Here is a 69,883-nt window from a genome sequence, read left to right as displayed (position 1 = left end):
AAAGGTAAACTTGTTTCTGTCTTAATTCAATCCACTTCATTTTTTTGTTACAAATTATCTTCAAAGAAGCAACACATGAGCCATAAAAGTACTAAACATGGGCTGGTTAAAGTTTCCATTCACAATAATGGCTCCTGATGGCACAAAATAGAAATAGAAAATTTCAAAACAGTGACTGTTCCTTATGAAATGATTCTTTCCCATGCAGACTTGTCTGACAAGCTGCCTCTCAAACAACTTACTGGAAACTGTGCTGAAGGGCATCTAAATAAAAATTAGATACAATTGAGTAAAACAAGAAAAAGACACATGGTAATCGGTGTACAATCTCGCGTCTCTTTCATTTACTGCTGTACACAACTCTTTATCTTCTGTCTTTGTCATTTGAACACCTTTCAGGGAAAGGTACTCCAGCTTAGGAACACTGCTGAGATTTTGGACCAGATCCCTGACCCCACGGCCAAGTGGATTGGACCCTAGAGCAAAATACCCAAGCTCTGGTACATCCTGTAGTGCACGGGCGAGTGCTGATGCTTCATCTTCACCCATATTTGTATTCGACAGCCACAGCTCAATCAGATTGGGTACATTGTTCAGGTTCTTGTCCAGTTCAATAATCCCATGACCCAGTGCATTGTATCCTAAAGTCAGTGTTTGTAACTTGTTTGAGTACTTTAATGAGGCAGCCAGTGCCGCACATTCCTTTTCCCTCATTTGTACATTCCACAAATTTAAGAAAGTCAACTGTGGCACGTGATGAAGATTCTCAGCGAAATGACTCACACCACTGTGTAAAGGGTTGAAGGACAAGTTGAACTTACGCAAATTTGGAGAATGATACAGTGACTCGGCAATCAAAGCAGCACATTTTGTTATTATATTGATTTCATTATCTTCTAAACTGTGGAGATTGTCAGTAAAATTAATTCCGTAAATCGCGTTCTCAATCCATTGACCTTCAAAGGCAGCTTTCCTCCTCTCTCTTATTCTAATTTTTCGACGAGCTGTTAATAAAGGCAACACGTTTCTTCAACAGAACAACATCCTCAACTGTGTAAACACAAATGTCAACCCCTCTCACTAGTGACAAACAATGGTTCTCAGTCAAAGACAGTGCAATGTTGTTGTTTTCATTATTTACCAAATTATCCACAGGTGGCTGAGAAGAGCAAACCGGCGGTGATATCAGTTCAGGAAGCAGTTCAGGAGGCAATTTAGAATGAAAAACATCATCTGTTATGTCAATTAGACAGAGAAAGTTTCTCCCCTCGCAGTTTTTGAGGAAAAAGTTTGCATGGAGTAAATCGGCGTACTTTTCTACATATTTACTTTCTCCAGAGGAAGTTGAAACGATCAAGTTCAAAAAAGCTATGGAGAGAAAGTTATCATTAGCAGCTAAATAATTTTTAAAAAATAAATAGTTTGGAAAACTTCTGATGAATTTTAAGAAGTTTTCTGCGACAGAAGCAGAAGAGTGTCCCTTCCCAAGTATTACAACATGGTGAACACATGAAAGAAATGCAGAATGCACGGCTGGTCTGTCTGAGGCTGGACACCAAAACAATTAAACAATCGACACAGAATAGAATAAATGCGTGTTGTTCATCAGACAAATCATAGCGAGAAGGCGTCTTGGTGAACTTGTAATTTGTGAGACCTTCTTTCTCTCCGAGATACTTTAGATGATGAAAAACAATCCCGGCAGCTTCTGATGACAACTCAGAAACGAATTTTAGAACTTCAGCCATCTTCCTTAATTTTTCAAACGTATCCATTCCTGACAGGCAGGTTACAGTTCCATTCTTCTTAACCGTCAGTTCTTGAACGATGAACCGGGCGGCGAGAAACTCATGGACGGACTTATAAAGAATATAAACGATCTTCTCACGGTTCAAAGCGGAAAGTTTGGAAACTTGGAAAAAACCGATATGTATTAGCTTCTCGAACAGATCAACATTTCTAAATTTGCTGAAGTTAAAATCAATCAATTAATCAATCAATCAATTAATCAATCAATTTATTTAACGTGGTCAGAACGCTTAGCTAAAAGCTAGTTTACAGGTACGCCACGAAATAAAAAGAGGAAAGGAAATTATAAAGCCTTGTGAAGGTATACAAATTGAAATAAATTAAGAGTTAAGAGCTAGCTAATATTAAAATATAGGAATTTAATAATGTCGTCACCGAGTTGAATATATAAAATGTAAGATGTAACCATTAAAAACAGGAAATATAATTAAAGATAGATCCTCACCGCGCTAGATTCCGTGAGATCTGATGTTTTTAAGTAACTTTTAAAACTAGTAAATGTTTGTATCTTTCGAGACTCGTCCGGTAAAGCGTTCCATAGTTTCGATGCAGCACATCTCCATGATCTTAACCCGAAGGTTGTTGATTTTACTTTTGGGAGGTCCAGTATTGTGGTGCCCCTAAGATTATAAGTGGAGCACCTAACTGTTATAAGATCACGTAAGCTTTTTGGTCCTGCATCACTGGTTAATACCTTAAAGACAGTGGACAAAATTTTCGCTAATCGCTGTTCACGAAGACTTGAGAGACCGATACGCTTACAAAGTTCCTCATAAGTTCCTCAATTTATCATCGATTGTCACGCCAAGAAGTTCCATTGTGTTGGATATGGGAAGTGGTGACTCCTCACACTGAAACACTGGTTCATCAGTTCCTTTGTGTTTTCCCAACACCATTGCCTGGTATTTTGAACTGTTCCTCTTCATACCATTAGGCGCGAACCATATATCAGCACTAATAAGATCGTTGTTGATTGTTTCTTCAATTTTGGAGAGTTTATTGTCGGCGTAAAAGATATGAGTGTCATCCGCGTAAGTGGACAGAGTGCACTTCTCGATGACATATGAAAGATCGTTCATGAAGATCTTGAATAGTAAACGGCCGAGGATGGATCCCTGTGGTATACCATTGCAAATAGGTTGCCAATTGGAAAGTGCATCCCCTAGTCTCACTCTTTGGAATCGATTTGATAAATTATCTTTTTATCAGGGTGGTTGTTGCTTCATCTGCTCCATATTCTTTTAATTTTAAAACAATCAGTTCATGAGGTAAGGTGTCAAAGGCCTTGGACAAGTCCATAAGGACCAGACCAATCAATTTGTTGTTAGCAATTCCTTTCTTCCTTTGTTCGGTTAGACTAAGAAGTGCTGAGTCGCAGCCGTGATATTTCCTATAAGCAAACACATATTTGTGATAAATTTCTTCAAAATACGGGCTTATTCGGCAATGAACAATTTTTTCGAAAACCTTCGATAAAGCTGGCAGAATCGTTATCGGCCGATAGTTAGTTTTTAATAGGCTGCAGTCTTTTCTGAGAATTGGTGTGACTTCGCCAAGTTCCCACTGTTGTGGTATCTTAGTTGAAGTTAGAACATGATTAATCAGTGTACTAAGAGGGAAGCATAAAACATCCATCGATTCTTTAACTGCTAGTGGAGGGATCCCATCACATCCAGAAGCCTTGTTTGGAGCAAGTTTCCTCATTACTTCGTAGCTTCGTAACTTCGTATTAAAATAAAGGCGATCTTCCAAAAGCGCGTTAGATGCATGTTTTTACGGTGGCCCATAAGGGACATGCCACATTTTTTTTATCGCGCGTTAAATGGTAATCATCGCGCGATAAATGGAAATTATCGCACGATAAATAACAAATTATCGCGCAATAATTTATCAATTATCGCGCGATAATTTCCATTGATCGCGCGATAGATTATCATTTATTGCGCGATGATCTCAATTTATCGCGCGATCTGTCATTTATCGCGCGATAAAAAAAAAAATGTGTCATGTCTCCTATGGGCCACCGTATGTTTTCCTATTTTGGAAAGTTCCTCTTGATATTCATCCATGCTTTTATCTGCTGTGACATTGTCTGAATTTTTTGCAGCCATGTGATCCAAGAGAGTTTGAATAAAACCTACGTAAATGTACGCACGAGATGTTGGTAACTGATACTTTTTCTCTTTCCAGAGAAGACACAACATTAACAACAAAAGCGGTATTTTTGTCATCGCTTCGAGGTCCTGCTCCCAGAGGCAGTTAAGTAACCCGACCTTTAACGTCCTCCTCGTCAATAGAATAGAATCAATTACGTCAATAGAATCTTTCTTGCAAACTGTTCCTTTTGTTCCCAGCTATGAGCCTGTTGATTTCAAACTGAGCATGACTTGACACTCTAAGCTCATCTTCCTTCTCTGGTCGCGTTGTGATCATTACACAACAGTCTCTTAGCTGACTGCCTCTCCAATCCTGGTTCTGACAGACACATTCATACAAGTTAGACAAGTTATTGACTGACATCGACTGACATCGGATCCTCAGCAGACAACAGTTCAGCGGTTTTCAACATGGTACAGAGGTCCGGAATATCACAAACGTCTCGCAACTTGATTAACAGTACAAGAACAAACTTTCTGAGGATCTCCTTTTTGCCATCTGCCCAATGAAGAGCCAGTTTTTAAGTGAAAGTAGACTTTCCTATTCCAGGTCTTCCATACACTAGAATTCGTCTACGGATGGGATGATGTTCGTCACTTCCAAATACTTCACTGCAATCTTCCAACGTTTCTTTCGTAATTCCATCATGTTTTCTGTGGTCTTGCAAAGTGTTAACTGTATGTAAATGTCATTAATGTGTACCGTGTTTTCTGGGTCCCATGGTGTTATTTTCACCTGACACATGGTGTTGTAATATTCTCTCAGCTAATTCTGACACCATTTCAAAAAGTCCGCCGCAGAAACTTTTGGCAAAGAAAAAAAAACTAAACAAAATAAAATGTGCCCATGTTTTTCTTCTTTCTTTGAAAACAACAACATTAAAAGCCTCTTCCAAGAACCGTGAATTCTCACTGATTAACCAATGCAAGGTAGTTTTTTCGCAAAAAGTTATTCTACTTTTTTTGGCAAAATTGTGTCCATACAACAAGAAATTACCTTCAATCTTAATGCGTTTGGCCGCTGAACGTTCCTCCTCTGTTGGGTCCATCTCGCTTCGAAGAAAATCTGAAGACAAAAAGTTACTTTAGCAAGGAAAGATAGAAAAAAAGGATCCTATAAAATAATTTCTTTTTTAACTCATTACATGTGATTAAAAGAGAGTAATATATTGCCAGTGAGTTTGATTCAACAATCTCTGATAGCCCATGAAGTGTGACTACCTCGTTCATGACCCAAACAATTAAACTTAGGTCAAAATAAAACAAAGCAAAAAGTAGAAAATTAATTAATATTAAGCAAACTATATTGAAACTTCATAGCAGCTGTAACTAAAAGGTAACTCTAAACCGCTTTCAAAGATTCAACCCATTATCAATAATTGTAACCTTATCATTAACTCTAAGTAGCTTTCTCCTAAAAGTGAAAATAAAATTATATTGTAACATTGTTTGAAAGACACAGCCAAAGTTGTTACATACATAAACAAAGACAAAAACACGCACCTCCGTAGTGAGGCCAGTCTCCAAACACAAGGGAGTTACTCAACATGTTGGATATCACAGAAGCCGCCATAACACAGGCAAAAGTCTTCCATGAATTGTTTGTAGATCCACGGCCACGAGCAAAATCACAGACTCCTTTGACAACGAGCCACTCCATTTTCATGTCATGGGCTGCTGCAAACAGACCTGAGGTATGAAGAAAATGAGATTAGAGACTGAATAAATGCAATGAGTAAGTAATTATCATGTAACGAGGTCCTAATCAGGAGGGGAGTGAGATATAAAAGGTGCTCTGTGTTTCACTAAACACCCCGACTGTCTTTCCTGTGTCATCAGTGGGAGATTATTAAGGATTATTAAAGAGACTCCGTGAACAGATAGAAGCTGAAGCAGCAGTCCAACGAAAACAGATGGAGAACATGGTAAAGGCGAGAATGGTGTAAGTTGAAAAACAAAGACAAAATTTCATGCGAGAGCACCAAACCCTCAACAAACGACTTGCACAAACGCAGAAATCAAAGAAGACCGTGGAGAGCTTCAGACAACAGCTGCTACTCAATCAGAGCCGACAACAGCAAATTGAAAAGCCGGGATTCTTTGACAGAGCGCTGCAAATGACACCCGTCTCGGGCGGGTTCTCTAGCACCCTATCAAAGTGTAGCGTCATGTAAGGCCTCTAAAGTTGTTTCTTATCAAGTACATTGGTTCGATTTTTAGTAGTTGCATAATATTCGTGTCTAGATTAACGTAATTTGCGAAGAATTAACCACCTTAATGTTATATAATCCGTTTTATGTCAATGGACATGTTCTTGAATCCGTAGATAAACTGAGAACTTCATATATTTCATTGTATCTGATTTATCACTTTCACGGGCTTATTACGAATCAACTTAACGGCCTGCTCCCAGTTGGCTTGTTAGCTCTATTGGTAGAACGCTGCACTAGTATCGCAGAGGTCAGTGGTTCGAATCCCGTACAGGCCTGGTTTTTTTCAGGTCTGATTTTCGCTATTGCTTAAATAGCGCTATCTACTGCGAGGATCGTGCATCATACGTATGTAATACCGCAGTTCAAAATATATGAACTTCATATATTTCATAGTATCTGAAAACTGTGTGTTGTCCATAATACCAATTTGAAAAAAGGCCTTAGTGGTTTCTTCTAATTTTAACTAGTACGCGCAAACGAAATTCCCTTCTGGAGAAATTTAGCCCGAAACCTAACAGGCTATTGTAGACTCTGTGTACACGGGATGTAATAAATGTTTGGGATATTCTTTAAAGGCGCACGAGCGAAAAAAAAAGGGGGACAAAGGTCGAGAGGTTTTATTTTATTTATTAGCTTCGCCAACCGGCAAGGACACCGTAAACAGCTTGCGCCAGTTACTGTGGGCCCAATAAACCAACCACCCCACCCCAGGGGAGGGCGTTCATCACACAGTAATCTCGTGTGTGGGAAATTAGCGTCTCCTACCCCCAACCCTGCAGGAGACGGGACCTCCATTTATTCGTCCCTATCCGAGAGACTGCTTACAATCTTTTGATTGTCTCTCCCTTATTTGCCTTTTTTGTTTGTTTCCCCGCCTTAAAATTTGATAGAATTAAAAGCACGGCAGTAAAGAGGAGAGGATGCTAAGGTGACTCTTGATGCCTACTCATCGAAAAGTTCAGCGGAGGACAATTAAAGGGTGGATGTGCGGCTAGTGGAATGAAATACCAAAAGGTTATTTAAAGGCAAAACACAAAGCAAATAACAAACAACAGCCAAACATCAAAAAGAACATTACAAAGGTCGGTCAGTTGGTCGAACGCAAAAGACGTATATATTTCACAATTCAGACTGTCAGATTCTGCTGTAAATTAAAGGAAAATGATGCAATATAAAACCACGAAAATTAACCAGTCTTTCCTCACACCCTAAGGGTACCCAAGTCGAGCAATAGTCTCTTGAATTCAAAATCTGGGCACAAATATTCCTCAGCGCGCGCCGCATTCACCTGTACAATAATTTCAACAAATAATTTTAATAAATGTGATTTAGGGTCCGAGCAACAACGATAAAGGTCGTATCCATTGTCTTTGTCAAACACTCTCATATCAGCTGAACCTTTTTTGGCAATTAAGGCAATGTTTTTTAATAAATCAACAAAAGTAAGAGTACACTGGTGAAAATATTTATCAAAATAAGCCAAGCTAAATTGCTACTTGCTAAAATAAGCATTTAAGCCTGTAAAACTGTGTAACGACTTTCACTCTTCTGATCACGAACGATTTTGCAACAATTTTCAGTTTCAAGCATCAACAACGTAAGGAATAAAAAGAAGCCTACTTGACTGCACAACGCTGCCTGTGCACTGATCTAAGCTCCAAAAAAATAATTCTCCCGCTCTTTTCTCTTAAAGTCTGCTTTTCTTGTGAAGAAAAATAATTTTTGTCAGCTGGCGATAAAGCTTGTGTCAGGGTATCCGTTATTGAAGAAGATCGAAATATTGGAAGAAGGAAAATGGATTCTGAGAAGGAGAGATAGCTCTCTCCAATGTTTCAGCTCTCCCCATTTAGACCGTCTTTAAAAAGGGAGAGTCTAGTACAGACTACTCTACGCGATTTTCTTTCTAGAATCAATGCTCCGTTTTTCGAACTAATGACCTAAGAGATTCCTTTTGCGTTCTGATTGACCTGAAAAAAAAACTCACAGTTAAGTTGAACAGTTAAAAAGCCAATCAGACAGAAGAGTGACCAAATTATTTTATTGACAATCTCCAAAAAAACAATGTTTACACTATATTCTGATTTGCTTGTCACGCAGATCTCAGATGAATTATTTGTTAACTCGCTGCCACGACACACGACTTAAGAACAGCCAAGTTATTCTAAAATACTACTCTACTCATTACTCGCCAAATCAGTTGCCATAGAAACCTTTTTTTAAGCGCTCACTCAACATGATTATCATCACCATCGTCGTCATCATTATCTACCTCCTCCTGTTCATCATCATCATAGTTCTTGTCATAGTCATCATCATCATCATCATCATCATCATCGTTATCCTCCTCCTTTTGCTCATTACCGTCAACGTCATCATTATCCTCATCATCCTCATCCTCATCATCATCATCTGGCTCGTTTCTGAATCTTATTCCTTTTCTTTTCAGCTCAGCTTTTGTACGAAGTCGGTGGATGTCCCTCTCCCCTGTATATTCCTCCTCCTATCACAAGAATAAAGGGCAACAATATCAACCACAGCACCAATAATGTGTAACACTTAACTTGCATTTTCATGCAAGATAAATTTTTAAAACACCTTGCTTTCCCCCGCGTATATCGGAATATCACCTTTCCATCGCTGTGGCAAAAAAACACCTGTTTCATTAACTATATGTAACACTCAACTTACTTTTTCACACACAAGCTAATTACTTGACCCATTCAAATATATTTGTCCAAAAAGCGAGCAGTGGAAGAGAATATTCACTTTTGAATTCAAATAGCTACAAGCGAATAACACTTCATTTCACAACAGGGAAATTGTTCGTAGATATAAATAACAAACAGCAATGGTCCCTTGCGATTAAAATAAGGCGATACTTTACAGACAAACAGATGATTAAATTAAATAATATATTTTTCAAAGGAAAGAAAACTGTCTAACATCTTCTTAAATTGATATAAATCCGCATACAAAGTATTGGCTATCATTCCTTACCCGAGGAAAAATAAAAAATTTAATAATTTTTTAACCTTTCACGCTTACACGCGACGGGTTTTACTCCACATCATTTCTCCACTAGCAAAACTGTTTGTTTTGCACGAAATTATTTTAATCCCTGTCTAGTTACCTAACATCCCTGGGGGCACATATCTATAAAATAAAACACGCGCTTCGAAACTTCAGAGGGGACGCTATTTCGTTCATAGTCCCTAGGTACGAACAGAGCAAGAATCGTAACACGAATACAAGGTTTACTTCGGGAAAGGAATACAGAATTATAAGTACAATTAAAACATATTTGCTGTTTGAATTAGTTCAGGGACATTACGGCATAGTGCCTACAAACGATTGTAATTTGTCTGTTTCAGTTTGACTCATATATGCTTCTAGAGAGAAGGAGTGCAGAAATAAATTCTACATATTTCCCAAGCTGTTGAGGTCTATTAAGAGTTCAATACACTGTTACACGACTGAAAGTTAGACAACTCTAGATATTCCTTCTTGATGATCCGGGGTTCTCGTTTTCATGTTTTTCTCAGCTTTACTAGAAGCATAGAGTTTTCCTTTCCCTGAAACCGTACTATTCTGACAAAACTCCATGTTTGAATCAAATGCGAGACACCTAGTAAATAGTAATGAAGAAAAACAAAACAAATCAAAAACAACTTCAAGGTTCACACTTGTGCTCCGCTCAACTAACGCCTCCTAGCCTATCATTTCATGCCACACAAGTTAATTGTCTGTTTTTTTTTTCTATATAAGAAGGATAATGCAGCATTTCCGTATTCCTCGAAGCAAACAAAAAGCGCCCACACTCCACAGGAAAGGCTAGACGAGCAGCGAATAAGGTAGGCAGATGTTTTATTCTAGTGATCGTAATAAGAGTTTCACATCAAAAAGTTGTTTACGTTCCGCGATGTCACAGAAACATGGGAAGTAGCGTAAAGTGTACACAGAATCAACTCCACGTTGTGTGGTAAATTGAAGTTTAAAACTTATTTTTTTAGGATTTACGGGAGACCAAGCAGAAACAAACATACGATAACAAGCTTAACAACTTCATTATCAACAATGTTGTTCTTTAATTTTTCTTCAAAAGTGAGCTTATACGACGCGAGAGAGACCGATAGGCCCCGATTTCTGACAGAGTTACACAACACGAGCAGAGTAGCCAAAAGAGAAAAGAATCCAACTGATGAATAAGAATAAGGAAACCATTGAAGAGCGAGTAAATTATAACACAGTGCCGAGTTTGACTAATGGTCGCGTGTCGCGCCTTTTAAAATGTTTTGTTTTGCTTTTTAGTTGTTTATTAGCGGGGTTCTCAAATAAAAACCCAAATTCATTATTTGCAATGTTTGTCTTTGATTTTTCAAAACAAAATAGTGTTATCATGGAGACCTAGGAGACCAGGAGGCTCTACGAGCAACTGACAGAATTACTCAACACGAGCAAATAATCCAAAGAAGAAAAGAATCCAACTGATAAATAAGTATAAGGAAACCATTTAAGTCCCAGTTTCGTTAAAGACAATCATTACGCCTTCAACTTTTGTTGAATTAATTCCTATCATCGGCACAAACCTTTCAGACGTGAAGATATGACAATAGAATCAACGCGACTTTCACTTACAAAAACCAATTCGGATTTTAAAAAAGGAAAAAAATCCCTTTTCTTTGCTCATTTATATTTATTGGGGTTCACGCTCCCTGATAGCAAAAGCGAATAAATGCCTGCATAGAATGTAGGGAACAACTTCATCGAATTCAAAGCACGTATGGGTTGAACAATCCTTTCTCGTTAAATAATCAAACCCAAATAAAAGCATCCCACAATAATAACAGAAGCCGAACAATTTCAAAATTCAAAATTGATCCGAGGAGTTTGGTCAGACAAATATTCTCACAACTCGTCTATTTTTTTCTCTCTCAAGTAAGGCGTAACTACACAAGCAAAGCAAAGGTCAATCGAATGAACTCCCAAAGTTTTTAATTATTGTGTAAGCAGGAAATATCAAGTCATTTGGAAGTCCCTAAATTTAATCTTCGTAATTGTTTTCTTCAAATCATCTTTGAACAAGCTACGCATGAGCCATAAAAGTACTTAAAGTGGGTTTGTTACGGTCTCCGTCTACAACATTGGCTCCTAACGTCGCAAAATAGAAAGAGAAAATTCTGAAAACAGTGACTGTTCCTGAAGACTGTATTCTTTCTCACGAAAAATAATCTGATTAATTGAGTTCAAAGCAAGTTATTGGAAACATTATCAAGTGCTCTGCTGAAGAGCATCTAAACAAAAATTAGATGCATAACAACTGAGTGAAACAACAAAAAGGCACTTACATGGTAATCGGTGTTCACCTTAGTGTTTCTCTCATTTACTGCTGTACACAACTCTTCAAATTCTGTCCTTGTCATCTGAACACCTTGAAGGCGCAGGATCGCCAGCTTAGGAACACTGCTGAGATGTTGGACCAGATCCCTGACCCCGCGGCCAAGTGGATTGGAAGCGAGAACAAGATATTCTAGCACTGGTACATACTTTAGAGCATGGGCCAGTGCTGATGCTTCATCTTCACCCATATTTGTTTTCTTCAGGTCCAGGTGATTCAGATTGGGTACATTGTTCAGGCTCTTGGCCAGTTCAATAATCCCGTGACCCAGGGCATTGTTGCGTATATTCAGTTCTTTTAACCTGTTTAAGTACTTTAATGAGGCAGCCAGTGCTGATGCTTCATCTTCACCCATATTTGTATTCTTCAGGTGCAGCTCAGTCAGATTGGGTACATTGTTCAGGTTCTTGGCCAGTTCAATAATCCCGTGACCCAGGGCATTGTCGCTTATATCCAGTATTTCTAACTTGTTTAAGTACTTTAATGAGGCAGCCAGTGCCGCACATTCCTTTTCTCCCATTTGTACTTTCCACAACATTAATCTCGTCAACTGTGGCACGTGATGAAGACTCTCAGCCAAATGACTTCCACCACTGTGTAAAGGCGTGAAGGACAGGTAGAGCTCACGCAAATTTGGAGAATGCTGCAGTGAGTCAGAGATAAAAGCTTTATACTTTGCTGCTGTATTGATGTCCCAAACTCCTAAACTGTGGAGATTGTCAGTAAAATTAATTCCGTTAATCGCGCTCTCAATCAATTGAAAGGTTTCCTCCTCCTCCTCCTCCTTCCATAGTTTCCCTATTCTAATTATAATTTCTCGAGGAGCTGTTACTAAAGGCAACACGTTCTTCAACAGAACAGCTTCCTTAAATGTGTCAACCCAAACGTCAACCCTTCTCACCAGTGACAAACAGTGGTTCTCAGTCAAAGGTACATCAATGTTGTTGTTTTCGTTATTTACTAAATTATTCAGAGGTGGCTGAGAAGAGCAAACCGGCGCTGATATCAGTTCAGGAAACAATTCAGAATGAAAAACCTTATTTGGTATGTCAATTCGATAGACAAAGTTTCTCCCCCCGGATTTTTTGAGGAAAGAGTTCCTACCGAGTATATCTGCGTACTTCTGTACATCTTTGCTTTCTCCAGAATACGTTGAAAGAACCGCGTTCAAGTCTAACATTATTGATAGAACATCATCGGGAAAATGTTCAAACGACCGCTCCTGTACAAAAAATAAATAGTTTGGGAAACTGCTGACAGATTTGAAGAAGTGTTCTACAGCAGCAGTAGACCTGTTTTTTTCCTCGAGTATCACAACATGGTTAACACATGAGAGAAATGCAGAATACACGGCTGTTCTGTCTGAGGCTGGACACAAAAACAAACAATCGACACAGAGTACAATAAACTGTCGTTGTTCGTCAGACAAATCATCTTCAGAAGGTGTCTTGGTGAGCTGGTAATTTGTGAGACCTTCTTTCTCTCCAACGTCATGTAGATGATCAAAAAGAATCCCGGCAGCTTTTAATGACAACTCACATGCGAATTTTAGCACTTCAGCCATCTTCCTTGATTTCTCAAACGTATCCATTCCTGACAGGCAGGTGACAGTTCCATTCTTCTTCACGGTCAGTTCTTCGACAACGAACCTGGCGGCGAGAAACTCCTGGACAGACTTATGAAGAAAATAAACGATCTTCTCACGGTTCAAAGCGGAACGTTTGGAAACTTGGAAAAAACCGACATCTATTAGCTTCTCAAAGAGATCACCATGCGCACATTTGCTGAAGTCAAAATGAAGACGGTCCTCCAAAAGAGCATCATATGCAAGTTTTCCTATTTTGTAAAGTTCCTCTTGATATTCATCTATGCTTTTACCTGTTGCGACGTTGTCTGCATCTTTTGTAGCCATGTGATCCAAGAGAGTCTGAATAAATTGTCTGTAAATGTGCGCACGAGACGTGGGTAACTGATGCTTTTTCTCTTTCCAGAGAAGACACAACATCAACAACAAAAGCGGTATTTCTGCCATCTCTTCGAGGTTCTGCTTCTTCAGGTAGTCAAGTAACCCTTCAACGTCCTCCTCATCAGCAAGAATCTTTCTTGCAAACTGTTTCTTTTGTTCCCTGCTATCGAGCCCGTTGATTTCAAACTGAGCATGACTTGGCACTCTAAGCTCATCCTCTTTCACTGGCCGCGTTGTGATCATTACACAACAGTCTCTCAGCTGACTGCCTCTCCAAATCTGGTGAACTGGAGATGACTTTCCACCGCTGTACTCGTCATATCCGTCCAAAATAAGCAGCACTTTCTCCTGGTTCTGACGAACATATTCATACAAGTTATTGACTGCCTTCGGGTCATCAGCAGACAACAGTTCAGCGGTTTTCAACATAGTACAGAGGTCCGGAATATCACAAACGTCTCGCAACTTGATTAACAGTAAAAGAGAAAACTTTCTGAGGTACTCCTTTTTGCCATCTGCCCAATCTACAGCTAATTTTTGACTGAAAGTAGACTTTCCTATTCCAGGTCTTCCATACACTAGAATTCGTCTACGGATGGGATGATGTTCGTCACCTTCAAATACTTCACTGATGTTTCCCACCCTTTTTTTCGTTGCCCCGTCAGGTTTTCTGTGATCTTGTAATAACGTCAACTGTATGTATATGTCATTAATGTGTACCGTGTTGTCTGGGTCCCATGGTGTTATTTTCACTTGACACATGGTGCTGTAAAACGTTTGCAGCTGGTTCTGGCACCATTCCAAACATTGCATCGCAGAGGAATCTGTAGACAAAAAACACAGCTTCCTAAATTTTTGGTAACTCTCAAATTGAAGAGAACATGATCATTTCTAGACTAGAGTTTTTCATCAGTTTAGAGGCTGCATTTTTATCAACTCTAATTTGTAACTTCAGTAAAACTTACTCTTCAAATCCGGGAGTAAATAGAATGAATCATATTGTCGTTAGTCATATAATTCTAATTTCCCTTTATCTGGGCATTACGGTCCCCCCTTTACCTGAGCATTATCCCCCCTTCCCCCCCCACCCCCCCGCGGTCTTCGATCCTCCTGTGAAAATGAGGAGTGTGAGCTCATTTCATAAACTGCGGCGGGTAATGTCCTATGGTGAGCCTACTGTTCCGGTACGCGAGACTGAACCAATGCAAAATCTAATAAGGAAAACACTGTTTTGATGTGTGACAAGTGAAAGAATTTACGGTACAACTTTATTTTTAGAAAAACAAATTAGGGAAACCCTTAAATCCTCTAGAAACTGCGCAATCCTTGAAGCCTCCAATCTGAAACTCAGAAGCTGAATGCAGATTCTAAAAGTTATAAACTGAAGTCCTATGCGATAAGTACCTTTCAGCTTTGGGCGCTTTTTGTCCTGGTTCAGTGACTCGCTTGATGACTTCCTCTTTCCACCTGGCAAAAATTAAGTAGAGTAATTAAGCACGAAAGACCGTTCAATTGTACATGTACAATTATGCAGAAGGCATGAAGGCAGAAAGCATGAATTAACCCAATTTTTTTACACAATCTGCCAAGAGGACGTCAGCAAGAAACACGCCAACTTCGGAGCAGACACATATAGCATGAATGACAGCTTAAAGTCAAAAGTATTATGTTCTGTGTGTATTACTTTAGTTATTTAGCTTCATATAAAATAGAATTATTAATATTGTCATTACTCATATTATTCTACTTTTCTATTGATCTGAGCACTACACTGTTTTATTCTTTGACTTCATTTGCACCGCATTCTCCAGTATAGTCTTAGATTCTCCCGTGAAAATGAGGAGTGCGGGCTCATTTCACGAACAGGGCGGGTAATTCATCTGATGGTGAGCTTAATGTTCCGGTACACGAAAATGAATTAATGCAAAATCTAATAAGGATTATACTGACTTTGATCTGTGTAAAGTGATATGGTTCACTGCAAAACTTAATCTTTAGAAAACAAAATCATGGAAAACGTTAAACCTTATAGAAACTGTGCAATCCTTGAATTCTGAAGTCCCTGCAATAAAAAAAGTACCTTTCAACTTTGAGCGCTTTTTGTCCTTGTCCATTGACCCCCTTGGTGACTTCCTCTTTCCACCTTGTAAAAATAAGTACTGTAACTAAACATGTTGTCCATCAGTTAAAATATCTTTAAGAAAACAAAACCAAATAGAAATAGTTTACAAAGCCACATAGCGTTTGGGACCGACGGAACATGCCATCACAAGTGGTTTAAACTACTGATATTTGAACACTGAGTCCTAACCTTGACTGGAAAGCTCTATTATTAAATCAGTGTCGCTGTAGAGGTTATACAAATGCAGAACTGGGAGGAATTTAACACGTGTGTGATTCTCCTTACCTTTGCTTGAAAAATTCAAAAATTTTAAATGCTGAATTTTAACTGCAGTCTGTTAAAACTTATAAAACTGCAGCCTATGCTATAATTGGGCTAAAAGATTCTTCATTCAAATATATACCTGCTATTTTGTCAGACGAGGCCTGTGACTGATGGGAAGACTGGGCACTAGAAGAGGATGTCTGTACGGGAACGTCTTTACTCGGTGCTGAAAGTTGTCTGTCAGTTGAATTATCTTCAAGAACACAAAACCAAACAGACAGCAGTTAGACAGCCTCGTGAGGTTAGGAAAAGAACATGGCACTACATTTAGTTCAAACCACCATGATTCTAAAACTGTCCTAACCTTGCTTGCTAAGCTATTTGCTCAAACAAATGTGGGTGGAAGATTTCTATAAATGCAAATCTACCTAAGTGAGGAATTGGTGACATGCGATTAATCCCTTCTACCTCTGCCTAGAAATTCAACATTTTCCGTACACTAAGGAGAAGCACCATGCTGTAATTGGGCCAAAATTACTACTCTTGGAAGTCTTAACGGACATATTGTGAATTTGTAGACAATGACAGTGGCTCAAGTGATGTAAGTAATAGCACTTTACTGTCTTTATGTCATCGATGATAATTTGGTTTCATCAACTCGGTTGATAACATAAAATAGCCACCGTAAAGAGTTTCTAAAACTCACCTTTTGAGAGTTCGCCCTTCGTGTGACTGCTCGGAGAAATGTGGATGGTGTGTGGTTTATATCATGGGGGTGCAACAAGGGAGCTTACAACGCAGGAGATTCTACATGTAAATGTCTACATGATTCTAAAGTTGAATTATGGGGGTCAGAGGTCTTCTTTCCCGGGGGACAAAAACTTTTGAAAAAGTTTAAAAGCATTCCACCATCAATCTTGAGCAGATTCAAAACCCGCACGGATAATAACCCGCATGGATAATAACCCACACGGATAATAACCCGCACGGATAATAACCCGCACGGATAATAACCTGCAAGGACAATAACCCGCATGGACAATAACCCGCATGGACAATAACCGGCACGGATAATAGCCCGCACGGATATAATAACCCGCACGGATAATAATCCACACCGAGAATAACCCGCATGGATAATAACCCGCATGGATAATAACCCGCACGGATAATATAGAGCTCCTGTATGTTGAGTTGAGGTAAACATCATTATTTAATTTGTCACCTTTTGCTAACTCAGCAGAACATCTATTAACAAAGCAAGTGAAAATTGCTGACAAACATGTAACATTTCTGATCCAAGAGCTGTTCTCATTGATCAGAACATGATGATAACTCATCAATCAGGTTTTAATTCAGTTTAGGTAGAGACTTTGGTGATTCGGTTCCAGCAAATTCATTTAAAACAAAACTAAACAGCATACAAGAACAGCTAGTAACTGCAGGCAAATAAACTGTAACCATGAAATAAAGTAATGCTAATCTGTTTACCTTTGTAACGTGGCCAATCATCAAAAATGCTGCATTTATTTAGAATGCTGACAACAAGAGAGGCTGCTGTGACACTGGCGAATGTTTTCCAGCTTTCTTTTACTTCAGATCCATCTGCATAACCTGAAATACCCTTGACGACAACCCACTCCATTTTCAGATCATGTGCTGCACTGTAAACTCCTGAGACAAGAAATGACAAGCTTTCATAAATACAACAACAACTTTGCCCCAACATCTATTGCTTTTTACCTTTACCTTTGTTATCAAAGATTTGTAGGAAACTGGAGACATATTTTGGAAGTCACCCTGCATATAATTATACTGCTGCAGAGTTAGTCTCTCCAGCAAGAACTTCTCTCAGTTTCCACACCATTGGGATACTAAAACTGTAACTCTTACTCTCTCTACATGTACATGAAACGCTAGTTAGTTCATCAGTATTGGCATCTCTACTTCTGGGTGTAGAGACATATAGTGAGAGTAAAGCATCCCAGTCAAAACTATGACACGATGACTTCAGCCCAAGTCTTGACCCCAGATCTTTTGACCTGAAGTCCAGCAAGTTGACAATCAAGCCAGTGCATCTCTCATCACCAGCAGGAAAATTTACCCTCCACAACTGATATTATTAAAGTAAAAACTCTCTTTTCAATGATTAAAATATATCCCATTATCTCTGTCATTATACTGTCAGTAACATTTACTTCAAACAGAAAGAGATCTTACCCTCCCCTTCTGTTTCAATTGCAATTGCTCCAGGAAATGACTTCACAAGTTGGCCTCTGCGCCTCTCAGCTTGTACAAGTTCAGAACCACTCAAAATCTCACCACGGTGGACTTCAACTTTTCTTTCTTTAGGATATTCTAGAGGTGGATTCCAACCAAATCCTGCACATTTAATGAGATCAGCAATATCTTTGCTGACAGGAGCTGTGACCCCACAAAATTCCATGCGATCCTTTGTAAACTTCTGATAGGAATAGGTGGTGAGTTTTTCTGATAGAACCACATCCCCCAGCTTTGTTGTTTCCTGATTCATACCACTACAGTGGCCCACAGAAAAGACAGCCTTTGGTCTCAACTGGGTGACAGCATCTTTTACAACAGTCAAAGAACCACCAGGAGCTTTAGAACCCTCTGAGCATCTCATCAAAGCAACTTTCAGTTTAACATCTTGATCTTCACCAATGCTGCCAAAGTATACATGACCAAGCCCTTTACAATAGCTTGTGAATGGATCAACAATGTAATAGTAGCAACTTAAGAACTCACAGTCCTTCACTGTTAACAACAGAATGTCAATTGGAAGTTGAACATCTTTCCAATGTTTAAAAGTCTGGGTTAGTTCACTTATCTCTGGAAGATTAATACTGATCTTTGGTGGGTCACCGTAACTGTTCTTTGAACTACTCTCTTCAGTTCCCACAGTTACTGACATTGTCAATCAGCTTCTGGAAAAAAAAAAGGGAAAATTGAATTATGCAAAGTATCAAAGGGCAATGTACAGTTTACCATAATTATTATTTAAGCTTGATAACCTGTGCCCAGCATAACATCTTGCCTCTTTCCTCAGCTTTGAATTAATGCAACTGTAAAAGTTCATTCATTTCTGAAGTCACTTGAAGGATTACAATAGTAAATCAAAGTACCAAAACTTTGCTTTTGAACTATAGTCATTTTGATAATCTCCCATCAAGACTTGGAAAGTGATAGGTTCAAGCAAGAGAAACTTGATGAAGACCCAAGTAATCTAACAATGTAACACATCTCATTTTGCAAATAAATAAGGCTCAAATTGCCTTCTGAAATATCAAGTGCACAGAACTCACTCAAAAGCATTTTGATAGACTCATTGAAGGACTGGAGAGAGTGACACCAAAAGCTTACCACTTTTTGGAAAAAAGCTGGTGGTGCTAATGAAGAAGGTTTAAAAAATAATGAAATAATGAACAAAATTGCCAAAAGTAAGTGAACAGGAAATAAAAACAAAGACAAGTTCATCTTTAAGAAGCAGAAGCTCAATACTGCAGACACATTCTGACTTCTGAGGTACCCTTACTGGCTATCAAATCTGGCCAAGGTCAAGCCTATTACCCAGCTGTCATTACGCCACCTAGTTAAACTCACATTCTAAGATTGCTTGGAATGATCAACTATCTGGGCAACTTTGTCTTGGATAGTTATTTCTGATATGTCAGAATCTCCAAGGAGCCTTCAACCAATTAAGCTCACTTAATTGACAAATCCATGAAGAAAGCTTTCACAAATACAGCAAGATGATTTCTGAGCCACCACTACTCTGCTGGGTAGATGAAAAGGAAAAAATTGAAAAGCAACTGTAGCCTGGGTGCAGTTTTACTTCAAGCTGGTAGACTGTGGCTTTGCAAAGTTGAACAATGACTCAGACAGAGCAGAGATAGATACAGATAGAGAATAGGTGCCTTGTATCAGTGTTTGGTTGCACAAGATTTTACCTCTATCTGAGTATCTCCTCCATACATAAGAAAAGATTACTGCCATTACAGATAACAAACATAAATAAGAGATAACCTTAAGCAAAAGTATTATAATAGTGCACCCACTCCAAAAGTACCACTTCAGTCTCTTTTACAGAATAGAACTCAGATGTTCTTCAATCAATCAATCAAGTTTATTGTCTTTATGTGAGGCATGGTTACCCGATTGCCTGAGCCAGAGGCTCATGTATAAAACGGAAGACTATAAAAACTATGTACAAATAATGTTATAAAGATGAGGATAAAAAGATCAGTTAAAGTCAAATTGAATGGCATTGCATAGTGGTAAGAAGGGAAATATGAGAAATACATGTGCAAATAAACAATAATAACTACAGACAAGAGTTGTACTGACAGCTGGGTCCTAATGTGCTGAACTCAAAAGCCTTGAGCTTACAAATGACCTCACTAATCTTATTTGATTTTTTATATCAGTACCCCTACTTCTTAAGTTACATCTACTTTGGAAATTTGGAAGAAGTTTCTAAAGTACTCTAGACCATTAGAGTTCCTGCACTTGTACAATAAAATAAGAGAACTATTATAGCATCTTTGTTCAAGAGACTGCATATCACTCAAGGATAAGATAGTATCATAATCAAGATTGCTGCCTAGATTTAGTAAAGTTTTAAGTGCATATTTGTTGACTGACTCTAGTTTAGAGCTTAAAGTTTTATTCATTCCAATAAGTAGTGGACTAAGCTATTCCAAGTGAGGAAGCAGGTAGGCCTTGTAAAGTGTTAGAGACACGCTGTGAGGCATCAGTCTTTTGAGTCATCTTAGAGCACCGATCTTGGCATAGACTTTCTTAAGCATGTCGGATATGTGCTCACTGTAAGTCAGTCTGTTATCAATAGTCACCCCAAGAATTTGAAGTGAGTTTGACATGCAATTCCACCTTAGAGTCACCAATAAAGAGTTCAGGGACATAAAAGTGACTACCAAGTATCATACCTTGAGTTCAAATACTGTTAACAATCAGATAATTTTGAGAAAACCAGGTGACCACGATGTCAAGGTCCAGGTTTAGCCAGGTTTCAAGGGGTCTTGATGTCATAATTAGATGCATAAGTTGTAGTATCATCAGCATAATTAGACGCAGAGAAGAGATTTGTCTGGCAAAGTTTAGGTCATTGAGAAAAAATTTTAAATAACAAGGGACCAAGTGGACTACCTTCAGGTACGCTGCATTTGATTTGACGCCATTCAGAGAATAATTTTATGCCATGAAACTTGACCCTTTGTTGACGATCAGTCCAGTATGATTGAAAGAAGGCAATAGCATCGTAATTCAGACTATAGGCCCGCAGTTTAGCCAAGAGTAGATTGTGACATATCAAATCAAATGCTTTAGAAAGGTAAATGGCAATAGTTCCGGTTACATGTACTTTCTTAGAGTCAAGAGCCAGTCTCCAATCATCCACAATCTTAAGCAGAGAAGTGCAACAAGAATGGCCTCTCAAGAACCTGGACACATTCAGAGAGAACTTAGAATTGAAAGCATCATAAAGTTGGTTGTACATAAGCAGTGATACCCCCTAGAACAGAAAATCTGGCGGGGTGGGGGGGCTGCAAATCAAAAAGGCCCCTGTGGAGTATGGATATTTTCTGGAACCACATATTCACCCTTTAAACCCTAAGAGTGATCAGCATTTAACTTCATATGTACATGAGCATTGATGTCAATAGATTAACACTCACCTTTCAAGTTGCTTCTCCTCTGAGATGATAACAGCAGTTGAATTAAACTCTCAGGTACTTGTTTTCCTCTGAATTGAATCAATAATACCATCCACCAGATAAACCACTACTCAGTAGATTGTGTGGCTGATTGTGTTCACACCAATCTACTGGGTGGTGATTAATCTGCTGGACAGCAATGAAATTCAACCAGCTGTGGGAAAAGGAACTGTTTCGTCTGTACACCTAGGTGTCATAAAGCCTGTAGCTGTTGGATTATGGTACTCAAATGGAACTCAGAATATTCTGGAACTTAGCTGTAAGGAGGCAAAACACATATGGATCAACATATCAATCTGAAGTGACTACAGTACACATAAATGCACACACAATTGAAAAGAAAATGGTTTTAAGCTCTTCATCTGACAGGAGTTTTAAGTGTACTTGAATTTTGGATGCAAAATCAAAAACAGGCTTCTACCTCAGTTGCCACAAACTAGAAATAGTGAGCAAAACAAAAATTCTAAAATCAATAGAAAACATAACTTAAAAAAATTAAAACAGTGATGAGGATGTTCAAAACTTACTCAATATTCACAGCAATGTCCATACAGGGTTGTCTCTCACAGTCTGGGTGTTTTTCAATGGATCTCTGTTTATAAAAGTTAATTACAACAAAAAATGATTACCATTTAGATGTGTATATATTAAATTCACCCACCTACATACACTGTATAACTATGAAATATATATCAGAAAATAATTCTATAAAGATAAAATGGAAAATACAGTAAGGAACAGGTTCAAGCATGCAACCAGCAGAATCACAGTGTGACTAAAAATTTCTTTTTTTTTTTTTTTTATAATTACCATCTTCCTCAATCATGTTTACAATTTAACAATATTTAATTAACTAGCTAATTGCTACTGGCTAGGTTTTGACTAAATAATGGTTAGTTTGCAAAGCTGTAGATTAGTTACAAGAAATAAAATTATTTTTAACAATCACATGATTGTTAACATGCACAATTACTAAAGTATATTAGTAAACTACAAATTAAAAAACTAACTTTAATTATGGATGCAGTTTACAAAGGTACATGAATAATTAAGATAACTTATTGTACCAAATGAAGCTTTAAGTTATCAAATTCAAATTGTTGTTAAAAAGATTTGCTTTCTCAAACATTCTTTAAAGTAACATATTGTTTAATAGGCCATTTTACTGTTGTGTACTTAGTTACCAAGCCGTTGATTTGGAGTGAGGCTGAAGGTGACCTTGTCATGATGGAGACCTGTATCTAGTTAGAATGATAACAAAGTGATTTAGATTTAAAAGGCAGCAAGGTTTGTATCATAACAAGGTCACCCTTGGCAACCAAACACACAACTGTAAAATGGACGATTCAATTTTGTACATAATTCATTCTTGTTAGATTTAAAGGAAATATGCTTTTCAGTTTGATGTTTAGTTAACAAAGTTACTTAAAGTGGTTCAAATATAGTTTTGTTTCTTTCTACTGACAAGTCCACAAGTATGATGTTCCTTACTATTAAGTTTAATTAATATTTTGTCATAGACCCCATTCCAAAAACAGATTGAAAAAAAAAACACTCATAAAAAAAAATACAAAATATCATTTCTGTGGTCTGATAACAGAAGAAGTAGTCGGGGTTAGAAAAATAGCCTACCAGTATTTCTTAAAGTAATTCCTTTGTTTATATAATAGAGTTTTTAAACTCTTTGTTCCAAAGGAGCATACATATAATTGGGATTCACTTGCAGCCTTCAGTGCCACCAGGATGCCTCCAAAGCTTGCTTTTGTTTGAAATAAAATTCTTCTCTGTCCTTAGCCTGTTTACTTGGTCTTTCTCATATTTCTTAGCCTATGCAGCCAGGCTCTTTTAGGTGAGGGGAGGGGTGGGGGAAAGGAAGAGCCTGCACCAGCCCTATTGTTTTCACATTTACCGCCCAAATTTTTCAACTAGTCATACTCGCCGAAAATCAACCATTCAGTTTGCATGTTCACTGCCAGTTTCCTGTCAAAACAAACTCGCGCCTCTCATGGTGGACACAGATAGTTCTTTAACTAGAGCAAAGTAAGGCAAAAAACCATCTTCAAACCAATCAAACGAATTTTGTAGACTTTGTAAGAAGAGTCTTTGAATTTTGTATGGTGATCGTGTAACCCATACATCCTACAGTAATATTTTTAGAGCACCAAATGATCCGTCCAAGAAACCGCTGTCAGAATCTCTCAAAAGCATTGGAATTATTGTCGAAAATGAAGAAAACTGCTCACAAGTAGTCTGTGGGACTTGCGGAAGAAAATTGCCAGGTCTTTATGAATCATTTACCAGTGTTCACCATTCTTAAGTCAAAAGGAGTTGTCGTCAGCTCAGTTATACAAGGCCAAGAGAAAAGTCGAGGATGTAGTGACACCATCGAGATCAAGTCCTGCAAATTGCAAGACACGCAGAGAACTATTACCAGGAAAATCTAAGTCAAGAAAGGAACTTTTCTCAACAAGCAAAGAGAACAATTTACTAACAGAAAAAGATTCATTTGAAGAGGCGCGAAGAAAGCAAGCAATTGAAAATGTGGCTCTTTCGAAGTTAAACATAGGCAATCTGGACACGTCGCATGGATCTGTGATCAAGGTTGTGACTGCATATCCTTCAGGAAATGTAACTGTTGGAAGTAATTTTACTGATGTAGAAAAATCAATATTGTCAAATATCTGCTAAATCGTTGCTCCACTTCTTGTAGTTTTACATCGAAAAGCTCACTCTTGTCTGTCATTTTGAATAAGAGTTGTGATTCAAGATGGGATATTGATTGACAGGTGATCGACCAATAGAAATCACCCAATTTTTTTTCGACCAATAGGAATTTCCTGCACTGAAACTAAGTGGCAAATAAATGTGAAAACAATAGGGCCAGTGCATGCTCTCCCTTCCCTCCTCTTTCCCCCTCCCCACCCCTAAAAGGGCCTGGCTATGCAGGCTATATTTTTCTTTTGTAAAAAAAATTAATAACAGTCAGAACATTTGAAATTTTCCAGATCAAGGATAACCTTGAAGTTGGGTGTATTAGAATGCAGTTTTAAATGGACTGATTGCATGCCTTAGACCTGTCCATACTAAAAAAATCACTCTTCATTCCTGCATCACTGACAACATCAAAAGACTCCATATTTGAAAGGTCATGATAAAAGCACATCAGTGGTGTATCTAATATTTCTATCAAAGAAAGTTTTTTTAATAAAATCACTTTTACTCTCATTATGTATTTCTTTGTTGTTCCACAGAATATGGGTGTATAAATTGTTGGGGTCCTCAACTTCTCTTTAGTTTGACCAACATTTTAATAGTCATAAGAAAAGGATTGGTTAAATTGGTATAAGGTTAATATCAACAGTAACCTCCCCCCTTCCTTCAAATTGCTTGCATACAACCAGAAAGTAAAGGGCAACAAGCAATGTCCTTAAAGTACTTTTAGGCAGAACCCAATTACTGCACTGCTTCATTTGGCAATGCTTGATTCATAACATTAACACCCAAGTGATTAAAAAACTAGTTCTACACTGAGTTTACAATGGAATGAAAACAGAACAAGGAGCTCAGATTAGTCACAAGACACTTATTGGCATGAGAAATGACATAGTACCCTAAAATAAACTGACAAACTTCCAAGTCCATAAGTAATAATAAAATCATAAATGTGGTAAATTGAAAATAAATACCATATAGGGTATAAAGCCTGATAAGAAAGATTCAATCACAAATTAATGCTCCCTTGTATACTTTGATGTAGAATGAACAAGACATTTGAACAATTAGAGAGTGAAGAAAAATTGTTTAGAGTGAAGCCACAGAGCTCAGAGTTTGAGAATGCATCCGGAACGAGACATAGAAGTCTCTCACCATGTAAGGATTCAAACTTTGTACTCTTCAGCATCATTACAATGAAATTTGAAACAACAACCAGCAAATCTAATATATCAAAATTAACCATCAGTGAAAGACGATTCAGTCAACTGTAATCGGTGCTAAGGTGAATGACAGCTAAGAACCCCTGAAGGATGATTCAATCAACGACAGTCAATGACAATTAAGAATGCAAAAGCTGTTAGTTATGCATAAAAAAACCTCCAAGGTACTCGTATCAGAAAGTAAGATCCCTGAAGTAATTCATTAACACGTGCATTAGCTTTAACATGTCACTCTACTAGATGAAACTCATCGTTAAGGCTCAGATTCTTTTAATCCTGCTAACTTTAAGCTTTCATTTTTCGATAAGAGTATCCTTTACGTTAAATTGATGTGTTCGCATGCAGTAACCAATAAATTCAAAGTTAATTGATTTTAAAGAAACAGTCTCAAATATAATTTAGGGAACAAAACAAACGAAAAAACAAATAACAATGAGATACTGGGTAAACTATTAATTTTTATTTACTTATTTACTCAAATTCAATTACACAGATAATCAAAACAAAAACAAGGAGTTAAATATAATTATGTGACCTCTCATGGAAAAACGTACACTAACGACTTTCCATTAAACGGGTGAAACGCATGGCTACCGAACGGGTAACAAACGGGGGAACTCACCCGTTCGAACGGATGCTATCGAACAGCTTAACGGGTTATCAAATATTCCGAACGGCTTGTGTAAATTTTCCAACGGGTTACCTAAACTACTGAATGGCTTTTCAAAATTTTCGAACAGGTCACGCAAATGACCGAACGGCTTGTGAAAATTATAGAATGGGTTACCCAAACAACCGAACAGCTTGTCAAAATTATCGAACAGGTCACGCCAACGACTCAATAGCTTGCGAAAATTTTGGAACGGGTTGACATAGACAGATGAACGGGTTTACAATTAATTTCGAACGGCTCGTGAAAAACAATTGCTGTAAAGGCCGAACAGATAGGTTATCAATCCTAACGAATGGGCAGATACGGTCCAATTCAGATTTTGTTGCTTCGAACGGATAGTCAACTGTTTTGATGCTATAAAATTGCCTGACTAAGTATTCAAGCTTGTTAAACAGAGACTTAGTTCAGCGTCTTTAAAAAAACTCGAATAACCCATGATGGTCAAATTTTGGTCATAATTATGTCTTTGCTGTGTCGAGTGTTTATTGCCGCTTTATTGCGCACAAACGTGACTGTAACTTTTTTGTAGCAGCTTTGCATGTTGCCAAATAATTTATTGTTCCCTTCATGTTCATGTAAAACATCAGCCCGTTCGAACGGCTTGATCATCCGTTTGTCGAAAATAAAAGACATTCGAACCGCTTGGTCATCCGTACGTTGAAAAACATCAGTCCGTTCGAACGACTTGGATTATTTTCTGTTTGGAAGGTTCATGCTAGTAACGCCACCCGTTTACTGAAAATAAATTGTTGCGTTCGAGCGGCGTCAGTCATCTGTCACGTGCTAACATTTACAAGATTTGTCCAACTTCATTCGCTCGAATTTTGCCGTTAAACACCGCGCGAACACAAGCAATAACATGTTTCCCAATCGATAAACACTAACTTTCCGTATACCCGGCATTCTCCCTAAACAGTATTCGTCTTTATATGAGACCTTGAGTCGAGCGTAAAAGAAAAAGGCTTTTTCGCCGTCGACGCGAGATTATTCGTTATTTGACAAAAAGTCAACACCGAAGACAAATGTATGTAAACAATGCATTTCAAAAGATGTCTGATGAACACTTAGACTTTTGCTGTTTGTGTGTTAATTGATACTACAAACCAAATCTTTCCTGCCATCGACTCTTTCGCTTGTCAATAGTACCGCTCAGAAACAATTGAATGTTAGGTGATAGAAAATTCTATTGATATTTTAATTCATGACTTGTGACCTACTTAAATCTTTGGTCAAAGACACGCTTCCATGTGAGAATGGCAAGACAATAAAACTTCACATACCCACTGAAAAGCGTCTACGGAAAGTTAGTGTTTATCGATTACGAAACATGTTATTGCTTGTGTACGCGCGGTGTTTAAAGGCAAAATTCGAGCGAATGAAGTTGGACAAATCTTGTAAACATTAGCATGTGACAGATGACTGATGCCGCTTGAACGTAAGAATTTATTTTCAGTAAAAGGGTGGCGTTACTAGTATGAACCTTCCAAACCGATGTTACAAGTCGTTCGACGGAAAATAGTCCAAGTTGTTCGAACGGACTGATGTTTTTCAATGAGCGGATGACCAAGCCGTTCGTATGTCTTGTTTTCGACAACAGCACTGGATGACCAAGCCATTCGAACGGGCTGATGTTTGTCACAAACGGATGACCAAGCCGTTCGAACGGGCTGATGTTTTTCACGAATGGATGACCAAGCCGTTTGAACGGGCTGATGTTTTTCACGAACGGATGAGCAGGCCGTTCGAACGGGCTGATGTTTCCGACAAACGGGTGAACAAGCCGTTCAAACGGGCTGATGATTTCGACGAACGGATGACCGAAGCCGTTCAGACGGATACAAAAATTAATTTTTTCTAAACGGCTGACAAACGGCTTGTAAACGGAAAGCCGTTTGAAAATGGAAAGCCGTAAGTGTGCGTTTTTCCATGGGGGGTCATATATATATACAAGTATAAAAAAGAGATATCTGAGTAATTAGGCCAGTTTATACATACCCTGCTGGCAGAGGCGTTTATTTGTTAACTTCCCCTACGGTCCACGTAAAAATAAAGTCCTCTGCGCTCGGCCTGTTAAATCTTCTTCAAGCATGCGCCTGGGAATTATCCAAGTTTGTGGATAATCTGATTTGCAAAACCAGTCAGAACCTGTTTTAAACACGTTTTTATGCGCATGCATCCTATTTAGCTATAATAGCAAGACCAAGTTTGAGCCCACAATCAGCCGAGTACTACCGGGAACTAATTTGTTTCTAAGCAACAGGTCGCGCATGCTCGAAGAAGATTTAACAGGCCGAGCGCAGAGGACTTTATTTTTACGTGGACCGTAGGGGAAGTTAACAAATAAACGCCTCTGCCAGCAGGGTAGGTTATACAGAATTCTAGATTCCTTATTTTGAATAAACTGCCAGTGACAAAATACAAAAACAAATGAAAAACTAACATAGACAAATAGCAACAACAATAAGTAATCAAAAACTATAAAAATGTATCCTCACTTAAGTTAAATATACTGATATAAAACTGATTCACTTTCTTACTAAACAATGATACTCGATCAATTGTCCTAATAGCTACAGGCAGGCCATTCCATAAATTCACAATGCGATTAAAAAATGAGAATTTAAAACATCGGTTCTAAAACGACCATTGGCAAGTATGGCTTCTGTATTCCTCATATCGTACTTCTATGATTTGAAGCTAACATATAATAGGACGTCAAAATCAATGTGCCCCTTCAGACATTCAAAAAAGAAACATAAATCTAAAAAAACCGTTCGTACCAGGAATAGCGATCTAATTTGAGTATGCAAATTATGGCATATAGATTGCAACACTTCCCCTCGAAATAAACAAGAACATGATGAGATAGCCAGTTCACTTTCATGATCAAGCAAAGGGAGCTAATTTGAACATAAACAACTGTTGTTAACAGCGATTTACGAAACTCAGTCTAGAAGCTAATTAACTGTGCCATTTAACATTTTCTCAAGCATATATGATTAAGAAATCTTGGACATCCAGTAAAACCATCTAATCAATGCATGCTCAGTCAAGTTGGCAGACAATATTACATACCTTTCTTTCCACTTTACTCGACGATTGCAGATGCTCGTTTATTGAAACTCAGCAACGGCCGTTGTGCAACTGAAATTTGGATAGATGAACTTTACATGAGGAACTGTTTTACAAGTTCCCAGCCAAGGTGAAAGAACGAGATGCAAGGATTCTTTGGCTAAATCTTCACGCCATCGACTTTTTCATCCCACGAGGGAACTATAGTTGATAGAGTCACGTGATGCAGGATCCTCGCAGTAGAGAGCGCTATTCTTCGTTCTCAGCCACGTGACCAAATTTTGTTACGTAAGTCGCGACCGCCATGCTGGTGAGCATCTGTTAAAGTAATTATGGCTTCGGTAGACGCGCCTTCGAGCGAAAGTGTTCCTTTTTCGGAGAATTATGGCAGTCTTACCGGTTCTGCTTAGGCCAGGTATCGAGTAAAAGTTCTTACCTGTGGATTTGATCCATACACGTTAAAAAAATCGGAGTGTAGCGAGGATTTAGTGGATTATCCTAGCGTGGAATATCCCGACATTGTGAATTATCTGGTACTCCAGACCTCGTGGATAACTGGGCAGCAAATGAAGCGTATAAGTCATGTGTGGGACTTAGAACAGAGCCTGATGGAGAACGGATTTGCCCTTCATGTGCACCATAAAATTTATGTGCAAAAATTTTGGAATTGCTGGTAGAAAGAAATGTTGTTGTTGATGATGTCAAAAGTTATTCAGTTCTTGCATTTATCTGTTAGGATACCTTTTGATTACAACAGGAACATTTTTTTAGCTACCTATACAAAAAATGTTAACCCCTTTATTAGCCACTTTAGGCATTTCATCGTTGGTTGAATGTTTTATTAGTATTAGGAACCACCATAATTATTAATAACTACACAAATTTAACTCAATTTCCGTTGACTGTAAGGTATGGATTAGGCCTAAAAGTTATTTTTCTTAACTTAGAAACTCCTTGAAGAGAAAATTGTTGCTGAATTAAACATCATATTTTCTCAATGATACCTGATAAAATATTGATACTCCCACAAAGGGTCTAAATGCTCTAATTAAAAGGCACAGACACTCTGATATATTAGTAAGCGCACAGCATGTTACCGCAATTTTGTCTATTGGAGCCAAGTCATCACCTTGCCGAACTGTCACCAGCTGAATAGGGAGTATTTCTTGCAATATAGAGTACTTTCTGTGGACAAGACCAATCACCCTTTCCACGTGGATTCGGACATTAGCAATTTTTCTGGTTTGCTCCACTTCCGCTGCAGACAACTGTTTCTTACCTCTAGTAAATGCTGGTATATGAAGGTGAGCTTGATAAAGACCAACAGGGTCAGCAATATCAAAGCCCCTGTCAGCAAGTACAATGTCCCCAGGTAAAAGCTTTCTCAACAAACCAGACTTTTCTGTGAGATATTTGTCACTCACCCTCCCACCCCATGCCTTTGAAATGAATGAGATAACACCTTGTGGTGTTACACCAATAAGAAACTTTGTAGTATTGTGATTTCACAGGCGGGCATCTGTCTGCAAGGCCCAAAGGGCCTTGCCTTCTTGGGGGGTCCGAGGGCATGTTCCCTCTTAAATTTTTGAAATTCTACAGTTGCAGAGATGCATTTTCCACCATTTTGAAGCACAAACTAACATCCCAAAGTTACCAGCTCTTTTTAAATTAGGATTTGATGCATCAGTCAACAGACAAATTAGTAGATTTGCTTTTGCAACATTTGGTTGCATGGTAAGGTCACTAGAAGCTGTTTTAGTAACATCATGTATTTCATTATTTGCCGAGTTCTCGGAAGGCGTTGTTTCTGTGCAGCTATCATTTGCTGGGATCTCAGAAGACATGGTTTCTGTGCAAATATAGAGTGGAATATAAGTGTAAATGACTGTTAAGTTGTTCTTTTCAGAGGGTATGATTTCAATAAAAGTATGAAAAACGAAAAGGTGTTGGTGTTAGATTTCTTCTTTAATCTAATCTTACTAAGATGGATCTGCTAACAAACACACGGGGTTAAAGAGTTCTTTTCTTTACAGTTGCCGTGAACGAAAGATTTCTGTTACCACACGAGTAGAGTTTTTGCATTCCACCACAGACACAGACGAACATTTTGTCAGAAGGAAAGTTGGCAGCTTCTACAACAAATTGACTTTCAGTTCCCGTCGCTCGAAGAAGATTCAAATTTCAAAAGTAAATCAGAAAAGAATAGAGCTTTTGGGACAATTTTCAATCACCATAGGAGCAGCATGTCTTTCTGAATATAACTCAAACTTTCATTTAGTGCGAACCGGTTGTACCATTTGCTAAATGATATTAGATCTATTGTTTTCCCACGTTCTCGTTGCCGTCGCCGTCGTGGTTTGCTTATATTTGTGAAGGGCAAAGATATGCCTAGTCTCCCTCGCAGCCGTTTTTAATCTTGTCACGCAACGCTCCTCCCCACTCATCAGGCAGATTTAAATCTGCCTGATGAGTGCTTAACGCACGAAACTCAGAGTTGCAGCGAACCATGTGTGTTTCCTTCTAGTCACTTAATGTTATATAAGTTTAAATATATATGTTGTAGAAGATACATTAGGAAAACATAGGAAAGTAACTTTTATTTTTTTCTTATGGTTGAGATGTTAAAAGCAGCCGGGCAATGTCGTCTTCACAGCCGGTCCATTTGCCCGATGCCCGGCCCTTAATGAAACCCCTGCTAGTCTTCTTGGATAGGGACGAATAAATGGAGGTCCTGTCTCCTGCAGGGTTGGCGGGTAGGAGACGTTAATTTCCCACACACGAGATTACTATGTGATGGATGTCCTCCCCTAGGTGGGATGGGTGGGTTTACTGGGCGCGCAGTAACTGGCCCAAGCTGTTGCGGTATCCCTGCCTGTCGGCAAATCTAATAAATTAAATCTATTTGAGAACAAACCCATAGATGATGTCACCGATTAAACCCTTTAACCCCTAAGAAGGATCAGCAGCTTTTTTCTCCTTACAATAACACCCCTAGGTCACACATCAAGGTCAGGAGAATCAAGGAAATGATCAACAACTAGAAAAAGCTCTAAATTGTTCAACAAACTCTCCTTGTCACATCTTAAAAATGTAAACAGAACAGTATGGAGTTACGGTGTTAATGGTTAACAGATTTTTGCTTTGTGGTAAAAAAAACCAAATAGATTCCATTTGCCTTGGATCTGTACAGTAATAGATCACAGAAGATGACAAAACATGGGAAGTATGTCAGTAACACATTTGGCTGCACCACTAATTTTTGTTCTTTTTGCATTTTGATGTCACCTGCGATCTATTACCAAACAGACACAACGCAACACAAAATTTATTTATTATGCAGATTAACCATTGTTTTATTTAACGGTTAAATGTGCATACACCATAAAAGAATAACAAGTGAGTTGTTCAGATAGTAAGTTTAAATTGTAACTTTTTGTTTTTTTGCTCCTGAACATATGGATTTGCAACTAAAACAGGCTCTCACTTCTGCGTCATTTGTCAAAACAAAAGCTCCACTATATAGTGCCAATCAAAAATACTACAGTAACTGTACATGATTAAAAACCTTACTAACAAATACACTTTATATTTAACAAGATACATTTACACGAACAATCCATTCAAATATAAAAATTTTGCAAACAAAATTCCAAAAGAAAAACATAGATTTATACAATTTATGGAGACAAGGAGAATTATTACAACCTGACCTGGCTGACAATGCCACTGAAAATTGAATGTTTGCAACTATAATCTAAGGGTTAGTAAATTAATGCTAGCAGGCAATCTACATGCATCAAACATTTTCGCAGTGTTCTTTTTTAAGGATACTATAAACCTTCATGGGTTTCCTTTGTAAAAAAAATTCTCAACATGCTATTTAAAAATATAACCAACATAAACTATAATCATATCAGTGGAAAGGTTACCAAATGCACTATTGGCAAAAATTATTTTGTTTTAGCTTGATAAATTATAATAATTGTAAACTAACTGGGGTGCAATAATCTGAAATGGATGATGGTTCTTTGAGCAAATTAATCTCACTGCACAACTTCCACACAATTTGAATCCGGTTGCCTTGCAATTTACTTGTCAAGTTTACTGATCAAAACTATACTGATACACATTATGTGACAGAGCCCATTGTGGGAGATCCATTTTGAAAAACCGAATCCCCCCCACACCATTTAATGTTGGCTGCTATAACATCATGCTGGTTTACAGCGAAGTGTCAGCAGGGTCTTAAAGACTTTTTTGCATTGCAAGTAAAGATCGAGAACACTTTTTTAATCACTGAGATTTACTGGCAACCAAATCATTGCTTCATCTGGCAACTCAATCACAATTGTTTAATTGACACTTGGCACCTGTAAGTAAAAATGAATTCTACACCCTAGCTGAGTTAACAATGAAATAAAAACAGAACCAGGTGAGCATTTCAAAGTAGCTCAGATTAGTAACAAGAAGCTTGTAGGGATTGGAAAAGACACTGTTCTTTACTATAGTCTCACGTCCACATGTAAAATTTAAATTTATCCCAGGGGTAAGTTAAAATAGAACAAACATCTCACAGCGGTTTGAGGGTGACAGAAATTAAAAGTTTCAAACCGAGTGCTCTTCAGTGTCAGAGCAACTATATTTAAAAAAGCAACTACAGCAGTAAAAGGTAAAAATTAGAATATAGCACTTTTAATTAATTGCCAACAATATCAAAATTAACTTGAAGAAAAAGACGATTTATTCGTAAACCGCTGGGATATAGGAAGCTGGGCAAAGTCATGATCGCAAATGCATGTCACATTAAAAAATCCTCTAGAAGCATTTACGATATTCCAGAATTATCTTGGCTTTAGCCCTTCAGTTCACTGGAATAAAGTCTTATTCTCCAGGCCAAGATGTTTTTCAATGTGGTAATTTAAGTTTTAATATTTGCAAACTGTTGTTGATGACCATATCCAAATACATTTAAAGTGCTACTGAAACGAAATTTTCGTATCTGAAATATTTACTCAAACCTGTAGTTTTGAATATGCTGATCATCATGAGATAATTTGCTTTGGCCAAAAAGAAGCGAAAGATATCTTTTTTAACCGTTCAAATCAAAAATTTTACACGAAACCATGTCCGGGCCCTGGTACCGAGCGAAATGGATTGATGACGTCACTGGTTGTGTTCAGTCCGATAGCGTGGTTTATTTCACTCACTGTTTGTTTGTATTCGGGGGCAAAGGAGATAGCAGACATTGAAGTTTTGTCAAGTGAATCTTCTTCTGAACGAAGCGAAGTTGTCTCCAGTAGCGAAGAGGAAGATGGTGGCGTAAAATGGGGTTGACAGGCCTACACGACTCCCAAGCGTGTGTTTAGAGTAGCCTCTTCAAAGTTTAGCCCTCACGAGTATGTCTTTGAGCGACCGCCCTCTTTTGTAAGATACGAGCGGCGGATTTTTGTATAGTTCGCTCAGTAGTGGTTGTGTTTCTATTAAATGCCAGTTTTTCATGAGAATTTGCTTTTATGTGCGGCACTGAGTACGCACATCAGGGATTGCGTCTTTTTCGAATCGTTCGCCTTTGTAGATGTACAGCTATTTTTTTTACTGTCTCGATCGTTAAGTTGTCTGGATTGCTTTCAGCTTGCGCCACGCGCGCTGATTCGATCGTACTACAGTTCTTAGTGTTCAGTGTTCCAGCCGTTTTGGCTCGTTTTCTTTCTTTATTTCGGTATTAAAACGACCGATTTCACGTTCATAGAAGCACATGATCGCCTTTACTGTTTCTTGCTCCGCGTTATTAAGGATTTGCTTTATCTCATTTTTTAAATCCTCGTCTGCTCTTATTTTGGCCCTCGCCCTATATTTTAGGGATTCTGGGCATGTTCTGCTAGGCATTTGGTACAGAGGGATTTGTTCGTTATCCTCAGACTTGCCGAGTAGATCATCTTCAGTGGCGGTGTCGTATGAGGCTTCCATGTTTTCTTCATTCTCTGAATGGCATTGCTTTGGCCCGGGGCGTTTAGTAGCCCATCTGCCGTTATAATGTCTTTCGAAATTTTCTGTAGATGGTCAGGCAAGACCGCGGTTTCGATCCTAATCTTGTGGATCTCGTCAGTTGCCGATTAACTAAACAGACTGGTAGAGATTCGTTCTCGGTATCAGTCGGGAATTTTGCTTCCTATCCAGGCGAACCTCTCGCAGATAGCCAAGATGCCGATGTGGCCGCCGATGAATAAGACGAGGATGGCATTTTGCCCGAAATCCTCTTTTTCGGCCTCCCAACATGCAAGCTACACTCCATGCTTTTACCCTTCTTTCACAGAAGTACACAACCAGTGACGTCACAAGGCTGTTTTGGCCGCGCCAAGATGGCCGCCAATTTTGATCTCAGCCGGTCAACTTCGAATGCTTAAAAATGTACTTTCCGGTATGCGTTGGCCCAAAAAAAGTACACAGCGTTTGCAAATGACGTTCAAACTCTATTATCTTGCAAAAATCTCAGATATGAAAATTACGTTTCAGTAGCACTTTAAATTGATGTCTTGAATGCACGCAGTTATACCGATGAAATCGAAAGTCATCTATTTTTCAAAAAATAGTCTCAAGTCAATGAAATAAAACAAATAGACAACCAAACAGCAATGAGATACTGGGAAAACAAAGAATTCATGGGTGCAGTTCCCTATAAATAACCAGGAACATGATAAGATAAGCAACTTTCACTTTCATGATCAAGCATTGCAAAGGTTGCTAATCTAAAATGAGCATATTTATTATACAACTGTTGTAAATACCAATCTCCAAAACTCACCTAAGCAGCCATAAAACTGTGCCATATTATTCGCACATACATGAGTATGAAACCTTGGACATCCAGTAAAACAATCTAATAAATGCATGCTCGCTTAGGTTAGAAGACAACAACCTTACCTACGTAACTTTCCTCTCTACTCGACGACTGCAAATGTTGGTGTTTAATGAAACTGAGCACCAGCTGCTGTACAACTTCGACTTGGTGAGATGTACTTTTCATAAAGAACTGTTTTAAAACTTCAGAGCTGAGATGAAAGAAGGAAACACAAGGATTCTTTAGCTGAAACTTCACTCCACTGGACTGTTGATTTCACAAGGAAACTCCCTAGCTAGTGCATTCCACTCACGCACGTCAGTCACGTGATAAGATAATCTTTAGCGCAAGACGGAAGTATTGAATGTTCTAAAAATGTCTCATTGTTACTTGTGGTAGTAACAGTTTTGCCGAAAATTCCACAGATGGCCCTTTAAGTCATAAAAAGAAAGAGAAATATTCAGCGAAATACTGGAGTTTAAGCATTCCGTGACTCTCTGAGGACATGTTGAATATGCGTACCAAGGCACGGCCATAATAGCCAATTTCCTAATTACCCTTGGCCTCATTTTCAAAACGAGTCCTGGTGCTCATCCTTTCATATGATTATAAGTATTCATTCACATGCAAATTAAACTCATTTTCACAAGAATGGCAGAGCACCAGGCCTCGTCCTGAAAAAGAGGCCGAGGGTAATTCGGAAATGGGCTATTGTCTAGACATAATTACCTCTAAGCTCTCGAGTTAGGAAACTAGTGTAATTTTGAACAACATTTTCCATTTCGGACAGGAGATAGAGTTCATCTCCGTCATCTGTTGCAGTATCTCAGAAAACCAATCAGTCATTCCACAAAACATGCGCTAACGTCTACATCACATTGGATAAAGCGCATCAAGTTGGGCGAACTGAATGCAAGAGAACGGGAATCAGGCGATACACCCTTTACGTCTGGTTAGAATTAAAGGGAAGCAAGAAAGAAAATACTGTAGCCCTTTGATAGTAATTTAATACATCAAGAAGCCGTCTGCGATTTACCATGAAAGTTTGTTTGTTTGTTTGTTTTGTGTAGGTTCTTTTTAATTTTTTTTTTCTTTTTAATACAAAATGAAGAGGTCAACTTATTGTTTTGCACTTTTCAATCTTTTAGTTTGAAACAGCACAGAGTTCCTACCTCTTAAAGAAAAGCTAGTGTGGGGCTTGTAGTCAGATTTTTTTTGTTGTTGTTTACAGGTAAATGGGTCTATAACAAAGGGGAGGTTATAAGTAGGGGGGCTTATCAGCCGCTATTTACACGCGGTAGGACATCGATCTGCAAGATATTGATAATCACGCTCCGATTTCACGAGCAAACATTCGAGGCAATCATCCACCTTGGAGTTATCAATCAATTCAAAAGAAAATTCTTGTCTCAGGTTCATTTCCATTGAAAATTTTGCTGATCTTAAACAAATAAAAATTGGGAAAAATTACTAATAACAGCAAAATAAGGTCATAGCAATAAAACGAAAATCAATCATGCATTTCTGCGACAAAGCAGCATCTGATCTCCTCAGCTTCGCTCTGCTGTTTCCTTCTAGAAGAATTTGAGGCCTCTTCATTAAAACGGCAAGTCAAGTGGCCGTTCTTTAATTGGGAATGTTAGTGTATTTCTGTTCACATGTGCGATCTTCAGTAACGATTTCGCCATTTCACCGTTAATTAATTGATGAAGTAGTCTTGACCTTGAAATGTACACGGGTGTTATCAACATACAAAAGAAAACACCCACTCTTAATTTTATTTTCTCCTTGTTAGTGAGGCACAGGTTTACCAAACTCTTCTGATTTAATGATGAAGTAGTGTTGACCTACCTGTGGATGACGAGTGTTATCAACATACAAAAGAAAGCCCCCACTTTTGAATTTTATTTTCTCCCTGTTAGAGAGGCAACGGCTTACTAATCTCTTCTGATCTAACTTGAACGTTTGTAAATCTGCTGGTTCCAACGGCAAACCTAATCAACTCATCACAACTCGTCTAAACTCATGGAGATGTTCTCTTACATGTAACTCAACCAAAACCAGAGTTAAAAAGCTTTATTTCCACTTTTAGTAATTTAATTAGTAATTTGTTATGTCTGTTTAGTTCATCTATATTTTGCAATTGACTACGCTTTAAAGTTAGTTGTATCCTATTAACAAAAACTGAACTGATTGATTGGTTCACCTTGACAACACTGAGGACTTTGTAATTTGCTTTATCCTTGGCGAGAAGGGTTTTGAAAATTGGTTCGCGGGATATCAAGGTCTTGACTAAATTTTAATATTTGGAGAAGCAAGCACATCAAAGCATTTCGTGAATGTACAGGGGAAAAAAGCTAGAGGGTGTGGCCACCTTTTCCCTCGTCTCCTCAGACTCGCTGAGTTATGATCACTAAACCAGCCCCTTGTTTAATCAAACAGGTTTTCAAGGAACGATGAATGGAACAGGCAGGCCACACCCAAAAAGTAGCTGAAAGCATTTTGCGTTTCTTCCCCTGGCTTCGTAGCCATGAGACTACCTCTGTCCACCTTTTAGAAATGAGGAATTCATGAAAACATCAACACGTACAGAAGTCAGGTCAACAGTTAAGGTTTCTCTGCCGAGGAGAGAAAAGTGCAAGGTCTTGTTGAAAAGGATCCCGAGCTCACTCCTAAGCACAACCTCAACGATGGGCTGAACTAGTTACTGGTGGAGGAAAAGCTTATTGTGTAAGGTCTCCATTTAACTTCATCTCTCTTGAGAGAGAGCAACACCTAACTTGTCCAAAATTCTAAGAATTTTTCAGATAGAAATAAAATTTTTTGACGACAATTTTAGAGGTATTAGCTTAATCCCTGGAATTTTCTATAAAGTGGCGGCCTAACTCTTGAGTTGTTCGGCGTTCCCAATCCTGTCCCATGTTTTTCAATTTTCAATTACTTTACACTTTTTTGTCTAAAGTACACACTTTGAATTTGACTTCAAAGTATTGCCTCAAAGGTCCTTTAACTTTAAGTTAATTTTCCATCCTTCGATGACCCACTTTATTTGCAGGTCCTATTTGCAAAACTCCTGGGAGTACACATGGACTCAAATCTTAAATGGGAATTTCATACCAATTTTATTCTTAAATCTTGTTATACGACTCTGAGAACCTTAAGAAAAATAACGAACTTTACTAATTTTAAACTACGGAAACATTTGGTAGAAACATTAATTCTGTCTAAAATAAGCTACTGTGACATTGTTTTTTATCCACTACCGAAGTTCCTCTCAGCTAGACTACAAAGGCTCCAGTTCGCTATAGCTAGTTTCATCACTTGTAAATATGTAAACAGTATATCTACCATTTTGGATCTTGGCTGGCTACCTATCCTGGAGCTAAGGGACTACTCGCTACCAAAGACTATTTTTAAAGCACTGTATTCTGGTAACTGGCCCTCCCATTTAAATTTGCTAGTCGTTAAACCCGTTAGGCATCTCCGTTCCAGTGTTGCTCCAAGGCTTTATGTTCCATTTGTACAGGGCACCTTTCAGCATTCAGCAGCCATGATTTTTAACGAATTGCCAGCAAATATAAGGAATTGCACAGATTTTAAAGAATACTGCAGGCTCTGCAAGGCGTTCTTGAAGGCGCGCGCTTTGTCTTCCTTGTAAAGATATAGAAACAACCACCACCACCAACTAATATATTCTGCATATTTACTTTCATGTATAGTTTCTATTACAATTTAGTTAGTCATTATAAATTAGTTTTAATATTAAATTTTAGTATCGTAGGCCTTCACAGATGAAGAGCCACACCTTTTTATGTGGATATACTGTGAATAAACCGTTATTATTATTATTATTATTATTATTATTATTATTAGGTCTGGCTGACCTAGTTGGACTTTACGTGAAGGCCATTAACACCCTCCTGGAGTGATTCCCAATGTCCAGTCAGCCTATGACATAGTTATAGCTGATAACAACACACGCAGCCATGCATGTCTTGTTGTTCATACGCGGATGGATGTTCACATCGGTAACATCTGTAGTGTAGCATTTGCGGCGACCACAAATCTAGATTCTCAAGTTTAAACGGGGCGTCGCTTTAAGACGCGGTCAACGAGGCGTTTGTGGACTATTTTACAGATCGAGATAACAAACCAAAGTTGACCGTTTGCACGAGTCTTTACTCTTATATGTGCACGATCCTTCGCAGTAAAGCACTATTTAAGCAATAGTGAAAATCAGACCTGAAAAAAATTCAGACCTGTACGGGATTCGAACCACCGACCTCTGCGATACTAGTGCAGCGCTCTACCAATTGAGCTAACAAGCCAACTGGAAGCAGGCCATCAAATTAATTCGACATAAACCCGTAAGATGATAAATCAAACAACAAACATATGAAATACATATATATGAACTGTGGTTATGAAACGTATATGTGCACGATCCTTCGCAGTAAAGCACTATTTAAGCAATAGTGAAAATCAGACCAGAAAATTGAATTCAGGTCTGATTTTCTTTGAATTTTCACTATTGCTTAAATAGTGCTTTACTGCGAAGGATCGTGCACATATACGTTTCATAACCGCAGTTCATATATATGTATTTCATATGTTTGTTGTTTGATTTATCATCTTACGGGTTTATGTCGAATTAATTTGATGGCCTGCTTCCAATTGGTAGAGCGCTGCACTAGTATCGCAGAGGTCAGTGGTTCGAATCCCGTACAGGCCTGAATTTTTTTCAGGTCTGATTTTCACTATTGCTTAAATAGTGCTTTGCTGCGAAGGATCGTGCACATATACGTTTCATAGCCGCAGTTCATATATATGTATTTCGTATGTTTGTTGTTTGAGTCTTTACTCTTGAAAGGCAATCGACCACGGACCACAATCATCGATGAAAATCACAATCAATCTCACAATCAATCAATCTATGGATCGTAAGCTGAAACAATAATACAACGAAGTTCTGTCAATCTATGAAATTTCGTGGAATACATAATCAAAGAATCGCGTATAAAAAGCTGTTTCCCAAAGCCAATAACGAGATTCAAATGACAAAGAACAACGCAAATAAAACAGTACAAAAGTCTCGAAACAAAATACAAGAATTTGGTGGCTGGTTAACAGCCCATTGTTCTTATCTAAATTGTGGGCGTTCACTTGCATTTGGTGCAATTTTGGCCTTTAAATCTTAAATTAATTGAGAATACGGCAATACAACGGAGAATCGCATAGCTTAAGGTAAACACGCGCTCTGATTGGTCAATACGTCAACCGGAAGAGAGGGTATTTAGCGTGGAATCGCACCAATGAATAAAGCAATATCGCTGATTTGAGTCGCGGGCAAAAATTATTGTTGCGAACGTAAAAACGTAATACAACTAGTGCTACGAAAATATGAACAAATATGAACAAATTTATAGAAAACGAATGTCTTCCAAATTTTGAATTGAAATTCAAATTTTTAGAAAATTGGAGGAAACCACTCACGCTCAAAAGTACGAGAAAACGCATAGAAAAAAAAATCAAAATGCCAGAGACGAGGGAAGAAAGCCAAACAACAGTTCTTGCCGGGGAAAACCAAACAAGCGTTACGAAAGAAAACCAAAACAGGTATCAATGCCGAAAAAGGTCAAGCATCTTTTCCGGAAATCCAAACCATTGTAGCCTATACAGACGACGAACTGGCCTCTTTTAGATACAACATGGTTTCAAAAAACACTAGACGGCAAATTCACAGATTCGAGTGGTCGCTGAACAGTCATCCAAGCACTCCATGATGATTTCGACCCAGTGGAGATATCAGAGCTCACTGGCCACTCCAATCCGGAATCCATATCCAGCTACAGCCATAATCCTCTGGAAAAACAGGGACGAATGTCGAAAAAGTTGGCCAGTTTCAACCCACGCCAAGCACGACAACTACCAACGGCTATTCAAGTCATGCTTTGCGGGAGATTGTTCTCAATAGCTCAGCCACGCCAAGCAACAAAGCAGCTACTAGTGACCTTGACAGCAATGCCAGTCGTTCTAGTTACCTGATGGCAGGAGCAGTTGGCGGAATGTTTACAGGAGTAACTTTCAATAATTCTCCAGTAAATATTTCCATAAACTTTCAGACCAGCATTGACACCAACGAGCGACTTCCTGCAATGAAAGAAAAACAGTTAAAATTGTGATTTTTAACTGAACTGTTTTTCGTCAGAGTTTACCGAGAAATTCCAGTCTTAATCATTATATTTTGAATACACTTTTTTTTATAACTGTAAAGCACTTACCGGTTGTTTGTAGATCTTGCTTTGATAGCGGAACGCTTGAAATTTTCATGTCGCTTGAGGATTTGACCATTCAGTTGTTGATTGTCGGCGCCACATTTTGCCAAGTTGAGTGGTAGCAGGCAAATCTCTGCCTTAAATAACTCCGTATTGTGTACTTTTAGTTTTTCTGCTGAAGATTGTAAAATGTGAGGCACTGCTTTCTTCACGAGTTTGAAATAAAAGTGGTTTTCATTCGAAAAATATCTTGTTCCCTCTATTCGCTAGATATTGACACCTGAGTTTGAAAGGGTTTCCCTCGTTTGCGCACTGGCGTGGCGCACAAAAATACAAAACGTCTGGTTTCGCCCAGTGATTTGGTGGCTTTTGCTATGTGATTCAAGAAAAATTCACGAGGTACAATTAAAATTGTCGACGGTTCAAATGTGAGCGACTTACCTTGCTTTCCATTCCCTTAACAATGACAGTTCTGACAGTTGACTTTAAAATGGCTTTCTTAAGGGCGCGCGTACGGAATGAAAACAAACAATAACATTGCCGTTTTAATTTCTTGTTTCCTTATTTTTATTCAGTTATGCGATTTAAGAAAAATTCACTACCTGACTCGTGAATTCCACGTTAAATTTCACTTGAAAAACCGATATCGCACTCATCGCTTCGCGATTCGTGCGCTATCGGTTTTTCGCTTGAAATTTAACGTGGAATTCACTCGTCAGGCAATGAATTTTTCTATAATATCTCTTCGTGCATTGTCGCCCAACACTGAAAAAACCAGACCAGAATTAAACAAAGTTGCAAAGGTACTGATATAACGGTTCTGCTTGTGCCAATGGTTAAAAAAACAAACGGGCGAAAGTATACCAAGACTGCTCAAAAACTTACGAAGAACTGATTAAAGAGACGCTAAACTCGCCTTTTTTATGCGCGTAGTGACGTTGAAAGGTCTGATTACAAAACCAATAGAGATACAGAAAAGCAGATATACATCGCGTTGGGGGGTTAGCAACTCGCTTGACTTTTAACGGGAAGTACCAAGACTCTGGACTCTTCTCTTATTATTGTTTCCTACTACAACGCTTCAGGTCTTTTCTTCTCCTACAACTACTTTTTAGCGAGGAGTGCCCACGTATTCAATACAAAAATCGCAGACATGTCTGGGTTAGCTGACCGTGGGAGTTTCCATAGTGTATCCGTTGTTTTGCAAAGGGGGAAATTGGGTGACTCGCTCCGAAGTACTTGGCGAGCACCAAAGAACCAATCAAACGCCAATGATCGAGCTGCGCACGAGAATCGCGCGCACAAACAGGATCTTCGGTGTGGGTAAAACTCAGGGTCAGTTTTACCAACCCAAACATGACCACCTATGAAACTAATTATTCTCAACCATACCAAGCGATTAAAATGTCAAGCACGGTAGGAAGGAAATCCGCGAACTGAGCCAAGTTCGAGCATACACTAAAAATAAAAGATCTAAACTATAGACCACTTTCATAAATGGCTGCCGGATTAATATTCTTTTGTCTAAATTTAAATTAGCCCTTCTGGCCTCGTTCTCCAGTACAAAATTCAAAAGAATACATTATCTCAAGCGAGGCCAGAAGGGCTAATTTAAATTTAAACAAAAGAATATTAATCCGGCAGCCATTTATGAAAGTGGTCTATAAATCTAGCAAAACAACACGTAGGCGTAAAAGGCAAGGCTTAACGAAACAAAAGGCTTAACTGGAAAATTCTCAAAATAACAACTTCCAATTCTATCTCACAACAATTGTAATAACTAAGTATCTAAGATCATGCTGAAATGAGTGAACTAATCAAAAAATCAATTTAAAAATGAGCCTTCTGACTAGTGTCCTTAACATGTAGCAGGGCATTTCGAGACTCTACAGGACTAAGCAGATCAGAAACTGTACTTGATCAAGCAATTGGTCAGTTAGAGGCTGAAACAATCGGAATATCCTCCATTACAACCGTGAGGTATCTGAACGAGCCGGTTGTAAGGAGGTATTACATACATATGTCTCATTCAGTGCTTTACAATAAAAAGAATTCAGACGAACTTTGTCAAAATACGTCCATTGTTTTCCCAGCATCAGTTTCTGTGAATGTATTAGAGTTTCGATATTCCTGAGATAGAATTCTAACAAAACCAACTCTAATTACTCCACTGATATTTTCGTATCTCTGTGATACATTTAAAAAGCTGCTGAGTAAAAGGTCCGAAATCGAACGCGGTGAAAATTATAAGTTGTGCAAAGGCATTTTCAGGCAAGAGAATAACATTGGTTATTTTTTCCTAGCGTCTCAAAACTTTCCTTAAGTTTTGCTAACGCCTGCTGTTACACAATTTCTGATGACCAATATATTTGAGCATATTTTGCACCAGATGGAGGCTGCAGCTTGTTCATTTCATGGAAGGACCTAACTTGGATTAGTAAGCGATAAATATATATAAATATTTGTACATAAGACCTTGAATGCCTAAAAATAACAGTTACAGCGCTTCCCAGCTGTGTTTGATTGACTTAGTCAGGAAAAATCTTTAATAATTCCAATTTTTTATGACCAAGTTAACTATAGAAACAGCCAAAACTGTTCAGTTACAGTTTGTGAACACACACGTGAAACATGGGTAGGTTAGGGTTAGGGTTAGGCTGTCTGACCTGAACTTTTTCTTGTAAATAGATGGAAATGCTGCAGGAAAAACAGGAGGAAATAAGACTCCGTGAACAGATGGAATCTGAAGCAGCGAGTCCAACGACAAAAGATGGAGAACATGGTAAAGGCGAGAATGATACAAGCTGAAAAACAAAGACGAAATTTCATTCAAGAAAACCAAACATACATATGATGCACGATCCTCGCAGTAGATAGCGCGGTAGAACATTGGTTACCTAGGGTAGATGGGGTAAACGGCGTAGAACGTGGGTTACCTAGGGTAGATGAGGGCTAACGCGGTAGAACATTGGTTACCTAGGGTAGATGGGGGTAAACGGGGTAGAACGTGAGTTACCTAGGGCGGATGAGGGTTAACGCGGTAGAACATTGGTTACCTAGGGTAGATGGGGTAAACGGCGTAGAAAGTGGGTTACCTAGGGTAGATGAGGGCTAACGCGGTAGAACATTGGTTACCTAGGGCAGATCGGGGTAAACGTAGTAGAACATGGGTTACTTAGGGTAGATGAGGATGAACGTGGTAGAACATGGTTAACCAACTGTAAATGGGGGTAAACGGGGTAGAACGTGGATTACCTAGGGTAGATGAGGGTGAAAGGGGTACAACATGGCTAGCCTAGGGTAGATGGGGGTAAACGGGGTAGAACATGGGTTGCTTAGGGTAGATGAGGGTGAACGCGGAAAAACATGGTTAATCAAGGGTAGATGAGGGTGAACGCGGTAGATGATGGTTAATCAAGGGAAGACGAGGGATAATGAGGTAGAACAAAGGTAACTAAAGAAGATGAAGGGAACAATGTTAGCTAGGGCATATCGTTCAACATACATTAATTTTATAATACTTAGTATTAATTGGTATTAGTTATTGGGACACGATATGGACCTAACATGAACGCTTTACTAAATTCTGAGCCAATGGTGTCTGAAAACCGCAAATATTGTAACGGATACTCCATATAAGGACCAACAAAGTGAGGTTAAGTTTGTATCGCCAAATTATAACTGAAAAAATATGGTCTTTTTCGAATTCAAAGGGTTAAGAAAAAAAAACACATATCCTCAAAGAAGGTATCCACTTCCACACTTTGTCTTTATTTGCGAAATACGCAGAACTACAAACCAATTCATGCAAAGCCTTTTCCCTAGAAACGGAGAAATGCACACATGATATAGACAATGAAAATCTTTGGCGCACGGTTGAGTTTAGGGCCAGACAATCGGTTGAAAATTCAGTATACATTAAGTCACAGAAACCATTCCCATTTCTCTATGTAACAGCTCATATTATACATAAAGTACATACTGTACAGCTGGTTAATGTACAGACCGATTTTTATTTACAGCATCTATGCTATTTTGTACGTGTATCTCCGCAACGTGTTCTCAGAAATAAATGCGGAAAAGTGTGAACCTTTGACCTGAATATCGCTTTCACGGAAAATGAGCTTTCATGGTCACGTGAAGAAAGTCTTGGTAAATATCCCAATCGCATCACGCAATTACGTAAGAGTCGCCATGACGATAGAAAACTACTAAGATTTCATAGAGTTTGCAATTTCTCAGAATTCAGGCTGAAGTTTCAAGGTTTAGTAAACGTAAACTTTCTCCTAAAATTTCTTGTCCAAATATCAATAAGAAACTTGACTAATATAGCTCATTTACAAGTACAGCTACTGCTGAATGAAATTACTACCTAAAGTAAATTTGAAAGCTTTTCGAGACTGACCCTCGATCGGTCTAAAAGTAGAGTCAGTGCGCATTATCTAACTGCGAACACTTTAAAAAATAGAAATGAGTACTATGGTCACTTACTTAGATGGTCAATTCTGTGAGAGCTACCTCGAACGCTTTTGAACAAAAGCATGTCACCGTTACAGACCTGAAGCCTAGCTCTATTTATGTCTAACGTTAGCTGTCACGCGCGTGTTTTTGTCTCTCTATCGAAGTCTCTCCTCAACTCTACTTAATGCTGTTTGCCTGACACTCTAACAAAGAAATAGTTGAGATCGCCCAAAAATATTCAGAGATGTTTGGTCAAACTTTTAAACCTTTGCCGGATGTAAAAGTTCTGTTGGGGAACTACATGGAATCAAATTGTAGATCAAACAAAAATGACTATTTGCCCCTAAAACGGGGATTACATTTGAAGCTTTACAATTTGAATAGTACGCCAAGTAGTTCAATCACCAATCTTCCTTTCTTTTCTCGTCTACGTTCTTATTCTTCTTTTTCTTTTTCTCCTTTTCTCCAGGCATGTGCAGTGATTCAAGTCTGACCGGTCTTCCCATAGCGGGCATCCCGCCCACACTTCCCTGGGATGCCCCACTGGTTAAGTTTCCGCTTGATCCTCCAGCCCCTAGGAATCCGAGCGGAGGGCGGGATCCCCCTGAGGGTGGTGACTCTCGTCTGTCGAATCGTTCAAACCGGTTGTTCTCAGCCAAAAGGCGGCCAGCTCTCTTGGGTTTAAAATAACTCGATGCGTAATCTTCATGAGAGCTCCGCGAGAGATGTTTCAGAAAGAGATCTTCGCTTGGCTCCTCAGGATACCCCCCCATGTGTCCATTAACAGGTTGGCTTTGACTGTTCATCTGGGGTCTATTAATGGGGGACTTCCGGCCTCGGGCGGGGGTACCCGCACCCGGCATAATCCCTGGGGTTGGAAGAGTCGTCTTCGTAATGACAAGTTCAGGGATGTTCCATTTTCCTAATTCGTCGCTCCACGAGCTCTCCGCGCGCATCTTGTCAATGTTATAATAATTACAGTCACGGCGAATGCATGGCTGTATCTTATCTAAAATTTGTTGCTGAAGCTTTATCATTTGCTCCTGTTTACGAATCGTTTCCAAGTAATCTTCACGATCGCGTTCGAATTCTGTTTGCAGATCGTCGATCTCTGACTGCGCAGACTTTAATTTCCCTTCCATCTCATTGATGACATTGTTCTTGCCTTTTATTTCATCCTGTAAATTATCGTAAACTTTAACCATTATTCCATCATCTTCCATCTTCTTGGCTGCCTTGGCAAGTTTTTCTCTTTGTGACAGAGCATAGTTTTTCCTTGCCTTTCTCTTCTCTTTTAACTTCTGGTCATTTTTTTTCTCGCCACCCACAAATTTCTCTTGAAGTTCTTGCAGTCTTTTGACCAGTGCATCGTTTGGAAGGCCCTGACTTAAAAACCGTAAGTCTTCAAGTCCTGGTATAAGGCTTTTCACCCCCTGGACACCCTTAAAAGCCTTGTCTTGAACCACCTGAAATGCACTCTGACTACTCTGATCATGGCCTGAATCTTGCATGCCTTGTAAAGGTCCTGTTATCACATCTAATCTTGCGTTTGGTCGCTGATCCTGTTAAGATTCAATGGGAATAAAAAGTTAATTGAACTCTTATGTTCGCGCCTAGCCTGTCATCATAAAACGCGCGTTGAAAAGAGAAAGATACACTGAAGACACTGGGAGGTCGTGGGGACACAGAATACACAGTCACTGAGAATTAACAGTCAGACAGATGGACAGACAGACTAACAACAACCATCAAACAGACAGACAGACAGACAGACAGAGAGAGTACTGACAGACAGCCGGAGAGAGTACTGACAGACAGAGTACAGACAGACAGAGAGAGTACTGACAGGCAGCCAGAAAGAGTGCAGACAGACAGAGAGAGTACTGACAGACAGCCAGACAGAGAGAGTACTGACAGACAGAAAGAGTACTGGCGGACAGAGAGAGTACTGACAGACAGACGGACAGAGAGAGTACTGACAGACAGATGGACAGAGAGAGTACTGACAGACAGACGGACAGAGACAGTACTGACAGACAGCCAGAGAGAGTGCAGACAGACAGAGAGAGTACTGACAGACAGAGAGAGTACTGACAGACAGCCAGACAGAGAGAGTACTGACAGACAGTCAGAGAGAGTACAGACAGACAGAGAGAGTACAGACAGACAGAGAGAGTACAGACAGACAGAGAGAGTACTGACAGACAGCCAAAAAGAGTATAAACAGACAGAGAGAGTACAGACAGACAGAGAGAGTACACACAGACAGAGAGTGCTGACCGACAGAGAGAGTACAGACAGACAGAGAGAGTACAGACAGACAGAGAGAGTACTGACAGACAGCCAAAGAGTATAAACAGACAGAGAGAGTACAGACAGACAGAGAGAGTACACACAGACAGAGAGTGCTGACCGACAGAGAGAGTACAGACAGACAGAGAGAGTACAGACAGACAGAGAGAGTACTGACAGACAGCCAAAAAGAGTATAAACAGACAGAGAGAGTACAGACAGACAGAGAGAGTACAGACAGACAGAGAGAGTACTGACAGACAGCCAAAAAGAGTATAAACAGACAGAGAGAGTACAGACAGACAGAGAGAGTACACACAGACAGAGAGTGCTGACCGACAGAGAGAGTACTGACAGACAGCCAGAAAGAGTTCAGACAGAGAGAGTACTGACAGACAGAGAAAGTACTGACAGACAGAGAGAGTACAGACAGACAGAGTACAGACAGACAGAGAGAGTACTGACACAAAGCCAGAGAGAGTACTGAGAGACAGCCAGAAAGAGTACAGACAGACAGACAGAGAGAATACTGACAGACAGAGAGAGTACAGACAGACAGAGTACAGACAGACAGAGTACAGACAGACAGAGTACAGACAGCCAGAGAGAGTACAGACAGACAGAGAGAGTACTGACAGACAGACAGACAGAGAGAGTACTGACAGACAGACAGACAGAGAGAGTACTGACAGACAGACAGAGAGAGTACAGACAGACAGACAGACAGACAAAAAGACAGACTAACAGACACAGAGAGGACAGAACCGCCCCCCCCCCCCCGTTAGCTCAATTGGTTCAAGCGTCAGATTGCGTTGTGCAGGAGGTCCCGGGTTCAAACCCCAGCCGGTCTTTCTATAATATCAAGAAATGGATAGATATTCTAGTCTTCTTGGATAAGAACAAATAAACCGTAGGCTCCGTCTCCTGCAGGGTTGGGGTAGGAGATGCTAATTTCCTATGCAAGAGATTACTGTGTGATGGATGTCCTCCCCTGGGGTGTATTGGGTGGGGAATTTACAAGGCCTACAGTAACTGGCACAAGCTGTTGCAGGGTTCCTGCCTGGCAGCGAAGCCAATAAATTAATTAAATTAGAAATGTGAGACAGACTGAAAAAGTATGGATTGACATAGAGCCAAATGATTGACAGAGAGATATAGCAGCAAAGACATACAAACAGAGATTGAAATTCAAATAAACATACTGTAAACAGACAGACAGACATATCAACAGACAAAACATTTGTGAGGATGGAGCACGAGGAAAGGTAAACAGACACAAGGCGCACTCACAAATTCACACTGTACCTAACTGTCTGTAAAACCAAACTGTACCAGTCTAGTTCTTATGATGACCAATGCCATTAAATACTTTGATTAAGTTTTTCTTCAAAAACGGCTACCATTTTATGTTCCTAACACTTTTCCAAACTATAACTTATATACCAGGAGTATACATAAACATTTTTTTTTTAGATTGAAGTACATTTCATATTTTTCAAAATTCTTTTAAATTTATGTTTATAAATTGATTTACTCAGCTTGATTAGCTTTTTAGTTATTCCGAGTAAGTGTTACCTCTCCTGTATTACTATATTATATTGCGAATTAAGTTTAAATGTTATTCTTGGTAATAAAACCTGTTGTTGTTGTTGCAAATTCATTGTAAATTCAATGTAATTCAGCTTTCGGGCTGCAATGTTGTTTTCCAGTAAAATCTACTCTACTCTAGCTATCACAAGGCTGAGATCTTTGCACACTATCTGGCAAAAACTCATTGCAGGAACAAAGGATAAAATTTGTCCCACCAACCAGACTCTTAAGACGATGCCATTAATCAGGATGTAACTTACATTTACATCAACATTTAAAACCAAACTACACCTGCCCCACTGTGTAGTAGCCCTCATAAGTGACTTTAAGTACTCACTGTCTCATTTGCCAAGGCAATCATACTGATAGCACTCTCTTCTGGCAGGTCACCTGTCCCCACCCCTACTGGGGTGACTGTTGTCAAAGCAGTCCTGCCACTGTACTGTTCTTCAACATTGTGTACCTTTCTGTTGTAATCATTTTGTAGCTGTTCTATTTCTTCTTGGAGCTTCTGTTTGGACATAAGTTCTGCTTCATAAGATGATTTCATCTTAGCCAGCTTTGCCTCATACTCTTGCCTGAGATTTTCAGTTTCCCTGGCCACAATGACAGTGTGATCCTGTGGTGGGGCAGCTATAGGATGAGCAGGAACAGAGGGCTGGGCTCCAGCTGAAGTTCATACACAAAAGTATAAAATTTTAGACCTGCATCATACAGATATAAACTGCTATTGCAACAGTCAAAGTAAAATTTAAATATTTTCCCTACCTGTTGCAAAATCTGTTGGAATTTCCATCTGCCCCATCAACATTGCTTTAAGTTTCTGGATTTCCTCCTGGTATTCCCTTAGAAGTGCATCTTTTGGATCTTCATTGATCTTGGGTTTATTCTTAATATTCTTTGCTCGATTTGCATAGCGTAAAGTACTCAGAGTTTCATCGTAGTTGTTGTCAGCAGGACTCAGACATGCAACCATCAATGTCTTAGTGTTTCCACCCAAGGAATCCTAAAAAAGTCACAACATATTCTATATCAATGCTTCCATTAAGTTTGATCAATCATGAACTGACCTTGCACAAAGGAATTTTAATTGTTTAACTCTTTAAACACTAACATCCGTATGAATATTCTTGATCTTCATACTGTTCTCTATACATTTCCTAAGGTGCTGAAAAGGAGAATTTGTTAAACAATCAAGAGCTTCTGTAGTAAATGATAATTTACTATATTCTCATGACCTTAATGTTTGACTGAGGGGTGATATTGTTCGGAGAAATTAGACACTGGTCACTTTTAGAAGTTAATGAATGTTGCAGGAGACACTGTAGCTTAGTAGACCAAATATCAAGAGATCCCTGGTTAATCCAGTAACTCCCACAATCGAATTGTTAAATACCCCTCAGTGTAGCTGCTTCACATTTCCTTATAAATGAGTTATGAGAATTTGGTGCTAGAGTAAGACAAGAGTTTTTGCTTGATCAATTTGAGTATTCTCATTGCCCGTGTGCTGGATAATGTAGAGATATTAAAGAGAGAATTTACATGTTGATCACATCTAGGAGTTAAAGGGTTAGGCCCGACCCATAGTTATTAAAATAGTGATGTATTCATGTGCAGTACACTTGATTCTCCAGCCAGCTGGAGATTACCACCAAATGTAAATGAGACCACCTATCAAGTAGAATTGACAATATTCTCACTTTATACCCCAGAAATAGGAATATACTGAGGAACATGTGTGCTATTTAGCATGCAAAAGAAAAGTTGCCCTAGACTTTCCCTCAAAATAATGAGGACTGTGCAGCTTTCCCATGTCTTTTAAGAACAAAAGAACTCTGCTCAGAGGATAAATACTGTCCTTGGACCTGTAGAAATCAAAATAGGCTTACCTGAAGCAGTCTGGTTAACTTGGAATCGCGATAGGGAATGTGCTTTGACTTTCCATCAACCAAAGCAGATATGACGTTTCCCAAAGCCGATAATGATAGATTAATCTTTGTGGCTTCCTTTAGCCGGTCTCCTGTAGCACCAGTTTTAGATTGTCTCTCGCTCCCGGCTAAGTCAACAAGGTTGAGTTTACCAGCTCTAATGTGGTCTCCCTTCTCATCAGCAGTCTCCATAATCTCTATGTTTATTGTGAAAATCGAATGGGATCTTGACGAGTCAGCATTCATTAGTGTAGCACCTACAGAACGATTCTTACTTCCAAGATCCATAACCTTCTCCATTTCAGGCACACTATTCACAGGGTTCATGGTAAGATCCTTGACATAGACCCCTCTATCTGGATGTTCCTTAAGTTCCAGCTTTGTTTTATGGTCCTTTCCAAGAAGATCTCTGATTTCTTCATTGTAGATCTCCAAATAAGAGGCATGAACTAAGAACTTGGTATTCTCTGCAACTTGAATGCTATCAAAAATGTGTTCAAATGCACGTGGAATTATACCTCTTTGAGTGGGAGGGTCAGTTATACCTTGCATACTAAACGACTTCCCACATCCTGTCTGACCATAGGCAAATACGGTGCCATTATATCCCTCTAATACTCCATCGACCAGCGGGAAACAGATATCATTGTATATGGTCTCAGTAGTAGAGTCTATATAATATGCACCGTCAAATGTAAAAGATTTCGGTGGCTGTGTCTTATCTCCAGGTTTGTTTAAAGCACACTGCCCAGTAGAGGAATCCATCTGGACTACAACCTCACAATCCAAGTCCTTCTCGCGTTGGTTGAGAGGGCGACAACGAACAATTACCTTGACTGCTTCAGCCATGATTCTTGCGGAATAAGAAATAAGATAAGAAATTTTGTTAAATAAGCCAAAGAAAGTACATTGTGTAATTACATTGTACCATCGAGGATATAAATGTTGTGGTTCAAAATTTTCTTTGCTGTTGAATAAATATTTTTCAAACGCAGCCCTGGGTTGATTTCCATTTTTTCTTGTGTTGGATTTGCAAAATTTCCATGGAACAGCTGTATGGTTAATAAACTATTTCTGTCAGCAAGCAGAAAACCCAAGTTCTCGATACAAAAATAAACTTTTAACGTGCTTTATCGCCATTCAGCATGGGCAAGAAACTAACCAGGCTCTAGCCAGAACATTTCTACTAAACGCTTAGTACTTCAGGTAATAAAACTTCGCACATTTACCTAAGACATTTAATTATAGTAACGTCACGTAAAAGCCCTTCATTCATCCGTACTGCGATATCTAAACCTCAATCTATGTCGAAAATAATACATAATTTAGCTTGACCTTCAATGAAAATTAGTATAAAGCTTATTTCTGTAAGTTCATGCCGTTTGGTTTGCAGCAAAAATTGGTATCAATTCCTTTGATTCACGAAAAACATTGCGCCCACGAATTCAATAGTTCAAAAGTTCACTTTGCATCGAAGGGTTAAAAAAAACTGACCAAGAAAATTACGAGATTACATAAAGCATGAAAACACGGATAACATGGAAACCGTGGACAAAATTAACGACACGGAAATATTAATTAAGGTGGTAAGACTTTCTCTAAAGTTAGGGCTTCATTCATCTTACCTCTAATAAAAATCAGCTGCGTCACCTCTTAGAGTTTTCCAGGAATTTGCTTTCGGTTGTGCCTCCACGCTAAGGGCTAAACCCGTAAAATAGCTGAAGAAATCACCTTCGATCTGACCTCATCATGCTACGCGCATTACTATTTTAGGGAAAACATTGCAAGCAAAACAAACGACCGATCTTGGTTTAAATCATTACATATTCATAATTTGGCTGTATGTTTACAACACTGATCTTACAAAAGCGGTCGATGGGGAAATGTCAGCATATCACAGCTGAACTTTAAGTTTTTTCTTCGTCTGTGACCTCCATCTTCCTCAATAATGACGTTTTTAACCTAATTTGGAGTAAGCTTGTATTAGATACTACCATGGCAACCGTTCTCCCAGAGTTCTTATCGTAGGTAAGCAACACGTGCAAAGTACTGCTCTTTCCAGTTCTCGGGCGCGGGCATGGGCAGCATCCTGCCCTTAAAAATTCGTGCAAAATAAAAATTTCAAAATATTCAAATTTAATATTGAGATGAAATTCTTTCCACGTTATCGCTTACCTCTCATGTACAACTTGAAATGGTAAGGTCTTTTGAATTCTAAGGCTTTTGTAAATTACCAGAACCCAACAGTTTTGGCTAAATTATAAGCTCCTCGTAATATTAAAAAAAAATAATCTGATCATTGTTTATTATAATCGGAGGTTAAGCCTACCATATAACCACCCCTTTGATACAACCAGTACAGTCAAGCCATTTATTAGAGTCATAATTCTTTTCGTATTATTATTATTATAACTATCAACTTTTTGATTATAAGGAGTGACTTGCTTTGTAAATCTGTTCTTATGTTAAAGAAAAAGTCAAGGCGAGAGGTTAAGAGAAAGTAAAAGACTCGTTATTAACACAGCGATATCACTGGATTGCCATGACAAGCGGAAAGGTGAATTACCTCCTTCAGAAGAAGTGCAAATTAATCTGAAATATTGTTTTACCCCTTAAATTTTTTAACCTTTTCAATGCAGGGGTGACCAGTACGTAAGTTCTCCTTGCATTATCCGTTCATAATTGGACAGAAACTAAAGAAGAAAAAGAAACATCAGTCTTGGTAATAATTTGTTTGAGTTATGGCCAAATTATAAGGGCTTAAGTTACTGGATATTGATTGCAGACAATTAAGAGAATTAATATTGAAAGCTTTGAAGAAAAGAAAATACTCGCTCTAAATTTCTACTTAGAAACTGAAAGTCGCGGAAATGCCTGACACAAAGGATTTCGAAATCGAAAAGATAACAAAGCCCAGACAAAAGATAGCAAAAAATATATATATCAGTGATAACAAACGTAACAAGAAAAGACAAACACTTAGTCATCTTTGGAAGGAATTTTCAAATACGTGTCTTTGTTGTTGTTGTTTTTTTTTAAGGGGGCGTTACCTGACTCGAACTTACTTGCCAACGTTAACAACTGTGAAATCTATGCACTATTTTGGAAGGCTTGGCTAATGTTATCATGCTTTGAAAATAGAAGAACACGCCAAGACTCTGGCGTGAAACAGAATGAAACTACCGTAAGCGCTGTCGGTCTTGCTGGCACGATTTGTCAAACAAGAAACGTATGAATAATTAAACTGCATCAGAACGCGACATTTCTTATTCTTTGAACTGCGATAGTCAGTATTTCAAAGTGTTTTATAGGCTTATATTTGAAGTAATCAAGATAAACCAGTATCTCTGGTAATTCGGTTTTAGTATTGACGAGGCCTGTACCTGTACCATACAGCAAGCCCAAAAATATTGAAATTAATAAGCTTGTCATCATAAAACCGGGAGATTGTATTTAGTTCAACACACGCAAGGTTGCACGGGAAAAGCGTCGTGCAATAATTAATCTAAGAGTGACACACTCGAGTTTATTTCGAAATATTTTGGAAGTGAAGCTTGAGTGCGCCGTCAACCTATAGTGAAAGCTCCGTTTCGTTTTGTTTAACAAAGCATGGCGAAGATACAAGGTATTAACGTAACGATCCCTTTCTTTATTGATTTAATGGATTTTTGAGACGCTGTAATTTATTTTAAGGTCTATTAATATTCCTGTTTCGATGGCGTTTCCGTGAACAGGAAAACTATGTGAGCTTTATGTCATCGCATTGTTCTTCAATTTAACGCAGAGAGTTGGTTTTTTTTCTTTTCCTTTCAGCTGGTCCAGTGGTTGAAATGAAAGGAGACGAAATGACACGGTATGCTGATATTAATTTCAAGGAATTTTTAGGACAAAGTTCACTTGAAATCGCCGTGATGCCTTCGAATAACTTGCAAGGGTCAAAGTAAAAAAAGAAATGATCATTTTACAGTACTTTGACGTTTTCGGTCAAAATTTTAAACCTTTCTTTACTAAAATTGTCATGCATCAGACGATGAAATTAAAATATTGAACGGAAATGATCGATTTTGTACATTACAAATAATGTATGCGCATGGATGAACCAGCTGTGACGTGTGAGTCAATGGAGTATAGGAGTGTCAATTTTCGCTGACTAATTCCTGACCAGCTTATGAAGGCCATGCTCTCACGAAACGTTTATTTCAAAATCACAGTCATGTATTAGGTAGAGAAAACATACATAGAATCTTAGAAAGGTTCAATTTTGCCTCTTGAATTTCTTTATTTTTCTGTCTAACTATACGTATCGTCTAAGACGAATACGCTCGAAGATAAACTGAATGTCACTGCCAAATGAATAAATTGATAAACAAAAATTTCCAATCCTTTTCCAGCCGACTGCACCAATTGCTAAAACACTTTCTTGTCACCGGTATTTATACATGAGACATATTGATTAGATCACCGAGATTTTGTTGTTATTAAATCAAGTGTTACATAAAAAACATCCTAATGGTGATCGATAGTGTGTGGTGTGCACAATTTTGTGGTAAGACAGAAAGTTAATTGGAAACCCATGGTGACCTCATCATTTGCACATGGGCTCAAGAGTGAAAAATCTGTAGAAGTTTCAGGTTTTGGTTTCAATAAGGGCCTTTCTGCAATAGCAAAAAAGTTGATTACTCTCAGACAAATTTTCTGTCATCACCAACATGGTTTTTTCCCGATTTGAAAAATTTTGGCCGAAGTGGACAAATCTTCAAACACACTTCAAACAAAATTTGTCCAAGGTAAAACCTGGACAAAATGAACTAAATAAACAAAATTGCAATAAACTTGTTGATTATTGGTCATGAAGCCTAGGACCAGCATGTAATTGAACTGAAATCAGTTTACTAGAAAGGCACTGATTGTCTTTTGTTGCAAAACTTGGGGATTCTAAAACTTAAAAACAACTTAGAATGAATCCTGAAAATTGGTGTAGGAATCCTTTGGCAAACTATGCTGGCTGGTCTCAAAAGCAGATCAAGCACTGACTGAATGTGACAGCTTTGAAATTTTTAATGGGGATTCTACAGACGAATTAAAAATTTGTTCTCAACAAAATTTGTCCCTTGATTCTGTTGGAACAATTTTAGTGTTGTCCACTCGTGCAGAAAGGACCTAACTTTTACAATAACCAGCTGATGATGGTGTAGTAGAGGGCTGGGCCCATTAGGGGGGCTGTAAGGTTACCCAGATCAGAGTGTTTAAATGCCTGCAGGCCAAACAGGTGTCAGTCAGAGGTCTACAGCTGGTAGTAACTGGCTTTTATTGAAACCCTAATGGTCGAGGTTTAAATTTTGCCTAGAATCACTTTTTAGCATTTGAGAGCAGAATACTCTACTCTTACATGCAGTACTTATTCCCAACCTGAGCTCAGTTGTTTGAAGGTTAGATAAACATTTACTATCCAATGGATGAATTGGTAGACAGGGCCAGATTGCTGAAAGGGGGGTAATAACATAATCTACGATTAAAAGTTAACCTAGGCATTCATTTCTGGTGTAGAAGAGTGCTTATAAGAGCTAGGGCAGTCTGTTGGGCCTTCTCTCATTATGACTCAAAACTAAATGGGGAAAAATGTACAAAATAAAAATCCCTTTACAGAGCTATGAATTTAATTTAAAAATATTATACTAACCCCAGGTTACGTTAACCATGTTTTGAACAGCACGACCCAGTAGGTAAATGTCAAAACAATTGCAATTTTACTATGCTATCCACTGGATAAAAATGTATCCAGTGATTAGTGTTATCCAGCCTTCAAACACTAAGAGTATTTGCACAGGAGATGTGAGATGAGAGATGATGTGTCAAAGAATTTCCCAACCAAACACATCCTGACTTTATTTTCTCTTTCTTTTAAGGATTATTTGGGAACTCATAAAAGAAAAACTAATATTTCCTTATGTGGAGTTAGATGTGAAGTCCTATGACCTTTCCATTGAGAATAGGGATGAAACAGATGACAAAGGTATGTACGGTGTTGCATTTTATTGAAGTTTACAATTCTCCAACTGTCAGAAAAATTTAGCCTCAGTAACAACTTTATCATAGGGTTTCTTTGAACCCATCAACTCTTAGAAGTAATTGACAGTTAACATCATACATGATTTTGTACTATTCACAAACAGGGATTGGTAGATAGAAAACAATGTATAATCAAGAGGGTGTTAGGATCAAATCCTGGAAGCACAAGAATTAAGTTACTTAAAGTTGTATTTATTTATTGAGTAACTTTTCTCCTCAGTCACTACTGAAGCTGCAGAAGCAGTTAGAAAATACAGTGTAGGGATAAAATGTGCTACCATCACCCCAGACGAGAAAAGAGTTGAAGGTGAGTAAATTTCCAGTTTATACAAGTCATGGTATTTCAGAGACTGACTTGGTAGGGACCTGAGGTACAATGTATAGGCAGCAATTTCTCCAAAAAATATGTCTGGGAATGTGCATTTATGGGATTGTGATGTTTCATTCAGTCCAGTCAACGAGAATTCAATAACATTAATATGATGAAAATATCATTCAGCACAATAATTTTGCTTAGTGCTAAGTAGCATTTTGAACAACCCTGCTAGCCCAAATTAAAGGTCATGAGCCCCTAAATAAAAATACCAGTGGAATGCATATTATATTGTTTATTTATTACGGGTTTTAAATACACATTCAATCTAATTATTGTTGCTGCTGTTATATATAGTCACCATCTTCGTTATCATTGTTATCGGTTTCATCATCATTATTATTGATATTTTAAATATTATAATTATAGGTATTTTATATTTCTGTCAGTAACTTTAACTCTGTCTAGACCATGTGGCACGTCTCACCTTGTTTTTTAATTTGGCTTTCAGAGTTCAAGTTAAAGAAAATGTGGAAATCTCCAAATGGAACAATTAGAAACATTCTCGGTGGAACTGTCTTCAGAGAAGCTATAATTTGTAAAAACATTCCAAGATTGGTTCCAGGATGGATAAAGTCAATAATTATTGGTCGCCACGCTCATGCTGATCAGGTATTAAAACTAAACACATAAAGATAAGAAAGTATGAAGCAGTGGATTTCATTCATTAGTGGCATGTTAATTGTTTGGGGATGCTGGAAGAGGCAAAAACCCTTTCACTCCAAAGATATCATGTCTTGAGTAATTTCCCTTACTGTTAACATTTAATTCTTGTTTTTTTGTTCGGAGAATATGCTGTTTGATCAACTAATAATCCCCTAATTGATGTTTTTCTTAATTTTTGTCTCTTGTCTGTTTGATTTTGTACATAGATTGCAAGAAGAAATTTTTGTCTTAATCTCACTTAGTTATAGCATTAAAACTGGTGATAAACATCTACATTACAGTTAGTTTATACTGATTCCACAGGTCTTAATGTTAACTTAAATGGCAAAATTTGAGTGATAAATCATTCCGGAAAAAAAATTGGCTTTTAACAGAGCTAACAAAGTGACTGGGTAAACAAGGGTAACAGAATGAGGAAATGAATGAGCTTTGATTTTGATAATGTCATAAATAACTAAAAAGCTAAAATAATAATTAAAAAGATATTGCTGTTAACGATATTACAAAAATAAATTTCTTATTCTTGTTGTCTTAATAAAAAATTGTATGAATATTTAACTTGTCTTTTCTTCCATGAAAAACATTTTTTCTGATAAATTAGGCCCAAAACAAGGGTGTGCATTATACATGGGCACATATATTATACATGGGTAAATATGGAACAGAAAAGATGGGTGAAACTCTTTACACTCTAATATCAACGTGCATATTCTCCATACTGTTCTCCAAATATTTCCTAAGGTGCAGACAAGGAGAGATTGTTGAACAATCAAGAGCTTCTTCAGTTGATAATCATTTCTTTTATTCTCCTGACGTTAATGTGTGATCCAGACCTGATATTGTAAGGAGAAATGAAATGCTTCACTGTACTCTTTCTTAGGGGTCAAAAAATTGTTAAGGGGTTTAAAATAGCTTAAGGAAACAATTTATATTTTAAACGACTGACATTTGATTTAAAATTATATTCGAAATCAACCAAACTCATGTTTTATTCCTTTCCCAGTACAAAGCAACAGACTTTGTTGTCCCAGGCAAGGGTAAAGTGGAGATGATATACACTCCTGATGATGGCGGAGAACCGGTCAAATATGTTGTACATGAATTTTCTGATGGTGGTGGAGTAGCCATGGGGATGTTTAACACAGATGAGGTATTTTACATGTGACATTATAGATAAAACTGGGTTACCAATTGAAAAAAAATGTTATTTAAGTTTCTGAGCTTTATTCTCAGCCTTCATCCTTCTTTAAATGAAAGATACTAGAAGCAGAAATGGCCAAAAGACTTTCAGAAATAAAATATAAACTAAGTTGGGTCCTTTTGTAGTAAGGTTTCTACTATCCTTAGCCACCCTCTTAGAGCCTACTTCCTTGAAACCAAGATTACGAGATATAATCTAAGAAATAATTTATCCCCTGTAATGCCCACCATTTGCACAAACTGTTTTAAGAATACCTTTTTTAATAGAATTGTTTTTAAGTACAATGTAGCTTTGTAAAAGTGTACTTCTTGTATTCGATTTTCGTATTTGTCTCTACGTATATATTTATCTTATTGAGAGATACACCTTAGCTCATTTACGTCCTTTTTTAATGTAACATAACTGTCTTTTGAACAGTAAAGACACTATTATTATTATTATTATTTTGTAATACTCTTTGAAATTTTGCCCTTTTCAATGATATTACATTTGCTTTTGCACTTAATTTGTCTTTGATTTTTTTTTTTAATACATTACATACATACATACGTACATACATACATACGTACATACATACATACGTACATACATACATACATACATACATACATACATACGGGTACATACATTGATTGACCACTCCCTCATGGCTTTTCAGGGCCATTCTTACAATACCACCCACCCATCCCACTCTAGGGGTCTGTCAGAGGACATCATCCACCACACAGTAATGTCGTGTGTGGGAAATTAACGTCTCCTACCCCTAACCCTGCAGGAGACAGGGCCTAGTCGGTTTATTCGTCTTTATCCTAGAAGACTAGAATATCTATCCATTTCTTGATATTATAGAAAGGTAGCAAATTCTCCTCAGTTATTTTAAGACCATGAGTATTGGTCTGGCTGGGGCACAAACCCTCGACTTCCAGCACAACACAGTCCGGCGCTCTAGCCAATTGAGCTAACTAGGGGACAGCTTCAGCGGTGTTCATCTTTTACACCTAGACATCAGTTTGCAGGTTCTCATCACCATTTCTATACATTCCTTTGAAAAATTTTCCAAAGACAATTTTTCCAGCAATCAAGGGCTTTTTGAGTAGGCAATCATTTTGTTTATTATCATGGTCTTAAAGTTTGGTTAAGGATGATGCTGTCTGGAGAATTTAGATGTTGATCACTGCCAGGGGTTAAAAAGTAAATCAAATTCAAGATTTTATGGTCCCATATGTATTCATTTATGAAATGAAGTATTCATTTATGAAATGAATGTTAATAATTAGCATGAGGTTTCAACCAATAGGAGTGGGCAAAGTCTCAACAGTTGGTTATTAATTTTTATCAACAGTCAACTGTCAAGCCAGTTTTGTCATTCTGATTAGAGGATTTATTGAGTTATTTCAAATTTGTTGCTGTCATTAGAAGACAGAATATCTAAGTATAAATCATTCTTTATCCTCAGTCCATCAAGAACTTTGCGCACAGTTCTTTTCAATATGCGCTTGAGAAGGAGTATCCCCTATATATGAGGTAAAAGTATGATAATAAAAAGACTTAAATTTCCTAAAGTTACTTTAAGTTACCATTTGCAATTAATTCCATAATTTTTGCCATATTACTATTTATTCAACATTCAACTTAATACATTAGTATTTTCATTTTTGAATGAATGGAAGTTATCATTGTTAATAATAAATTTTTAGTTATGATAATTATAACTAAAACAAATGTAAGGATGATAAATGATTCTCTATACAGCCTGCACGCACAATGTGTCTTCACAAACTTTTGTTTTGTTTTCTTTTTTCTCTTATAAGTATCCCTTCTTGATTTTGGTTCTTCTTTTTAGCACAAAGAATACAATTCTCAAAAAGTATGATGGTAGATTCAAGGATATTTTCCAAGAAATCTATGAAAAGTAAGTCATATATAACATCCTCCCTTAATTTATCGTGTAAGATGCAGTCAATTACTCCTATTTGGTAGCCACTCTTTCCTCAGTCCAAAAGTGCATTTTGAAAAAAATCTCCATTGAGGGACCCAAGGGTTTAATTCTTAGTTACCATAGATTCTGAATCAAGAGGTTCAAGTCTGGACCAAAGAGCCCATTTTTCCTTTTAACCGCCACCTGAAAAATCCTGGAAATTTGCCTAACTCAAGCAGTAAAGTTTTCAGAATTCACACTCCAAGAAATGCATGTACATGACCATAAGAGAATTGATTTTAAAATCTTGGGAATGAAATTTTTTTCTGAAATGACTGATGACTGTAACAGTCTGTAAGAGATGGCAAATAGAATTTTAAAATGTCAGCTGTAATCATCTCATTTTGTTATTGGTATTCACTGATTCATATATATAATACCTGCTATAAACAATTGCAGTAACCCTTCTGAACAATGCATGATGTATATCGATCAATTTTTGGCCAAGCCAAACTTCCTTTTGCCCAGTTTGATGAGGGCAGCAGCTATAGCTAAAAGGGTATGACTTCCAAATTGAAATCAACTATTTTGAAAATGATGTATCCAGTTCTCTACTGGACCTACATGCATGCATCCTTTCACTTAAATGTGTTGCTTTGTCTACTTTTAATCAGGGACTACAAAAAGAAGTTTGAAGAAAAGAACTTGTGGTATGAGCACAGGTTGATTGACGACATGGTAGCTTATGCACTCAAGTCTGAAGGTGGCTTCATGTGGGCATGTAAAAACTATGATGGAGATGTACAGTCAGATTCTGTTGCTCAAGGTAGGATGTGTGCCTGAAATAAGGACCAAGTTTTATACAGTTTATTTTTATTGACTCTGTACTGGTGCCATGTTGGCCATTAGTCAGACTTAACAGTGCTAGTCGTTCCAGTCAGACAGTCAGCCAGTCAACCAGTCAGTGATAAGTGCAGGCAAAGATTATCTTTGCAGACTTGTTTATTTATTATACTCAGGACTTGTTTATTTACTATACTCATGGTCACTGATTAATACCAGTCGATCTATATCTTGATCGACTGACCGGTTTCTTACCAGGATAAATAAAGTTATTATTATTATTATTATTATTATTATTGTTATTATTATTATTATTCATACCTTTTCTTGTGATTAATCAGATAGTAACTGTTTAAATTAAAGACCTAACTGTGCACATTGCAGGATTTGGTTCACTTGGTATGATGACCAGTGTTCTGGTGTGTCCTGATGGGAAAACAGTCGAAGCAGAAGCTGCCCATGGAACAGTGACAAGACATTACCGTATGCACCAGCAAGGGAAGGAGACTTCTACGAATCCAGTTGGTAAGATTCTTAAACAGTTCTCACCTTGATGTAATACTGCCGCAAATAACAAGGACTTTGAACTGAATTGCATCCGAGTCATGCTGGCTTTGACCCGCTCACTGTCCTGTGATTAGTTTAAAAACGTTTGTCTCTTCCTCGACTTTCTCAAGCAATCAAGTGCGAAAAATTAAACGAATCGCATTTTAGTCAGGAGTGTTTTCCCACCTTTGGGGCAGTTAACTTGAGATTTTCTATGAAATGCCTTTTTTTTAACTTGTAAGAACTGTTTTTTCTACATTTTTTACCACTTAACGCTTTACAACCTCACATCAGTATGCATATTCTCCATACTGTCCTCTATACATTTCCTAAGGTGCTGACAAGGAGAATTTGCTTGTCAATCAAGAGTTTCTGTAGTTAGTGATCATTTCCAATATTCTCGTGACCTTAAGGGTTGATTCAGGGGTAATATTGTACGAAGAAATTGGATACTAGTCATTTTTAGAGTGAAAGCGTTAAGTATAAAATTAGGCTACTTCTCAGTTACTTGTGGTGATTCATCATCTTTTTTTTTTGCTTTTAGCCTCCATCTTTGCATGGACAAGGGGTTTACTTCATCGAGCCCAGCTGGATGGTAAGTGAAGTTTTATACAACCAACTGAAAGCAGAAGCCAATTCTAAGGGTCAGGGGCCAAGGGTTTTGAGGTTGTATGCTATTTCACAGCAGTCAATCATCTGCACATGTGTTGGAATTTCAGTGGTCTTTGAGTGTCTTAAGAGGCAATGTAACATAGTCCTTTCAGACCAGAAGTCTTAATCACTAGAAAGTCAAGTTGTAGAACTTTTTGGAGAAAGCTCAAAACAGGAGGGTAAATCATTAAACCACCTGTTACTGAATGATATTTGTGTGATAATAATAAACTACTATCCAGTGAGGGTAAAAACACATCTAAAAGTCCTAGATTTTTATTTGCTCTTCTGCATGACAATTGTTTTTCCATTTATCCATCTTCCCTAAAACTCTGCGCAGGAAAATGGCATCTGACAGTCTCGGCTAGCCAAAATTGACCTGTTTGCGCATGCCTAACAGTAAACTGCTGTTTTGTATGCTATATGCGATTTTACCGGGTAGCTTTTCATTTATGAGAATTTTTTTTTATTGTACCAGGAAATGACAATCTTGCCAACTTTTGCCACGCTTTGGAGGAGACGTGTATCGCTACAATTGAAGCTGGTCACATGACCAAGGACCTTGCTGGTTGCATAAAGGGATTGGCCAACGTTCAGCGGTCGGACTACCTAAATACTTTTGAATTTCTTGATAAGATAGCTGAAAATCTAGCTGTAAAATTGAAGCAGTCGCCAAGCCATTTGTAACTAGCCAAGCTATTTCAATGGAGGCGAAGTTTTACTCAACCAATCCAAGCAATTTTATAAGAATCAAAGATTTATCAGAATGAAAGATTTTGTTCAGGCAAGGCCAAGAAAAACTGGAAAGATTAGCATGCAAGCCTTAAAGTCTGGTAATATAGCAGCAGAAGATCCTTTTACTTACTAGAATAATCCCCCCCCCCTATTATTTGGAATATTAAAAATTTTTGGTCTTAGTTCAGATAAATTTATTTGATTTTTTAATTTGAATTTGAAATGTCCAAAGGTAACCTCTATCGTTTTCTTAGAGAAAGACACATGGACTTTTTCTTTGTCCTTGTCTCTTTGCAAATGAGTACAGTAAAAACCCGCGTGTAAGAACCTAGTTTTTTTCATGTCTGGCAAAATAGGTTCTTATGTTTTGGGGTATTTACTGACAACTTAGGCAAAACAGGTTCTTAATAGGTTCTTAGCCTCAATATTTCAGATGTGAGGACATGCCAGACTTAATTTTCTATACTACACTGTACAATACACCGTGTACTGAACAATGTACTTAGTTATACAGTTTAGAAGTTTATACCCAGGAGTACATTTTTTTTAACTTGCTTTAACACATGGCTCGGAGCCATAAATACAGTGGAGAAACTGTATTGTGACATGTTTTATGGAAGTGTCAAATGTATAGAGAACATTAATTTTATAGTTACAGACACACTTTGCTTAACAACATTGTTTCATTATCCAGAACGACTCTTCATATAAGAACCATGCAGGTTTTGGTGGGTAAACAGGTTCTTATATTTTTGGGTATTAAAATCCAAAATTTCTGCCAAAAAGGTTCTTAATTACTAGGTTCTTACACGCGGTTTTTTTTTTTTTTTTTTTTCACGCGTTTTACGTCGTCGACCTACAGTAGTTTAGGTAAGAAATCCTTATTTGTCCTCTTGTTAGGTGAAAAAAGTTGATGGCCACAATTTTATTTAAATCAAATGATTTTTTAAGGACTTGAAAAATGGTCCAAAATTATAAGAAATTTTCAATGTTCGAAGTGAAGCTGTGTTAACCAAAATGAATTTCGATCGTCTGGAGTTAAATTCGATTTTAAATTAATTTAACACCAAAACGGTTCTTTTCAATTGCACATACTGTTTTATAATACGTACGTGATGTGAATCCAGGAAGCTGTGATTATTCTTTTTGGCTCAGAAAGTTAAAATGAAATTAAGAAGAACCCGGTAAAAATAATGATTTAGAGCAAAGTGATATTTTACTATTGTTTCTGTTAAGTTCTTGTTGTTGCCCTCGTTAGGTAATTATTTTTCAGTGTAGCTTATTTTTACGCAATTTTAGTGTTTAACATTGAAACCTGAAATGCCGGAACACTGATCGAGGTTAGTCGAACGAAGCGCTTCGACATGAATGGTCTCCTTTTAAGTCTAGCGAGCAAGGGATGGCGAACACGGAGTGGGAGACTAAAAGAACTCAGGATATCGCTCGCGGCCCTCGCGTACTGGCCGAGCATCCTGGAGTAGGAACCTGGGTTGGGAACAGACTAAGACAAATCACAGTTTGAATTTGTGCCATGTCCCGCGAAGCGAGTGATTGTTGCGATCTGTGTATTAGGTTCAATTTTTTTCTTTTTCGCTGTTTGTTTGCATGTTTTGTTTTCAGACCCTTAATACTATATTTTAAAGGAAAGTACTTTGTCCAGTGCACAATAAAGATCGCATTTTTGTCAATTTTTAATGATCCCTTGTCTTGTGCGGTGTGAATGCTTGCTTATCGTTGCGATTGTCCTTACTTTGGGAGATCTTCCCTAGGTTTGCCTCTGTTCATTTCGCATTGTACAGCGGTACACATTTGCTTTCCCTTTGTGTCCACATTGTTTATTATGAGCTGTACTGCTTTACCCTTCAATAAAGACGTTATTCAAAAGAGTGATTCTACATCCAGTAATGATACAGATAATTTAAAGGAAAAGAGTTTGCTCCTTATGACACGAGAAAAAAAGTCACGTGATGCGTGATACAAAAGCGAAGGAAAATAGTAAACCCAATCAATGAGGACGTTTTGGAAACTCTTGCATCGCTCTCCAACTTGCTTTGTTGTTTCTTGTTCACGTTTTTCTCATTGCCATCAGAGGGGACTAACTCGTCCCGTCCCCCTCCCTAGGCGAGAAAGAGGAACGATATATATCCTGTTAAAATATCCTGCCTAGCTTCAATAGACGGCCGCTCTGCGAATCGCTCTCTCTCTCTCTCTCTCTCTCTCTCTCTCTCTCTCTCTCTCTCTCTCTCTCTCTCTGCACTAACCTTTTAAGAGCGCTTCGTCAGTGAAAAACTATGGAATAAATGAAAAATTGGCAGTACAGACTGCAAATGGCTACTGCTGCCGCGTTTACCACAAGAGAAAAAGGATTTAAGATATAATGACTAATTGATACCGGAAAAATAAGTCAGATGGTAACAAATAATCATATTACCAACAATGATGATATTATGACAAAAATATCAGTGATAACGATAATAATAATAATGGTAACAATAGTAATAGTAATGATCAATTATAGAGGTTAGCTCAAGAACCTCACTGTACGTCTATCGGTCCATCCTCTAAGCTCCAAAATAAATTGCCCAATGAGCAACGTACAGTTTACTTCTAAGCTCACAAAGAAAGCATTTGCCATCCAGTTACAGACACATGCTGACCAATGGCTTGTTCCCGGAAATACAGAGTGCGTATCGTCAGCATCACTCCACTGAGACGGCATTACTAAAAGTCAAGAACGATATTCTTATGATGGTGGATACGGGTCATGTGACACTCCTAGTTCTTTTAGACCTCAGCGCCGCCTTTGATACTGTGGACCATGATATTCTTATTCATAGACTTCAGTCACTGCTCGGCCTACGTGGGTCAGGTCTTAGTCAGTGGTTTCAATCATGTGACACTCCTAGTTCTTTTAGACCTCAGCGCCGCCTTTGATACTGTGGATCATGATATTCTTATTCATAGACTTCAGTCACTGCTCGGCCTACATGGGTCAGCTCTCAGTCAGTGGTTTCAATCCTATCCGCTGAGAGGTCGATCGCAACAAGCCACAATGTCATGAATGGTGCTCTATAGCTTTCCAACAAGTTCGGCCTAGAATATATGGAATGCCTCAGGGTTTATGCCTTGGTCCCCTGCTTTTTACCATAAATGCTAGCAAACTTTTCAGCATTACTAAATCTCACCTGCCTTCTGCACACTCGTATGCAGTTGATACTCAATTATACCGGGCACTTCGCCCATTAGAGAGTACATGGGAATTTAACCTAAGGCGCTAGTTGCTATGGAGAAATGTATCCCTGATGTTCGTTCATGAATGATTAATAATAAGTCGATGTTGAACGATGATAAGACTGAGTTTATGGTGATCGGCACAAAGAAGCAGCTGTCTAAAGTGTCTGTTGGCAGTATTAGGGTTGGGGACGTTGATGTACTTCCCATGTACTCGGCAAAAAATCTGGCCCCTGGTTCGACTCGTACATGTATATGGCAACACATAACAAAGACGTGTGGTAGTGCATTCTTCTATCTGTATAATATCCGACATATACAGAAATACCTTACTAGTGACTGTAATGAGAACTTATTCATGCATTTATAACCAGTAGGTTAGACTATTGCAACAGTCTCCTTTATGGAGTTCCCTACCATCACAAGCAAAGACTCCAACATGTCATGAATGCCTGTGCGCGATTGATCTTCTGCGCACTTAAACATTGTCATATTACGCCACTCCTTCAACAACTTTACTGGTTGCCTATCCGCTTACGTGTCGAGTTTAAAATCCTTTTGATCACCTTTAAAGTACTCCAGGGCTCAGCTCCCAAATATCTCAGTGATTTAATTTCTGTTTTACCGCCATCCCGTTATGATTTACGGAAAAATAACAAGGGAATTCTTCTGAGCACACCAAAGCGTTTCACAAGAGTTATTATGTGGTGGGGGAGGGGGGGGGGGAATCGATCCTTCATGGCTTTGGAGCAGTCTTCCCGTAAGCATTAGATCTGCTTGCACCGAAAGGGATGTTAAACAAAAACTTGAGACATTTTTTATTCAGCAAGGCATTTTGTTAGTACAATTAGTTTATATCAAGATTTGATATGGTTTCTTTTTTCTGCAAATTACTTTTCTTATAGCCAATT

The 69,883-nt window shown here is 38.2% G+C and overlaps 4 protein-coding genes and 1 long non-coding RNA gene across 15 annotated transcripts in view; 2 read left to right on the top strand and 3 right to left on the bottom strand.

Annotated features, from left to right (window-relative positions):
* LOC148735857 (uncharacterized) overlaps positions 1-6,591 on the bottom strand; it is a 10,587-nt gene extending 3,996 nt beyond the window's left edge. For 2 of the 6 annotated variants that reach the window (XM_088751469.1, XM_088751475.1), the window contains exons 1-3: positions 5,469-6,591; positions 4,963-5,031; positions 1-787 (exon numbers count right to left, since the gene is read on the bottom strand). The exon at positions 1-787 is cut by the window's left edge and continues 425 nt beyond it. In XM_088751469.1, coding sequence (XP_088607595.1) covers positions 265-714 — 450 coding nt within the window. In that variant the 5' untranslated portion in view covers positions 715-787; positions 4,963-5,031; positions 5,469-6,591 and the 3' untranslated portion in view covers positions 1-264. Of the gene's footprint in view, positions 788-2,000; positions 4,620-4,962; positions 5,032-5,468 lie in introns of those variants that run through there. The other 4 variants (XM_088751474.1, XM_088751472.1, XM_088751471.1 and 1 more) reach the window with 4 other exon arrangements.
* A 1,611-nt stretch (positions 6,592-8,202) lies between these two features.
* Positions 8,203-36,510, bottom strand: LOC148735855 (NLR family CARD domain-containing protein 4-like). Of its 5 annotated transcripts, XM_088751465.1 has the most exons (11): positions 29,359-29,477; positions 22,860-24,073; positions 22,203-22,267; positions 21,637-21,932; positions 18,146-18,870; positions 17,417-17,599; positions 16,065-16,178; positions 15,620-15,682; positions 14,944-15,006; positions 11,524-14,363; positions 8,203-8,678 (listed from the first exon to the last, which is right to left on the bottom strand). In XM_088751465.1, the coding sequence occupies exons 5-11, from the start codon at positions 18,855-18,857 to the stop codon at positions 8,403-8,405; spliced, it is 4,251 nt and encodes a 1,416-aa protein (XP_088607591.1). In that variant the 5' UTR covers positions 18,858-18,870; positions 21,637-21,932; positions 22,203-22,267; positions 22,860-24,073; positions 29,359-29,477; the 3' UTR covers positions 8,203-8,402. The 5 variants fall into 5 exon arrangements, with proteins under 5 accessions (XP_088607591.1, XP_088607594.1, XP_088607592.1 ...); XM_088751468.1 differs by lacking the exons at positions 22,860-24,073; positions 29,359-29,477 and adding an exon at positions 36,277-36,510; XM_088751466.1 differs by lacking the exon at positions 22,860-24,073 and having other exon boundaries at positions 29,359-29,495.
* Positions 28,552-30,356, top strand: LOC148735856 (uncharacterized). Its single transcript, XR_015998224.1, has 2 exons — positions 28,552-28,644; positions 29,389-30,356. It is a non-coding gene; the product is annotated as an uncharacterized LOC148735856 (long non-coding RNA).
* Positions 36,511-46,218: 9,708 nt separating the features above from the next.
* On the bottom strand, positions 46,219-54,709 carry LOC111338534 (osmotic avoidance abnormal protein 3). 2 transcript variants are annotated; one of them, XM_088753286.1, is made up of 5 exons: positions 54,365-54,709; positions 52,701-53,592; positions 51,580-51,817; positions 51,149-51,480; positions 46,219-48,491 (listed from the first exon to the last, which is right to left on the bottom strand). In XM_088753286.1, exons 2-5 carry the CDS (start codon positions 53,586-53,588, stop codon positions 47,331-47,333), a joined length of 2,619 nt encoding a protein of 872 aa, XP_088609412.1. In that variant the 5' UTR covers positions 53,589-53,592; positions 54,365-54,709; the 3' UTR covers positions 46,219-47,330. The 2 variants fall into 2 exon arrangements, with proteins under 2 accessions (XP_088609412.1, XP_088609413.1); XM_088753287.1 differs by having other exon boundaries at positions 54,390-54,709.
* Positions 54,710-56,200: 1,491 nt separating this feature from the next.
* Positions 56,201-67,429, top strand: LOC111338535 (isocitrate dehydrogenase [NADP] cytoplasmic). Its single transcript, XM_022945035.2, has 12 exons — positions 56,201-56,364; positions 56,553-56,592; positions 58,646-58,752; positions 59,029-59,115; positions 59,633-59,793; positions 60,851-60,997; positions 62,505-62,572; positions 62,892-62,960; positions 63,641-63,792; positions 64,194-64,334; positions 64,900-64,950; positions 65,485-67,429. Exons 1-12 carry the CDS (start codon positions 56,349-56,351, stop codon positions 65,691-65,693), a joined length of 1,248 nt encoding a protein of 415 aa, XP_022800770.2. The 5' UTR covers positions 56,201-56,348; the 3' UTR covers positions 65,694-67,429.
* Positions 67,430-69,883: the final 2,454 nt, after the last annotated feature.

Source organism: Stylophora pistillata, chromosome 3 (genome assembly GCF_964205215.1).
Source record: "Stylophora pistillata chromosome 3, jaStyPist1.2, whole genome shotgun sequence".
In the NCBI taxonomy this organism is placed as follows: Eukaryota; Metazoa; Cnidaria; class Anthozoa; order Scleractinia; family Pocilloporidae; genus Stylophora; species Stylophora pistillata.
The sequence above is the reverse complement of the archived record's forward strand: the minus strand, read 5'-3'. Positions and strand labels throughout refer to the sequence as shown.

What these genes read in the sequence shown, in the direction of transcription:
- LOC148735855 (XM_088751468.1), bottom strand. Translation starts at nt 18,857, where the DNA reads ATGTCAGTAACTGTGGGAACTGAAGAGAGTAGTTCAAAGAACAGTTAC. An exon ending in TGATTGGCCACGTTACAAAG is followed by an intron (nt 16,179 to 17,416) that starts GTAAACAGATTA and finishes GTGTTCTTGAAG; the next exon opens with ATAATTCAACTGACAGACAA. An exon ending in CTCGTCTGACAAAATAGCAG is followed by an intron (nt 15,683 to 16,064) that starts GTATATATTTGA and finishes TATTTTTACAAG; the next exon opens with GTGGAAAGAGGAAGTCACCA.
- LOC111338534 (XM_088753286.1), bottom strand. Translation starts at nt 53,588, where the DNA reads ATGGCTGAAGCAGTCAAGGTAATTGTTCGTTGTCGCCCTCTCAACCAA. An exon ending in AGTTAACCAGACTGCTTCAG is followed by an intron (nt 51,818 to 52,700) that starts GTAAGCCTATTT and finishes TGACTTTTTTAG; the next exon opens with GATTCCTTGGGTGGAAACAC. An exon ending in TTGCCTTGGCAAATGAGACA is followed by an intron (nt 48,492 to 51,148) that starts GTGAGTACTTAA and finishes GAATCTTAACAG; the next exon opens with GATCAGCGACCAAACGCAAG.
- LOC111338535 (XM_022945035.2), top strand. An exon ending in TTCCAAGAAATCTATGAAAA is followed by an intron (nt 62,961 to 63,640) that starts GTAAGTCATATA and finishes ACTTTTAATCAG; the next exon opens with GGACTACAAAAAGAAGTTTG. An exon ending in TCATCGAGCCCAGCTGGATG is followed by an intron (nt 64,951 to 65,484) that starts GTAAGTGAAGTT and finishes TTATTGTACCAG; the next exon opens with GAAATGACAATCTTGCCAAC.